At 44.4% G+C, this 72,089-nt stretch overlaps 2 protein-coding genes and 6 pseudogenes across 2 annotated transcripts; 4 read left to right on the top strand and 4 right to left on the bottom strand.

Moving 5' to 3' along the window:
- Positions 1 to 34,705: 34,705 nt before the first annotated feature.
- LOC136499055 (uncharacterized) lies at positions 34,706 to 36,077 on the bottom strand (annotated as a pseudogene).
- An 11,081-nt stretch (positions 36,078 to 47,158) lies between these two features.
- LOC136500094 (glycine-rich protein DOT1-like) lies at positions 47,159 to 47,671 on the top strand. The gene has a single exon (XM_066495506.1). It carries the CDS (start codon positions 47,159 to 47,161, stop codon positions 47,669 to 47,671), a length of 513 nt encoding a protein of 170 aa, XP_066351603.1.
- Positions 47,672 to 48,277: 606 nt separating this feature from the next.
- Positions 48,278 to 50,185, bottom strand: LOC136500093 (uncharacterized; annotated as a pseudogene).
- A 75-nt stretch (positions 50,186 to 50,260) lies between these two features.
- LOC136500092 (uncharacterized) lies at positions 50,261 to 51,394 on the bottom strand (annotated as a pseudogene).
- Positions 51,395 to 53,077: 1,683 nt separating this feature from the next.
- On the top strand, positions 53,078 to 54,748 carry LOC136500091 (uncharacterized; annotated as a pseudogene).
- A 2,529-nt stretch (positions 54,749 to 57,277) lies between these two features.
- On the bottom strand, positions 57,278 to 58,411 carry LOC136500090 (uncharacterized; annotated as a pseudogene).
- A 1,684-nt stretch (positions 58,412 to 60,095) lies between these two features.
- On the top strand, positions 60,096 to 61,766 carry LOC136500089 (uncharacterized; annotated as a pseudogene).
- A 2,105-nt stretch (positions 61,767 to 63,871) lies between these two features.
- Positions 63,872 to 64,309, top strand: LOC136500087 (extensin-like). The gene has a single exon (XM_066495504.1). It carries the CDS (start codon positions 63,872 to 63,874, stop codon positions 64,307 to 64,309), a length of 438 nt encoding a protein of 145 aa, XP_066351601.1.
- The last annotated feature ends 7,780 nt before the right edge of the window (positions 64,310 to 72,089 follow it).

Below are 72,089 nucleotides of genomic sequence, written 5' to 3'. Positions count from 1 at the left end.
AATAGGGCCACCGTTATATCCCTTCCATAGTCAAGTTCCCATATCTCTTCAATGATGCCAAAGTATTGGATCTTTCGCCCCACTCCATTGAGAGCTTCTATTCGAACGCTGCTGTTTTGGTTCACATATTTACTATCCTTTGCGTGGGTATAGTACATGTACCCATTGATGTCATAACCTTTCCAAGATGTCACTTGTTTCGATGGCCCCTCCATCAACCTACTGATGGTAATAGAGTCTATAGTTTCTCCAGGTGGTATGTTTTGGCCCTTCAACCATGTAGTTAGTCGTTGCTTGTGCTGTTTCATGACCCAATTATCTGAACGACCATTTCTCTCCACCATAATGATAGCCAAGTGTTCATCAATGTACGGTTGCATCAATTGTGTACTCTGCAAGACACTATAATGCTCCCGACTCACTTCTTTGTAATCATGGTTGATGAACACTTTTCTACCACTAGTGCCCTTCCCAGTCAGCCTACCCTTATGACGAGAATCGGGTTTACCAATCCCTTTCTATACTTTTAGGTACTCTTGACAGCACTCGATGACTTCTTTAGTACTATAACCCTCTATCATGGAGCCCTCTAGGTATGCTCGATTATGCACGTATTGGCTTAGAACCGACATGAACCGCTCGTAGGACCACATTTCATGCAAGTAGCAAGGGCCTAGCGCCTGTATCTGATGAACCATGTGAATCATGAGATGTGGCATTATATCAAAAAAGCAGGAGGTAAACACATCTCTAGTTGGTTTTGTGTCTCCACCACAAATTCATGTAGGTCACTCAGCTCTTTCTTGCCAATCGTCTTCTATGAGATCTTCGAAAAGAAGTAGCACATGCGGGTGATGGCCATTTTCAAGAACTCTGGCTTTATGGCCCTGATTGCAATAGGTAGAAACACTGTCAGCATCGCATGATAATCATGAGCCTTGTAGTGTGTTATTGACAAGTCCTGCATCGACATTAGCTTCTTCACATTCGCTGAAAACCTAGTCGGGACTTTGACCCCCTAGGAAAGTGCATATAGCTCTCTTCTCTTCTGGTATTAGGTTGAAGCAAGCCACGGGCAAAGTGTATTTTCCATTAGCCTCAGGTACCGAGTGAAGCTGTGGCATCACGTTTAGCTGCACCATGTCTTTTTGTGATTTTAGACCATCCTTTGACTTGCCTGTGTCCATCAAGGTAGCAATGAGACTCTCAAAGACATTCTTCTGCACATGCATAGCATCAATGTAACACCCTAAAATTTGTCTCTTTTGGAAAATAGGTTTAAAATGATTTAATTATGTATTTTGTGCTCATGAAATGTAGGGGGAAAAAATAAATTTCTCATGAATTTAAAAATTATCGTAAAGTAGTAACATGTATGTGCATACACGCTGCTGCATTTTTATTTTTGTAATGAGTGGTTTTGATTTAAACTCAAAAGGATTCAAAAAAATATTATTTGAAAACGAATTTGAAAATTTGATTCAGAAAAATAAAAAGGAATTCATTTCCTCTCTCCTTCACTTTCTTTCAATTCAGCATGCTGGTCATTCCTGCCCCGCTGGCCGGGCCTAGCCTGCTGGCCCATTTCTTTCCCCGTCAGGCCAGCTTCGCTCCTCCCTTGCGCACCGCACCAGCCCAGCAAGGCGCCGGCCCAGCTTGGGCCAGGCAACCGCAGCCACGCTGCCCGCCTCAACTGCCATCGCGCCTCTGTCACTGACAGCTTGGGGCCACGAGTCAGCGCCATCCCCCACCTCTACCCCACGCCCGGTCAAGCCAGTCATGGCCGCAACCACTGCGCCCATGTCCCGCGGTGTGGGAGCACCCCTTCCCCGCGCCCCTGCCTCTACAAAAAGGAAGCCTCACCCGACCCGCTTCCCCTGCTGCCTTCCCCACTCCCTCTCGCGTTCCCCTGTGCACGAGGAAGCCGCACACGCATCACCGGGATCCACCATCCGCCCCTCCGCGCGAACAGCCGTCCCCGAGCCGCCTCCGTCTCCATTTTTCCCGTGGTGAGATTCGTCGTGCCCTCCTCTCCTTACCCGACCATTTCCTTTGGCAATTGGTGCCTTGTATGGCTGTTTTCGGGTGTGCCGGCGAGCTCCTCCTCGCTGTCGGTCATGGTAGGCGCCGTGCGAGCCATCCCCCGGTCGTGTTTTGTCCCGGGGTGAACTCGCCATCTTCCCCGCATCTTCCTCGTGCCCTCGGTTGGGCACACCGTGGCCCATAGTCCGAGTTTCCCGCACACCGACGAGCTCCACGTCGCCAGCAATGGCAGCCCCGCCACGGAAGCTACTGTTCCGGCCGTCATCTCCTTCTCTCTCATTTCCCTGATCTAATCTGAGCCGATCGTCCTTGATCCAACAGCTCTCAGTGGCCGATACCCCTTCGCGGGTAAATTTGCTAAAGAGCCCTCCTAGCTTCACCTAATTGAACCCACTGTCCCTAGCATAGTTTCCAGAGTACGCTTTCTCGTTTTGAAAACATAAAGTCCACTGTTTTAGTCCAAAATACGTTTTTAGTATTTACATAAATGCCACTAGATTTGTTTTTCTCATAAAAACTTTGTTTTAGCTCCAAATTGATCCGTTCAAATTGCGTTAGCTTCATAATTTCATAATCTACGTGTTAGTGCCACTGTTAATCAAGTTTGCAACTTTTGAATTTCATGGTTAGGTTTAATTAAATAAAGTGCTATAGGAAAACCCGTTTAATTCATAACTTTCACGTTTTAGCTCTGATTTTCGTGAACTTCGTGTAGACGTGATCATAGCGAGACATAGATTATTTTCATAAACATTTTATCTTGTTTTCTATACTGTTGGTGTACTGTTCTAATTGTAGGATTGTTTGATTTGCATGAATGTTCCTGGAATGTTGTGTGTTGCCGTGTTGGTCGTGTTCAGACGGCGAGGAGAACGTTGGAGATCAAGAGTTCTTCGATGACCAGCAGGACCAACAAGAGTTTGTGAACCAAGGCAAGTATAGCATGGGCCTACCTTGATGTCCTATTCACTTTAATCATTTACTCATGTGCATGTGTCTAACTTTGATAACCATAAGGACATTCTAGTCATTTGATGACTTGTTCCCTTGACTCCTATGGGTTAATTGCATATGGGTAGATTGCTAGTGCTCTAACTGAACATGATCTATACAATGGTTAATGGTTCTATGGAACTAAAAGTATAACATGATTTATAACAACTGATCCATAGGGCGATGGTGCAAATGACTTTTGATCATGTTGCTCCCAGCCCTCTATAAGGACTTATCTGTCGACAAAAGCTAGGACTGACAGTGCAACCGTGAGAGTCATATGGCTCTGACTTTAGCTCAGTAATAGGACATTTTCTAGCTTGTTAGAGGTTAACTTTATGGTGCAAGAGGGGCTTGCCACGTTGGGTATAGGGCTGCCTCTGTTCCTATGTGTATAGCCGCGATGGATATGTGCCATAGGAAAGGGGGGTTCCTACATCTGCCTACCGAGGAAACCTAGCGGCCCTAACTTGTTAGAGAAACCTATGAAATGGCTTCATAGTGTACCCTGCCCGCTCACCTTGGCAGTGACATGGGAGTAATTAACCCGGGCATATGGGAATCATGACTCATGGTGAATGTGCACCACCTCTGCAGAGGGTTACAAACTGTTATAACAGTCGTGCTCACGGTCACAAGCGGCCCAGAAAACTCACAGAATAATTGATTACTCATTGTGGTTCATTTATGATGGTATACGATGATAATATGATATAAATGATTCTGATATCTGATTATGTGGGTACAAATGGGAGCTTAAGCATAACTTGATAATAATTGGTAATAAAATCCTGACTTACTAAAAGTGCTAATTGCAGTAAACCAGTGTCATCCTTTTTGAGCTACATAACCCCATGTTATCTTGTTAAGTACGGGAAGTACTTACGCTTGTTTATGTTCTTTATTTGGATAAAAATCCCAGATGGGTAACAGATGACAACGGGTATGAGGAATTTCCTAAGGATTATTAGGCTTGTGGTCAACCAGTTGACCTTCCTTGTGATGGTGTTCCACGAGAGAGAGTTATCTTTTATTTTCCGCTGTGATGTATAAGACTAAGTTATGTTATTATCGTGATGTAAGAGACACCATGATGATACTTTATGTAATTTGTCAACTTGTGTGTGTGACTGATCCCTGGGCACACATGAGTTAGTGCATTCAATTTTATCCTTAAAATTGGGTGTGACAATCAATGATATGGGGGACCTCCAAGTCTGGCCAATAAGGCAGATACTGAAAGAAGATCGAATTGTTTCTTGAAAGGTATGCCTTCGATAGGAGGTGTGTTTCTATCTCTATTCATCCCATCCGGATTCTTCTTTCCATAGACGACGCGTATGTTTTTCACCATTCTGTACACGTGTTCTCCTTTATGATGTCTCTCTGGAGGGGGTTCAATCTCTGAGATGTTGTCATAAAATCTAAAGAACAATTTGCTGTGGTACTTGTGACTTGTCTTTAAGAAGCGCCGGTTCCTTAGGTAAACTATCTTCTTGGATGCATCTAGGAGCACCCATATAGTACCATCCAAGCAAACTAAGCATCCCGTCTTCCCTTTGATTTGTCCAGATAAAGCAAATAGCGTGGGGTAATCATTGGTAGTAACAAATATTATTGCTCTACATATGAAGCCCTCCTTTTGGAACGTAACGTACATCAGCTCCCCATGCCTCCATAGCCTCTCCATTTCTTGCATCAAAGGCTCGAGGAACACGTCTATATTAATGCCTAGTTGTTTAGGGCTAGAAATAAGAATAGTGAGGAGAAGGTACTTTCTCTTCTAACACAACCACGTTGGGATGTTGTACATGGTCAAGATCACTGGTCAAGTGATGTGGTCACTCATCCTCTCATTGAAGGGATTCATTCCATTGGTGCTCAAGTCAAACTGTACATTCCTTGGGTCATCGCTGAATTCTTTATGCTTCTCATCGATCCTTTGCCACTGACTATAATCAGCCGGGTGTGCAATCTTATCATCATCCACCTTGCGCTCATCATCCCACCGGGAGTGTGGCTTCTTTAGGGTTTAGGAAGATACGTCTCAAGCGGTCCGTCAGTGGCAGGTACCATATTACCAAGGCAGGAATTCTTCTCTGCTTTGCATCGTTGCCTAATGGAGTGTCCTCTGGGGGCTGAGATTCTTGTACCACCTTTTTCGTAGCCTTCTTATTTCTCTTTTTCCCTGTGGAGGCTTCGTCCCCACCGTAAATATCATTGTTCTTGTACCGGCTGGCCCCACACCGGGGACATTTATCCAGTGACTTGAACATTTCACCACGAAAAAGGATACAGTGGTTGGGGCATGCATGGATTTTTTTCAACCCCCATTTTCAATGGACTTATGAACTTCTTCGCTTGGTATGTGTTGGCAGGAATTGAGTTTGGTAGTGGCAGCACCCATGACAGGAGACGCAATCGATCATTGAAACTATAGTCTGACCAGCCATACTTAGCCTTCAGGATGAGTAGCTCAAGCACAAAATATAGCAATGTCTAATGTGTCGGACAACCCTTTTCAACACCATACACAGTCTCTTTTGATGCTTTTGTCACTCTTTCTAAATTTTCTAGACCTTTCGGGCTCTTTAGTAAAATCTCTGGTCCAAGGACCCGAATCATTTCCTCCAAATCATCTTCATCACCAACACGTGCTCCCCCATCATTATTGGCACCACCTTCATCGTTACCATCCCAACCACCAGCATCACCAACTTGTTCATTACCAAACTCAGGATCCATTTGTGCATCAAGCTCTTTTGAGTATTAGGATAGGTATTCTAGGGTTTCGGCGGCGTCTTCTTCATCATCGTCGTCATTATCAACAACCGTTGTTTCACCATGATGAATCCACACTATGTAGTCCTCAATAAATCCTCACACAATTAAATGTTCTCTGATGATACTCATATATGTCCATGCCATAAGGTTCTTGCAATCTTTGTAGGGATAAATAATTGTATCCTTATTCTCTGTTAGCATCGTTGCATGCTTCTTTGTGGCTTCAATAAATTTGTCCACCTCTTCATGGAAACCTGCCTTGAACCTTAACGAACCATACATCCCAGACTTCCTATACTCCATCTTTTAAAACACAGCAATCAAAGAAAATACATTAAAGGACTACTAATTTAGATATATATGTAAAGGAATCAAATTAATAATTAATTACTTGACAATAATTCTATATACTTCAGATATATATATAAATAGAAATATAAAATAAAATTATATGAAGCATATCAAACACACACCATGGTAGAGGGTAATTAATTAATGACCTATTTATCAATAAATAATTAAAAATATATATTTATTAATTAAAATAAATAATTTCAAAGACAACAATTTGCAACAATTAATATTTTATCCACTACCTTTCATGCAAACCCTATTCCAATTTCATGAAACATAAATTTACAAAATTAAAATTAAAAAACAAACAAACCCTAGATCTAGATCTAAATCTACATGAAACATACATGAAACTAGGGTGTAATCTCAACTAAAATCAAGCAAGATCGACTAATAAATGGTGTAATCTCATTTATCTAACTAATTTACACTAATAGCTTTAAAACTAGAGTCTAATTTGCTTCATACAAAGCTCAAGCATCATAAAAAAGAGAGAAAAGCAAAACTCTAATTATGATCACTAACCAACCATTAAAACTTCAAATAAAGGCTTGGAAAAACATTTTCTAAACTTGTACAACCTCTCCACCAAAGTATTTGAGATCAAAACCTCTCCCTTAGTAGAGCAATTTTTGGGAGGAGCCCAAGGCCTCCCAACCTTTTTTGCTCGGGTTGGAGAGAGTGGCCCGAGGTGAAAGAAGATGACTGCTATATATACAACGGGCATTTGTAGGGTCGGCTGGTGATTCAGCCGCCCCTACAAATGGCACAGCAGGGGCGGCTGGTAATAGTCGCCTCTACATACCAGCTGCCCCTACAAATCGACGTATTTATAGGGGCGGCTCATATTACCAGCCGCCCCTACTGTGTCATTTGTAGGGGTGGCTGCTGTGCTGGAGCACGAGCACGCCACTGTAGGGGTTGCTCCAATGCCAGCCGCCCCTAAAAAAGCCCCTTTGCCACAAACTGTTTTTCACGTAGTGAATTTTAACCAATTTCTATAAAATGTGAATGAAGTGTAAACGCGCAATTTGAGGTCCAGGGTTTGACTTTTGATGTGAACCCATATATTTTAAATTACATGTCCATTTTATGCAAAAATATGGGTTTTTTTAGCAATCTCGTGGGTTCTACTAATTGATAGATTGGATCGGGTTGAGTCGAAATAATAAAATTATGGGTTAGGGTAAGGTAGTTATTAAATATTTTGATATGGATTAGGTTAGGTAAGAGCTCCGTTGTAACCTATTAGCAGGGCTAATTGAAACGTGTGCTTTGCCTTGAAATACAGAGGAGAGATTAGAAACTGAGAGGAATATGTTGTTTGTTTCACCATGGTAATCGGCAATCGCCTTATGGGATAAAATTTACGGCTGTAAGGCACAAATGTACATTCCCCGATATCAAGCAAAAATGGGCTCCTTCTATTTGCGCGTTGATAAGAAAACGTTACCGGTGGCTTGAATGTAAATAAAAGCGTTATCCTTTTCTATCTGTACTCAAGGCACAGTAGCACGTTGAGTACGAACTGATACATATCGATTAGTTATATCAAGGTTAATACCATTGTCGCTGGCACTGGGGATGAAAATGGTACGCAAATATTTCGATCCGAACCGCATTGTTTTATACATTTATATCAAGGTTAGTACCATTGTCGCTGGCACAATAAGTCCTCAGATAGCCAAGTAATCGATGTGATGTCGATTTGAGCAGCTAACCAGTTGATGTAAATATATATCCTAGCATAGCAAAAAAAATACATGTACTAAGCTAGTTCTACATGGATATAATGAGCCATCTATGCTCGCGTGTGTACGGGTTTAACCATCGCATCCATCATCTCTGACGTCGAGTGCTATGTGCAGTAAGAGCGCACACTAATTTCTAAGTCAACACACTGTTAAAAGTTCAATACATGTGTGCGTTATACTGTGTCGTGGATTCATTTTTGCGAGGGCGGCAACTGTTTAGATATGCACTGAATTGCAAAAGTGGAGCAACAAACTGTTTATACTAAATATGCAATGAACTGCAAAAGCCGTGGAATATAGTGCTCGTTTAATATATATTATTACAAGATGCTTATAAGGTTAAAACAATCTGAAACTAGATGACAAACGTCATGTTTTCTACAGTGTTTTCTAGCCGTGCTTCTTCCCACCACCGTCATTTAAACTAAATTTAAAACGCAATAGGTTGGTAGATCAGCTTATCATTATCACTTTTCCCTCCATTTGTATAACTTCTCAAGAATGTACTAGACATGCGGCCTGTTCACTGGTTGGTTTTTGGGCTGATAAGCCTGGCTGGTGCTAGTTTGTTGTGAGAGAAAAACACTGTTGGCTGGCAGATAAGCCCTGGCTGAAACCAACAAGCGAACAGACCGATGCCCATGTACTTAAGGGGCCATTTTTTCTTTAATTTTAGAGGAATTAGAATCTACTTAATAGACTAGGCTATTTGACTTCAAATTTGACATTCCACAACTTTTCAAAGTTCACATATAAGTCTATCTCAAATTCATAGGTGAGAGATGGAAATTGATTGTATAGACCATCATGCTATATTTCTACTTTGCAACTTATAGCGCGCTCTTCAACTCACTCCTCTATGGTAGAAATGCAACACAAAAGTATCTCTCGTATGGCCCAAAGTAATATACAAATATACTCCATATGCAACCATATAAGCTTAATTAATATGTGTCTAAATTATGATTATTAAAATAAATTCAATTCCAAGGATCCAAATGGGACCTAAGGGAAATCCTAGATATCGCCATATATATGCCACTTGACTGTGACACAAAAGGTATTTTGTTGTAAATTTCCATCTCCTACTTGTCTAGTTTCAAAAAAAACATCCCACCTAGCTCGAGCTCAATCGGAAACCAACCAGCTATCACGGCCATCCACTTTTCCATTTGACTACAAATCTGTACTAGTATCATAGTACATAAATGTTTTTCACGTAGTGAATTTTAACCAATTTCTATAAAATGTGAATGAAAAGTAAATGCGCAATTTGAAGTCCAGGGTTTGACTTTTGATGTGAACCCATATATTTTAAATTACATGTCCATTTTATGCAAAAATATGGGATTTTTTAGCAAACTCGTGGGTTCTACTAATTGATAGATTGGATTGGGTTGAGTCGAAATAATAAAATTATGGGTTAGGGTAAGGTACTTATTAAATATCTTGATATGGATTAGGTTAGGTAAGAGGTCGGTTGTAACCTATTAGCAGGGCTAATTGAAACGTGTGCTTTGCCTTGAAATACAGAGGAGAGATTAGAAACTGAGAGGAATATGTTGTTTGTTTCACCATGGTAATCGGCAATCGCCTTATGGGATAAAATTTACGGCTGTAAGGCACAAATGTACATTCCCCGATATCATGCAAAAATGGGCTCCTTCGATCTATTTGCGCGTTGATAAGAAAACGTTACCGGTGGCTTGAATGTAAATAAAAGCGTTATCCTTTTCTATCTGTACTCAATGCACAGTAGCACGTTGAATATCAACTGATACATATTGATTAGTTATATCAAGGTTAGTACCATATTGTCGCTGGCCCAATAAGTCCTCAAATAGCTAAGTAATCGATGTGATGTCGATTTGAGCAGCTAACCAATTGATGTAAATATATATCCTAGGATAGCAAAAAAAAAAACACATGTACTAAGCTAGTTCTACATGCATATAATGAGCCATCTATGCTCGCGTGTGTACGGGTTTAACCATCGCGTCCATCATCTCTGACGTCGAGTGCTATCTGCAGTAAGAGCGCGCACTAATTTCTAAGTCAACACACTGTTAAAAGTTCAATACATGTGTGCGTTATACTGTGTCGTGGATTCATTTTTGCGAGGGCGGCAACTGTTTAGATATGCACTGAATTGCAAAAGTGGAGCAACAAACTGTTTATACTAAATATGCAATGAACTGCAAAAGCCGTGGAATATAGTGCTCGTTTAATATATATTATTACAAGATGCTTATAAGGTTAAAACAATCCGAAACTAGATGACAAACGTCATGTTTTCTACAGTGTTTTCTAGCCGTGCTTCTTCCCACCACCGTCATTTAAACTAAATTTAAAACGCAATAGGTTGGTAGATCAGCTTATCATTATCACTTTTCCCTCCATTTGTATAACTTCTCAAGAATGTACCAGACATGCGGCCTGTTCACTGGTTGGTTTTTGGGCTGATAAGCCTGGCTGGTGCTGGTTTGTTGTGAGAGAAAAACACTGTTGGCCGGCAGATAAGCCCTATCTGAAATCAACAAGCGAACAGACCGATGGCCATGTACTTAAGGGGCCATTTTTTCTTTAATTTTAGAGGAATTAGAATCTACTTAATAGACTAGGCTATTTGACTTCAAATTTGACATTCCACAACTTTTCAAAGTTTTCATATAAGTCTATCTCAAATTCATAGGTGAGAGATGGAAATTGATTGTATAGACCATCATGCTATATTTCTACTTTGCAACTTATAGCACGCTCTTCAACTCACTCCTCTATGGTAGAAATGCAACACAAAAGTATCTCTCATATGGCCCAAAGTAATATACAAATATACTCCATATGCAACCATATAAGCTTAATTAATATGTGTCTAAATTATGATTATTAAAATAAATTTAATTCCAAGGATCCAAATGGGACCTAAGGGAAATCCTAGATATCTCCATATATATGCCACTTGACTGTGACACAAAAGGTATTTTGTTGTAAATTTCCATCTCCTACTTGTCTTGTTTCAAAAAAAACATCCCACCTAGCTCGAGCTCAATCGGAAACCAACCAGCTATCACGGCCATCCACTTTTCCATTTGACTACAAATCTGTACTAGTATCATAGTGCATAAATGTTTTTCACGTAGTGAATTTGAACCAATTTCTATAAAATGTGAATGAAGTGTAAATGCGCAATTTGAAGTCCAGGGTTTGACTTTTGATGTGAACCCATATATTTTAAATTACATGTCCATTTTATGCAAAAATATGGGATTTTTTTAGCAAACTCGTGGGTTCTACTAATTGATAGATTGGATTGGGTTGAGTCGAAATAATAAAATTATGGGTTAAGGTAAGGTAGTTATTAAATATTTTGATATGGATTAGGTTAGGTAAGAGGTCGGTTGTAACCTATTAGCAGGGCTAATTGAAACATGTGCTTTGCCTTGAAATACAGAGGAGAGATTAGAAACTGAGAGGAATATGTTGTTTGTTTCACTGTCACACCTAATTTTAAGGATAAAATTGAATGCACTAACTCATGTGTGCCCAGGGATCAATCACACACACAAGCTGACAAATTACATAAAGTATCATCACTGTGTCTCTTACATCAGATTCATAATATAACTTAGTCTTATACATCACAGCGGAAAATAAAAGGTAACTCTCTCACGTGGAACACCATCACAGGGAAGGTCAACTGGTTGACCACAAGCCTAATAATCCTCAGAAAATTCCTCATACCCGTTGTCATTTGTTACCCATCCAGGATTTTTATCATAATAAAGAAAATAAACAAGCGTAAGTACATCCCGTACTTAACAAGTTAACATGGGGTTATGAAGCTCAAAAAGGTTGACACTGGTTTACTGCAGTTAGCATTTTTAGTAAGTCAAGCTTTTATTATCAGGTATTATCAAATTATGCTTAAGCTCCCATTTAATCCCATACGAACAGATATCAGGGTCAAGTATATCATATATCATCATAGAACATCTTAAATGATCATCAACAAGTAACCAGTTATTCTGTGAGTTTTCCGGGCCACTCGTGACCGTGAGCACGGCTGTTATAACAGTTTGTAACCCTCTGCAGAGGTGGTGCACATTCACCGCGAGTCATGATTCCCATATGCCCGGGTTAATTACTCCCATGTCACTGCCAAGGTGAGATGGCAGGGTACACTATGAAGCCATTTCATAGGTTTCTCTAACAAGTTAGGGCCGCTAGGTTTCCTCAGCAGGCAGATGTAGGAACCCCCATTTCCTATGGCACATATCCATCGCGGCTATACACATTGGAACAGAGGCAGCCCTATACCCAACATGGCAAGCCCCTTTTGCGCCATAAAGGTAACCTCTAACAAGCTAGAAAAGGTCCTATTACTGAGCTAAAGTCAGAGCCATATGACTCTCACGGTTGCACTGTCAGTCCCAGCTTTTGCCGATAGATAAGTCCTTAAGGAGGGCCGGGAGCAACATGATCAAAAGTCATTTGCACCTTCGCCCTATGGATCAGTTGTTACAAATCACGTTATACTTTTAGTTCCATAGAACCGTTAACCATCATATCGATCATTTTTAGTTAGAGCACTAGCAGTCTACCCATATACAATTAACCCATAGGAGTCAAGGGAACAAGTCATCAAATGACTAGAATGTCCTTATGGTGATCAAAATTAGACACATGCACATGAGTAAATGATTAAAGTGAACAGGACATCAAGGTAGGCCCATGCTATACTTGCCTTGGTTCAAAAACTCTTGCTGGTCCTGCTGGTCGTCGAAGAACTCTTGGTCTCCAACGTTCTCCTCACCGTCTGAACGCGACCAACATGGCAACATACAACATTCCAAAGGCATTCATGCAAAGCAAACATTCCTATAATTAGAACAGTACACCAACAGTATGGAAAACAAGATAAAATGTTTATGAAAATAATCTACGTCTCTCTACGATCACGTCAACGTGAAGTTCACGAAAAACGGAGCTAAAATGCGAAAGTTATGATTTAAACGGGATTTCCTATAGCAATATATTTAATTAAATCTAACCATAATATTTAAAAGTTACAAACCTGATTAATAGTGGTACTAACGCGTAGATTATGAAATTATGAAGCTAACGCAATTGGAACGGGTTCATTCGGAGCTAAAATGACGATTTTATAAGCAAAACAGTACAAATGGCATTTCTGTAAATACTAAAAACGTATTTTAGACTAAAACATTGAACTTTACGCTTTCAAAACGAGAAAGCGTACTCGGGGAAATGCGCTAAGGACGGCGGGTTCTATTACGCGAAATCAGAGGGGCTCTTTAGAAATTTGACCCACGAAGGGGTATCGGCCTCTGGTGGCCGTCGGATTAGAAATGACCGGCCAGAAATAGATCTGGGGGAGAGAGAAGAAGGTGCCGGTGTTGGAACGGTGTGGCCAGCGGCAAGGCACCATTGCCGACGGCGTGGAGGTCGCCGGAGCGCGCGGTACAGGGGCTAGGGGCCACGGATTGCGTATCCGAGAGCACCGGGAGAGAGAGCGGGAGCAGGGGAACTCAGCCAGGCCTATTCGGAGGACAGAGGACACGGCCGGGGGGTGGTCGCCATGGCCGGTGTTACGGAGGTCATCGACGCACGTGGCTAGGGCGCTAGAAGCCATGAAACGAGAAAGTAACTACACGGGAAACAAGAGGGGAGCACGGGGATTCTCACCACGGTGCAAAACGGGGACGGAGGCGGCTCGAGGACGGCGGACGACACGGAGGCAGGTGGCGAACCTCGGCGTCGCGGTTGCTGTGGCTTCTGAGCACGGCAAATGCAAAAATGGAGCGGGGACAACAGGGGGTGCGTGGGGGGTCTCAGCTCCGTTATAAAGAGGCCAGGGAGCGGGCGACGCACCCACGTCGCGAGTGGAGCACGGGGCGGTTGCGGCTTGAGGAAGGTGGGGGGAGGAGCTAACAGATGGGGCTGGGTGGTCAGCCGCTGAAGAGGGAAGGAGGGGTGCTGGCGGTTGCTGGGCTGGCGTAGAGCTGGGCCGGTGCGGTCCGCAAGAGAGGGGGCCGAGTTGGGCTGGCGGGGAAATGGCCTTGCGGGCTGAAAACAGAGAAGGGGGAAGAGAAATAATAAAACTCCTTTTCTATTTCCTAAAACATATTTTCAAAACCAAGTCCAATTCAAATTTCAATTCTCTTTGAAATTTTTTTGATCAATACCAAACATTCACAAAATAATATGCAGCGACATGAATGCACATACATGTTACTATTTTATGATAAATTTTAAATTCATGAGAAATTTATTTATTTCTACATTTCATGAGCACAAAATACAGAATTAAATCATTTTAAACCTATTTTCCAAAAGAGGCAAATTTTAGGGTGTTACAATTCTACCCCCCTTAAGATGAATCTCGTCCTCGAGATTCGGATGATTGCTTACTCAAACAGTTGTGGGTAAGACTTTCTCAGATCCTCTTCTCTTTCCCAAGTAGCCTCATCCTCTATATACCGATTCCACTGCACCTTGCACATCTTTATAGTTCAGCTTCTTGTAACTCTTTCAGCAGTTTCCAAGATCTTTATCGGATACTCTTCATATGTAAGATCTTCCTTAATAGCAAGTTCTTCCAAAGGAATCTGCTCTTCTGGTACCCTCAAACACTTTTTCAATTGGGAAACATGGAACACGTCGTACACACCTGACAAACTCTCAGGCAGTTCCAACTGATAAGCTACTTCTCCATGTCTCTCTAGGATCTTAAAAGGTCCTATATACCTTGGTGCTAACTTTCCCTTCATATTGAATCTTTTCACACTTCTCATTGGTGACACCTTCAAGTACACATAATCACCAACTTCGAAAGTCAGCTCTCTTCTGCGAGTATTAGCGTAACTCTTCTGTCGAGACTGAGCCACTCTCAAATTGTCTCTAATCATTCTCACTTGTTCTTCCACGTCTCTAAGGACATCGGGTCCAAACACTTGAGTTTCTCTAGTCTAATTCCAGAACAAAGGCGTTCTACATTTACGTCCATACAACGCCTCGAAAGGTGCCATCTTGAGACTCTTCTGGTAACTATTGTTGTACAAGAACTCTGCGTATGGCAGACTCTTATCCCAACTATCACCATACTACAGTGCACAGGCTCTCAACATATCTTCCAAAATTTGATTGATCCTTTCAGTCTGTCCATTAGTTTGTGGATGATAAGCAGAACTGAAATTCAACTTTGTCCCCAAAGATCTATGTACTTTATGCCAGAATTGCGATGTAAACTGAGTGCCTCTATCTGACACAATCTTCTTGGGAACACCATGTAAACACACTATTCTTTCCATGTACAACTCTGCTAACCTTGCACCCGTATAGGTAGTCTTTGCTGGTAAAAAGTGAGCAACCTTGGTGAGTCGATCCACTATTACCTATATTGAATCATAACCTCTTTGAGTGCGGGGCAAACCTACGATAAAATCCATACCAACTTCTTCTCATTTCCATTCAGGAATCTTCATTGCTTGTATCAACCCTGCAGGTCTTTGATGCTCAGCTTTCACTCTTTGACAAGTGTCACACAAAGCCACATACTCTATCACATCTCTCTTCAAACCATACCACCAATACTTCTCCTTGAGATCCAAATACATCTTGGTACTTCCGGGATGTATAGAATAAGCAGACTCATGGGCCTCTTGCAGAATTGCATCACGGATAGCCTTCACTTCAGGTACACATATCCTTTTTTCGAACCAAAGAGTACCATTCTCATCCATCCTAAATCCTGGTGCTTTTCCAAGCACTACATTCTCCGCTATCTCTTTTAGTTTTTCATCCTCCAATTGACCTTTGCGTATCTCTTGTTCCAATGTAGGCTCTATCACCAATTCCATTGCATTAGTGACAAAACTCAAGTTGAGATGCTCCATTTCAGCACACAACTCTGCTGACATAAAAGTCATCCCAAGTCCATTAGCATAACTTTTCCTGCTAAGTGCATTAGCTACGACATTTGCTTTTCCCGGGTGATAATGCACTTCCAAATCATAGTCTTTGATCAATTCTAACCAGCGATGTTGTCTCAGATTCAGATCTGACTGGGTAAAGATATACTTCAAACTCTTGTGATCTGTATAGATATCACTCTTATGTCCAATTAGATAATGTCTCCAGATTTTCAAAGCATGAACCACAGCTGCCAATTCCAAGTCATGAGTAGGGTAATTCAACTCATGCTTCCTTAATTGTCTAGACGCATATGCCACTACCCTTCCTTCTTGCATAAGAACACATCCAAGGCCCAAACGGGATGCATCACAATATATAGAGAAGTTCTTGCTTAAATCTGGCAAAATCAATACTGGAGTTGTAGTCAATCTCTTCTTTAGCTCATCAAAGTTTGCCTGGCATTTATCCGACCATATATACTTAGCATTATTTTCCAACAGAGCTATCATAGGCTTAGCGAGCTTGGAAAATCCTTCAATGAACCTCCTGTAGTATCCAGCCAATCCCAAAAAGCTACGAATCTCACTTACAGTGGTTGGTGGTTTCCAATTCAATACATCTTGCACTTTGCCTGGATCCACTGCTATTTCACCATTGGAGACAACATGACCCAGAAAAGAGACTTTCTTCAGCCAAAACTCACACTTGCTCCGCTTAGCGTACAACTTATGTTCTCTCAGCTTTTGCAAGACTAACCTTATATGTTCAGCATGTTCTTCTTTAGTCTTGGAGAATATCAGTATGTCATCTATGAATACCACCACAAATTTATCCAGAAACTCCATGAACACCTTATTCATCAGATACATGAAGTATGCAGGTGCATTGGTCAATCCAAAAGACATAATGGTATACTCATACAATCCATACCGTGTTGTGAATGCTGTCTTAGGTATGTTCAAGTTTCAAATCTTTAGCTGATGGTACCCTGAGCGGAGATCAATCTTGGAGAACACATGGGCTCCTCTCAACTGATCAAACAAGTCATCTATCCTAGGCAAAGGGTATTTATTCTTGATTGTAACCTCATTAAGGGAACGGTAATCCACACACATCCGTTGACTACCATCCTTCTTATCCACAAAGATCACAGGTGCCCCCCATAGGGAAGAACTGGGGCATATGAAACCTTTTTCTTGCAACTCTTTTAGTTGTTTCTTAAGCTCTTCTAATTCATTAACCCCCATTCTATATGGACATTTAGCTATTGGTGCAGTTCTAGGTAATAATTCAATAATGAATTCAATGTCTCGGTCAGGTGGCATACCTGGCAAGTCATCGGGGAAGACATCCGGGAACTCCTCCACGACACGATCTTATTTATTGGCTTCACCATCTAGCTGGATCACTGTGGCTGTAGGCCAAGCTTGCACTACCACTTCTACACAGATTCTATCTCCATTGAGTGATGTCGCAACCACAGATTTCTCCTGACACTGAATCACTGCCTGGTGTTGTTTCATCCAATCCATTCCTAGAATAAGATCAATTCCCGCTGTTCTCAACACAATTGGTTTCACTTTGAAGTCTACCCCCGTTAAGGAAATGCTAGTGGAGGGACTCCAATATGAAGCGGGCATACTACCTTCCGGTGAATTTACTAGTATGGGGTTTTTCATGGCACACAAAGGTATGCTACGCATTCTAACAAAAGCTTGGGAAATAAAAGAATGCGAAGCACCAGAATCAAAAAGTATTGTAGCAGAGATAGAGTTGACGCTGAACATACCCAACATGACCTCGGGCGTCTCCTGAGCTGCATCAGATGACACATAATTCACCTTTGCAGTGTGAGGTGGTCGGGCGTTGAACTTCTGATTGCTAGTTTGGTTTTGAGGTGCTTGTTGGTTCTGCTTCTTAGGACATTGATGAGCATAGTGACCTACTTCTCCGCAGCGGTAGCAGGCATTGGGGTTATGTGGTGCACCACTCTTCACAGGAGCATTGTTGGATGGTCCCTAGCATGTTGCCGGATTGCTAGTCTGTTGTGGGGGATGCTGATTACCATACTGTTGCTGGTACTGAGGGCATTGCTGGAACTGGTTACATTGAGGATACTGACCACGGTTTCCCTGGTTAGATGGTCCTTGATTCCTTTGTTGAAAACCCTGCTGTGGATATGCACGTGGGCGAGTGTTACTTCCAGAAGCTTGCCCTTGAAGCCTCCTCTTCTTGGCTTCCATCTCTTTGCGCTTATCGTCGATCACAATAGCGCGGTTCACTAATGACTGAAAGTTGGGGTAGGTGTTGGACATCAGTTGAAGCTGCAGTCCATCATAGAGTCCCTTGAGGAAATGACGTTGCTTATCCCTGTCCTCAGCTACATCATTTGGAGCATAACGTGACAGTTGAGCAAACTTTTCACGATACTCCGCCACAGTCATGGATCCTTGCTTGAGGGACCTGAATTCCTTCTGCTTCAATTCCACGAGTCCATCAGGGATATGATAAGACCGGAAATTGTCCTTGAATTCCTGCCAGGTGATAGCAGGAGCATTATTGGGACGTCCATACTGGAAAGAATCCCACCAATCCTGAGTTGCTCCCTGGAGTTGACCAGAAGCATACAACACCTTCTCTAGATCATTGCATTGTGCTATGTTAAGTTGTTTCTCTACAGCACGCAACCAATCATCTGCCTCCATAGGGTCTGAGGCATGAGTGAACACCGGTGGACGACCCTTCATAAACTCTCCACGCTTATCTCTGACCTAAACATGCGGTGGTCCTCTTGCAGGTTCATTGTCCAAGCGTTGCATCATAGCTTGCATCAACTGCGCTTGCATTCCCAATATTTGTTCCATGGTCACAGGTGGCGGTGGTGGTAGATTTATGAGAGCATCACGTCTACGACCACGGCCTCTACCTCTTCCTCCTCTTGCGGCCATCTGTTTTCCAACAAATGCGCAAAATTTTAGAGATTTCCAAATTATAGAGAGCTTACAAAAGATAAGAAACAATGCTGAGATTTTCTGGACAAGATTCCAAAAACAGCAGTTCAGTAAATCTATCATAACCTGAGTTTCATAGATCCAACAGAGGTGTACCAAGAACGGTTGGAAAGCTTAGGAGATCAGCTACAATGTTTGTTTAGATCACTTTTACAGATTCTGAAATACACATGGTCAAAAATAGAACTAAACCGAATCTGTTCTGGGTTCCAGTCTGTGCAGGAACAACAATTTGTGACAGCTAGATCTCACAAACCTGAACAGCTTTTGACGTGATTCCAGAGACATTTGAAAGATACAGAAGTCTAGTTATTTCCACAAAAATTTCAGAATTTTTGACAGCCCAGATTTTGAGATACAAGATAAAGAACACAGGCTGCTCCAGAAAACAGCACAGCAGAGATAAGACAAAGCAAACCATCTACATTAAGATTTCCTCTAAACTTAAGGTTCCAATCTAAGGAAGTTATGGACATGCCCACAAACTTCCAGCAATCAAACAAATACCAAATCAACCAAGTTCACAAATTAAAACATCTAATCATCGAAGTTCACAAGACCAAACAAGACTAAATATGAAACACGAACTAATGACATGGTAATCTAAATCAAGGCACCTAACACCTATGGAGCGGTGTCAATCATGGTGAACGACCGGCGCTTCTTCTTGTAGATCAATGGCTGCCCAAGTTGAGCACGTAGTTCATCAACTTGCTTCTGGAGGCGTCTTTCGGCCCTCTATGATGCATGCAGTTCTCCTTTGACTTCTTCATCCACCCCCTGCATGGCATGGACATGCTGCACTGTTGCTTCTAGAGTTGGGTCACTCTTTGGTGGAGCCAAGACCTGCCAAACATCCTCATGATCATTGCAAGGAAGGAACCTGAAACGATCCTCCCTCATGGCCTTAAAGCGACGACCATGGTAGTAGATGTATGCGTCCTGCGCTGTATCTTCCATGCCATCCAAGGCATGGGCCCTTCTAGCAGTGGCACGGTGGACAGTCTCCACCTCATGTCCATTCTTGATGTCATTCCAAGCGGTGACCACCAGCTCTACCTTCTAGAAGGTGGCCTCCAATGGATGCTGGTACTCTGCACAGTGATAGCTGATGGAGGCATGCAGGTCAGGGTAGTAGTTGTCCAGCACATGGGTGAGGAGGGTGTGGTAGTAGGCCGTCTCCGGGGCTGGCTTGAAGTAGTACTTGCACTTCCAGCCTATTTCCTCATCCACCACAGGGACAGCTGGGGATGGTGCAGGTGTAGGTGAAGTAGCCGATGACTCCTCAGGTGTAGCTACAACAGGATAGACCAGTACGACAGCTGGAGTAGGAGCAGGTGTAGGTGTTGGGGTAGCCATCTCCTCATCATCGGAGATGATCACAATCTCCTTCTCCGCCTGTGGAGCGCGTGGGGTGAACAAGGCACGATAGCCAGCAGTGCTGAGGCGGGCAGTCTTCAGGTTATGAGACATCTATAGATTTAAAGTGAGATAGAATTAGAATCAATAATTTATATAATAGATTAAGGTATGAAAAGCATAAATGTTTTAATAAAATAACAAGAATAAGATAGTAAGCAAGAAACCAGAGGAGCAAAGATGCTAACGACCGTTTCTAACTAGGCTTGCGTCCTACAGTCAACACAGCTCTGATACCAATTTGTCACACCCAATTTTAAGGATAAAATTGAATGCACTAACCCATGTGTGCCCAGGGATTAATCACACACACAAGCTGACAAATTACATAAAGTATCATCACGGTGTCTCTTACATCAGATTCATAATATAACTTAGTCTTATACATCACAGCAGAAAATAAAAGGTAACTCTCTCACGTGGAACACCATCACAGGGAAGGTCAACTGGTTGACCACAAGCCTAATAATCCTCAAGAAATTCCTCATACCCGTTGTCATATGTTATCCATCCGGGATTTTTATCCAAATAAAGAAAATAAACAAGCGTCAGTACATCCCGTACTTAACAAGTTAACATGGGGTTATGAAGCTCAAAAAGGTTGACACTGGTTTACTGCGGTTAGCATTTTTAGTAAGTCAAGCTTTTATTATCAGGTATTATCAAATTATGCTTAAGCTCCCATTTAATCCCATATGAACAGATATCAGGGTCAAGTGTATCATATATCATCATAGAACATCTTAAATGATCATCAACAAGTAATCAGTTATTCTGGGAGTTTTCTGGGCCGCTCGTGACTGTGAGCACGGCTGTTATGACAGTTTATAACCCTCTACAGAGGTGGTGCACATTCACCGCGAGTCATGATTCCCATATGCTCAGGTTAATTACTCCCATGTCACTGCCAAGGTGAGCGGGCAGGGTACACTATGAAGCCATTTCATAGGTTTCTCTAACAAGTTAGGGCCGCTAGGTTTCCTCAGCAGGCAGATGTAGGAACCCCCCTTTCCTATGGCACATATCCATCGCGGCTATACACATAGGAACAGAGGCAGCCCTATACCTAACGTGGCAAGCCCCTTTTGCGCCATAAAGGTAACCTCTAATAAGCTAGAAAAGGTCCTATTACTGAGCTAAAGTCAGAGCCATATGACTCCCATGGTTGCACTGTCAGTCCCAGCTTTTGTCGACAGATAAGTCCTTAAGGAGGGCCGGGAGTAACATGATCAAAAGTCATTTGCACCGTCGCCCTATGGATCAGTTGTTACAAATCACGTTATACTTTTAGTTCCATAGAACCGTTAACCATCGTATAGATCATTTTTAGTTAGAGCACTAGCAGTCTACCCATATGCAATTAACCCATAGGAGTCAAGGGAACAAGTCATCAAATGACTAGAATGTCCTTATGGTGATCAAAATTAGACACATGCACATGAGTAAATGATTAAAGTGAATAGGACATCAAGGTAGGCCCATGCTATACTTGCCTTGGTTCACAAACTCTTGCTGGTCCTGCTGGTCGTCGAAGAACTCTTGGTCTCCAACGTTCTCTTCACCGTCTAAACACGACCAACACGGCAACATACAACATTCCAAAGGCATTCATGCAAAGCAAACATTCCTATAATTAGAACAGTACACCAACAGTATAGAAAACAAGATAAAATGTTTATGAAAATAATCTACGTCTCTCTACGATCACGTCAACGCGAAGTTCACGAAAAACGGAGCTAAAATGCGAAAGTTATGATTTAAACGGGATTTCCTATAGCAATATATTTAATTAAATCTAACCATGATATTTAAAAGTTACAAACTTGATTAACAGTGGTACTAACGCGTAGATTATGAAATTATGAAGCTAACACAATTGGAACGGGTTAATTCGGAGCTAAAATGGCGATTTTATAAGCAAAACAGTACAAATGGTATTTCTGTAAATACTGAAAACGTATTTTAGACTAAATCAGTGAACCTTACGCTTTCAAAACGAGAAAGCGTACTCGGGGAAATGCGCTAAGGACGGCGGGTTCTATTACGCGAAATCAGAGGGGCTCTTTAGAAATTTGACCCACGAAGGGGTATCGGCCTCTGGTGGCCGTCGGATTAGAAATGAACGGCCAAAAATAGATCTAGGGGAGAGAGAAGAAGGTGCCGGCGCCGGAACAGTGCGGCCGACGGCAAAGCGCCATTGCCGGCGGCGTGGAGGTCGCCGGAGCGCGCGGTACAGGGGCTAGGGGCCACAGATTGCGTATCCGAGAGCACCGGGAGAGAGAGCGGGAGCAGGGGAACTCGGCCAGGCCTATTCGGAGACCGGAGGACACGGCCGGCGGGGTGGTTGCCATGGCCGGCGTTGCGGAGGTCGTCGGCGCACGCGGCTAGGGCGCTAGAAGCCATGAAACGAGAAAGTAACTGCACGGGAAACAAGAGGGGAGCACGGGGATTCTCACCGCGGTGCAAAACGGGGACGGAGGCGGCTCGAGGACGGCGAACGATGCGGAGGCGGGCGGCGGACCTCGGCGTCGCGGTTGGTGTGGCTTCCGAGCACGGCGAATGTGAAAATGGAGCGGGGACAGCAGGGGGGCGCGCGGGAGGTCTCGGCTATGTTATAAAGAGGCCGGGGAGCGGGCGACGCGCCCACGTCGCGAGTGGAGCGCGGGGCGGTTGCGGCTTGACCGCCGCTGCGGTTGCGGGACGCGCGGGTGGAAGGTGGGGGGAGGAGCTGACAGGCGGGGCCGGGTGGTCAGCCGCTGAAGAGGGAAGGAGGGGCGCTGGCAGTTGCTCGCGGGTGCTGGGCTGGCGCGGAGCTGGGCTGGCGCGGTCCGCAAGAGAGGGGGCCGAGTTGGGCTGGCGGGGAAATGGCCTTGCGGGCTGAAAACAGAGAAGGGGGAAGAGAAATAATAAAACTCCTTTTCTATTTCCTAAAACATATTTTCAAAACCAAGTCCAATTCAAATTTCAATTCTCTTTGAAATTTTTTTGATCAATACCAAACATTCACAAAATAATATGCAGCGACATGAATGCACATACATGTTACTATTTTATGATAAATTTTAAATTCATGAGAAATTTATTTATTTCTACATTTCATGAGCACAAAATACAGAATTAAATCATTTGAAACCTATTTTCCTAAAGAGGCAAATTTTAGGGTGTTACATTCACCATGGTAATTGGCAATCGCCTTATGGGATAAATTTTACGGCTGTAAGGCACAAATATACATTCCCCGATATCAAGCAAAAATGGGCTCCTTCTATTTGCGCGTTGATAAGAAAACGTTACCGGTGGCTTGAATGTAAATAAAAGCGTTATCCTTTTCTATCTGTACTCAAGGCACAGTAGCACGTTGAGTACGAACTGATACATATCGATTAGTTATATCAAGGTTAGTACCATTGTCGCTGGCACTGGGGATGAAAATGGGACGCAAATATTTCGATCCGAACCGCATTGTTTTATACATTTATATCAAGGTTAGTACCATTGTCGCTGACTCGCTGGCACAATAAGTCCTCAGATAGCTAAGTAATCGATGTGATGTCGATTTGAGCAGCTAACCAATTGATGTAAATATATATCCTAGCATAGCAAAAAAAATACATGCACTAAGCTAGTTCTACATGGATATAATGAGCCATCTATGCTCGCGTGTGTACGGGTTTAACCATCGCGTCCATCATCTCTGACGTCGAGTGCTATGTGCAGTAAGAGCGCACACTAATTTCTAAGTCAACACACTGTTAAAAGTTCAATACATGTGTGCGTTATACTGTGTCGTGGATTCATTTTTTGCGAGGGCGGCAACTGTTTAGATATGCACTGAATTGCAAAAGTGGAGCAACAAACTGTTTATACTAAATATGCAATGAACTGCAAAAGCCGTGGAATATAGTGCTCGTTTAATATATATTATTACAAGTTGCTTATAAGGTTAAAACAATCTGAAACTAGATGACAAACGTCATGTTTTCTAGCCGTGCTTCTTCCTACCACCATCATTTAAACTAAATTTAAAACGCAAAAGGTTGGTAGATCAGCTTATCATTATCACTTTTTCCCTCCATTTGTGTAACTTCTCAAGAATGTACCAGACATGCGGCCTGTTCGCTGGTTGGTTTTTGGACTGATAAGACTGGCTGGTGCTGGTTTATTATGAGAGAAAAACACTGTTGGCTGGCAGATAAGCCCTGGCTGAAACTAATAAGCGAGCAGACCGATCACATGTGGAGATGTCCTGGTTTGTGAGCATCGTATGTGATAACGTGGTCGAAACTTTTTCAAAATTTTTCCACGGCATACGCATATGATACGGCAACAACTCGACAAGTTTCATGATTTTCGGAATTCGTTCGCATTTTATACAATTAAAAAACCACTCCCACGCAAGTTGGCGGCGTTGCCCCGTGAGCACGTTGATCGAAATTTTGAGACAGTTCCTGGATTTAGCCTAAATTTACACTAAGAAACAAGGATAACATTTTTTGAACGAATGTAATCTATTATTCAATGCACCCACAGTTCAAACTTACATTTTCCGAAAAAATTCAACAAAACAAAATAAACTATAGAAATATGCCAAAAGGCAATGAAAATGTCCCAAATTTAAACATGTTGTTTGTGGTAGTGTACTAAAGCTTCAAAAAAAATTGGTGGCAAAAAAACCAAAAAAAAATTATTTTGCCGAGTGCCTAGGGTTGGCACTCGGCAAAGTAATAACTTTGCCGAGTGCCGCCCAGCTGGCACTCGGCAAAGAGCTGCTGATTTTTTTTAAACTTCGCCGAGTGCCAGATCACGACACTTGGCGAAGAAAATTGACTTTGCCGAGTGCCGCCGATCTGGCACTCGGCAAAGCCGCCTTATCTTCACCCACGCCCGGCCGGCGCGCTCTCTCTCTCTCTTTCTCTCATTTCTCTCTCCCTCTCACCTCTCTCTCCCTCAGCCGCCGCCGCCGCACATCGCCGGCCCACGCCTCCGCCCCGGCCTGCGCCTCCACACACCGCCGGCCACCGCGCCTCTGCACACCGCTGGCCATCGCGCCTCCCCGTGCGGCGGCCCCTCACCGGCCGGTGCCCCCGGGCCGCCTCCCTGCGTGGAGTCCTAGCGCCGCCGCGGCGTGCCCCGCCGATGGCCACCGCCCCCGCCCGGCCTCCACCGCCCGCGCTGACCCCCTCGGCGGCCACCTCCCCTGCCAGCGCGCCCCCCTCGGTGGCCACCTCCCTCGTCGGCAGCCACTGCCCCCGCCGACAGCCACTGTAGAAGAGAGGAGGAGGAGGCAAGGGAGAAGAGAGGAGGAGAAGGAGAAGGAGAGGAGAAGGAAGGTGCCAGCCTAGGCCCGTCGACCCTCACGCCACTGCGGTCGTCCCCGCCGTCGTCGCTGACCCTCGTTGTTGACATTCTCGTCGCGAAGGTATGCCCTACACCTGTAGTAGTTAGTAGTAGTACTTAGTAGTGTTAGTAGTAGTTAGTAAGTAGTAGTAGTTAGTAGTTAGTAGTGTTAGTAGTATTGTTAGTAGTAAGTAGTGATAGTAGTAGTGTTAGTAGTAGTAGTGTTAGTGTTAGTAGTAGTACTTGTTGTACTACTTCGATACTTTCATCTACATGGAAAGAGAACTAAAGTACATGGCTCATCTTGGTATATATATGTTTGTTGGCCTTCGTGCCTATGTTTGGTATATATGTGGTTGTTGGCCATCGCGCCTACGTTTCTTGCAGGTTTTGGAAACCTCCCCGTGTAGGGGAGGTGCTGCCGAAATTTTCAATGGATTCTAACCTATTGCCCTTTTATGTAGGAGAAGGACCCGTGGGAGGGACTCGGCGACCTTGGTCGTCTTCGTCGGCGCTGCTGGTCTGCCTACACCGCATCGCCTCGCCACTGCACCGACATGCCACTGCCCCGCTAGCCTGACTCCATCGCCACCCTAGGTATAACCCCCTCCTCCTTTGCATGCATGTTTTATATGGTCACGTAGCCCAGTTAGGCGTCTCCCATTTGAAAGAGATACGATCGGAGGTATGCAGATCTTTGCATATCAGCGACCGTATCTCTTTTAGATTGTCCACGTATTTTGGACAGCCCGCGGATGCGTAGATGAGGTTAGTTTCCATGGTTCGCTCCGGTCCGAGATAGACTTTTGGCATCACCTCCCTGTTGTTCTCTGGATACACACTCTCTCTTGCAGGACGTGTATTGAGAGAACAACAGGGAGGTGCTGCTGAAATTCTGTCTCGGATAGGAGCGGAGCATTGAAACTGACCTCATATACGCATCCGCAGGTGGGATTAGGACCTATCCTCACCTATTAGATGGTAGGAACGTCGTGCAGATGCAATTGCTGGTTATATTACTCGCTTACATATGTATATGCTAGAGGATGGAGAACCGTGATTGGATGTACATGGGCCACGCAAGTATGACCCCAGAATGGATGACTAAGACTAATGCTTTCTTGGAGCATTCATTTGGCGAGGCTGCTAGAGGGTCGAGTCAGATGCTGTTTCCCTGCAGCAAATGTGACAACCATGTAAGAAAGAATAGGAAGAACGTGGGGGAAGATCTTTGCAAGTATGGATTCATGCCAAACTATACCTGCTGGATCCACCATGGTGAAGCTAATCGTATTAGAGAGGAGGTGGTGAGACCACGCCTCGAGGCTTTTGATGGAGATGCCAGGGTAGCAGACTGGATGGATGACTTTCAGGAGGCACGGTTCGGTGAAGGATTAGAGGATGAGCCAGAGGAATCCGCAAAGGCGTACTATGATATGATGTCTTCGGCACAGAAGCCCCTTCACGAAAAGATAATGGTTTCACAATTGGATGCCATTGGACGCCTAATGGCGTTCAAGTCGCGGTGTAGCATGAGTCGAGACAACTTCGATGGTATGTTGGCAGTTGTTGGATCCCTACTTCCGGAGGGTCACATTCTGTCGAAGAACTTGTATGAGTCACAGAAACTTCTTCGTGCCCTTAAGATGCTGTATGAGCACATCCATGCTTGTCCGAATGGTTGCGTCCTATTTAGGAAAGATCACGAGAAAGCAACGCACTGTCCAAAGTGCAAATCCTCTAGGTATCTGGAGGTTGACACTAGTGATGGCAAGAAGGAATAGCTTGGTATCCCCGCGAAGGTCCTACGGTACCTTCCTGTCTTACCGAGGATCCAATGGCTGTACATGACAGAGGAGTCCGCAAAATAGATGACATGGCATAAACATGGCAAAAGATACAATGCTGACAAGATGGTACACCCATTGGATGGCGATGCATGGACCCATTTCGATGGCATACATCATGGTAAAGCTGAGGAGGCTCAGAATGTACGTGTAGCGCTGGCAACAGATGGGTTCAACCCCTATGGATTGTTGGCGGCCCCATACACTTGTTGGCCCGTGTTCGTGACCCCCCTTAATCTCCCCCCCCCCCGACATCATGTTTCAACACAAGAACGTATTCTTATCACTGATAATTCCTGGACACCCGGGGAATAAGATGGGTTTGTTCATGGAGCCTCTCATTGATGAATTGATCCTTGCTTGGGAAAATGGGGTACTGACATACGATCGAGCTACAAAGAAGAACTTCACAATGCATGTGTGGTACCACTACTCCCTACATGACTTCCTAGCGTATGGCATATTCTGCGCGTGGTGTGTTCACGGGAAGTTCCCATGCCCAATATGCAAGACAGCTTTGAGGTTCACTTGGCTAAAGAGGGGTGGCAAGTTTTCTTCGTTTGACCAACATCATCAATTCCTCCCTCTTAACCATCCATTCAGACGAGACGTCAAGAACTTCAGGAAAGGGGTTCAAGTCACTGACCCTGCACCTTAGATGATGACCGGTGCCGAGGTCCGTGCTGAGATAGAGGCTCTCAAAGATGATAAAGAGAAAGGTGGTTTTATTGGATATGGTGAGGAACACCAGTGGACTCATAAATTGGGCTTGACTAGGCTCCCCTATTTCACTGACCTTCTTCTTCCACACAACATTGATGTAATGCACACAGAAAAGAATATCATCGAGGCGCTTTTTGCAACACTCATGGACATTCCTGATAAGTCAAAGGACAACATTAAGGCTAGACTAGACCTGGCAACGATGTGCGATAGGCCAAAGCAAGTGATGAAGCCTCCCGTGCCCGGCAAGAAATGGAGAAGGACTCCGGTCAATTTCGTCTTGAAAAAGGACCAAAGGAAGGAAGTACTGCAGTGGATCCAGACGTTAATGTTCCTTGATGGGCATGCGGTGAATTTGAGTAGGGGAGTGAACTTGTCCACTATGCGAGTCTTAGGGATGAAGAGTCATGACTACCACATATGGATTGAGCGGCTCCTTCCTACGATGACCCAGGGATACGTCCCTGAGCATGTGTGGCGTGTGCTGGCAGAGTTGAGCTATTTCTTCCACCAGCTTTGTGCTAAGGAGTTATCTCAGGACATGATTGATGACTTGGAGATAGTGGCACCTATGTTGCTCTGCAAGTTGGAGAAGATCTTCCCACCCGGCTTCTTCCTAGCGATGCAGCATCTGATTTTGCACCTATCGTACGAGGCACGAATGGGGGGGCATGCAGGCCCGTTGGTGCTATACAATTAAGAGATGTCTAAAGATTCTTTGGAAAAAGTGTAGAAATAAAGCCAAAATTGAGGCTTCTATGGCAGAGGCATTCATTCTAGAGGAGGTGTCAAACTTCACAATAGCATACTATAAGGATGGTCTTCCTAGCATGCACAATCGTCCCCCTCGTTACAACGCGGACGAGAATTCATCGAACCTCAGCCTTTTCAAAGGGCAACTCAGAAAGGCAAGCGCATCGGGCACCAAGACCTTGCGGCATGATGAGTGGCGCATTATCATGCTGTATGTGTGGTTGAACCTTGACGAAGTGAAGCCTTATGTGCAGTAAGTTCTCAATGAGCTTGTTACATATGCCCTTGTCACTATCCTCCATCTATCGAACCCCATTATCTCTTGCTTTTTTAGGGAATTTCTGAAAAGATACTGGACAGGGAATAGGGCTCCTTCCCCTCAAGAAGAAGATAGTCTTCTCAAAGATGGTGTGCCCGATTTCATATCCTAGTTCGATACGAAGGTACCATCCAATTTACCTCGTTCAATCTTTGACATCCCACTTTGCTCCTACGAGCGAGTAATGTAACGATCTATCCGGCCTCACCTTGTAGGCCCGCAAGGATGCAGAAATGGATGCTGAGTTGAAAGGGCTCACCAAAGGCTTCGCCTACAAGGTCAAGTCATTCACCGTTTATGATGTGAATGGCTATCGCTTTCACACAAGAAACTACAAGCGGAGTTGGCCCAATCGGAAAACCACGAATACCGAAGTTCGTACGCCCAGCACCGATGAGCGCGACTACTATGGCATAGTAGAAGAAATATACGAGCTCAATTTTGAGTGTCGCAAAGCTCCTAATCAAGTCGTATTCAAATGCCATTGGTTCGATCCTAATGTCACGAGAACAGCCCCTGAGATTGGACAAGTCGAAATTCGACAGGATTCTGTCTATCAAGGAGAGGATGTCTATATTGTGGCTCAACAGGACACGCAAGTTTATTATCTCCCATGGGCGTGCCAAAAAGACCCCAATCTTATCGGTTGGTACCTTATGCAGTTGGTATCACCGCACGGTAAACTGCCTGTCCCAAACGATGAGGATTACAACTTTGACCCAAACACACGGGAGTTCTATCAACCAGAGGGGCTAGAAGGGAGGTTTGACATAGACATGTTTTTGCTGATGGGCATGGAAGTAGATAATGACATTGATCAGGACGATGGAGATGAGGACGACGGAGAAGAGGTGCAAAATGCTAAGGACTTACAAATGCTTGAGCAATTACAGTTAGGCGATGACAATGATGACAACGATGGAGATGAGCCCGATTTACTCGTAGCTCCCGGCGCGGCTGATCCCACTTCACCGGCGCCCGGTGATTCGACCCAGTGGCGACAAGTAAGTATTATTTCACTACTTATTTCATATGACATGTTGAAAATCAAACTGGAGACTAACAATTCTTCTTAATGACTCTTGCAGCAACTGGGAAGTTGTGTCCGGAATAGGCCGGCACATCAATGGCACCCTGGGCCTTCTGATTCGGCAGCACTACCCTGGCATGGTCACCTACGCCTTGATGACTTTGCCGCCCTAGACATGGGACCACTTCTACGCCACCGAGGACAGCGAGTTCGGCACCGTTGCGGCGCGGATCAAGGCCGAGTTCTAGGTGAGTCTTCATCGCACTAAATTGGTCAATACTACGCATTCATTGGTCGTTCTTGAAATAATGAAATGATACATGATGTCTGTATGCAGGACTTCTTCAGGTGCGACGAAGGGTTTGAGGACCGGGCGGCACGAGTGTAGGACAAGGTCTATAGGTCCTGACTCTCGGACCTGTACCACGAGATGCGGCTCCAGTGCATCATCAACTACAGCGCCAACGTCCTTGGTCAGGTGGTGAGGAAGGCCGATGCCAGGACCAGGACGCTCACCAAGGAGCAATACCTCTCGGTAAGTACGAAACATTAATACTAACTCCTTCCATGAAGAATAGGTAGGCTTCATTTCATCTTCTGACATATCAATAACTTGATGGCATGAATCAATGTCCTGATTGGTGCGCCAGGCACTGCCTCTGCTGGGAGGCCATTGTGGACAGGTGGCTCTCGGAGGAGTGGGTGGAGAAGCACAACATCCGTCGGGACTACCGCCTACAGATGGGTGGGGCGCCACACCACTAAGGCAACCGGAGCCTCAACGCATACGCTCAGACATGGGTAATCTTCTTTGTGTTTTCATCTTTATTTATTTATTCTAGCGCTCTATTCTCATTACTTGTAATCATCTTTGTGTTTTCCTCACAGTCCTAGGCGCACCAAGGCCAGGAATGCAACGAGTTCATGGCGTACGCCCTGGCACACAAGGGCAAGGCAATGGCCCCAAAAGTCACCTACAACCCGGCGGACGGGCCTGAGGCGTACACCAGCGCGAGCGTCCACAGCAAGCTTAGCGAGTACACCTTGGTGGCCCCCGAGCGCCATGGGGAAGACTTGGATCCGGCCACCCAGTCCCTGGACACAGACCTCTTGATGAGGCTGGGAGGAGAGAAGCAGCACAGCCGGTACGGGATGGCAGACAGCACAGTCGACTCCACCTCTGTTCCCAACCTCACCGAGATTCGAGCAAGGAGCACGAGCTCCTCCCTCCCCATATGCTCTCGGCAGTAGAGCTCACAACAGCAGATGGTGGAACTCTAGGTTAGTACTGTTTTATTCATTGTTCATTGCTTTTACACATCTACCTTGTCTTTGCATTGTTTAAACATTGTGGGTGGAATGTTGTAGGCCGACTTGCGGAGGTTGGAGGCCCAGCAGGTGGCCCAGGCAGAGGCCCATCGGCTGAAGATGGAGGCTGTACAAGCCCAGAGGGCGGCCGAGGCGCAGAGGCTGCAGGACATGTTCGGCTTCATGGCAAGCCTTCAGGCCTTGCCAGGTGTGGTCGTGCCCCAGTCGCTGCTCGCTCCAGTTGTGGCTCCTCCTCCTCCTGTAGGGAAATCCGGTGAGTATATATGGTTGTTTATTCCTTTAGCTTGTGCGGCCCTCCTGTAGATACTCATGAATTCGCTTCTCCTTTGTGCAGCAACAGTCGGCGGGTTCGAACCCGACTCCTCAAGGTGGCCCTTCTCCACAGGCCGGGTGGACAACTAGCCCTCCTCAAGATGGCAGTTCACACTCCGAGTGGGGAGGCTGGCGGTAGGTACCGTTTATTTGTTTCTTTTCATGTTGCATGGACTTGTGTTAGACTTAGCCTTATGTTGGACTACTACTAGAGACATATATATATTGTGATGGATATTGTCATGGATGATGCGAATGTATGTGATGGATTATGGACAATGGATTTGTATGTGATGTATTATGGATGGTGGATGTGTATGTGATGGGTTATGGATGTGTATGTGATGGAATATGGATGTTTATGTGATATATCCTGTGCTGTGTGTTGATATATATGTGATTTCTTTTTTTGCGCTGATGGAAAGCAAAAAACCAAAAAAAAAGCATTTTTCCCCTCTTTGCCGAGTGCTACACTCGGCAAAGAGGGCTTTGCCGAGTGCCATGACCATGTCACTCGGCAAAGCTGGGAAGCAGAGACCCAATTTCCAAGCTTTACCGAGTGCCAGAGCCATGACACTCGACAAAGATTTTTTTTTAAAAAGAAAAAATTTCTTTGCTGAGTGCAAGAGTATGGCACTCGGCAAAGAATTTTCAAAAAAAAAGAAAAAATTCTTTGCCGAGTGCCACAGAGGTGGCACTCGGCAAAGAGGCCGTCAGAGTTGACGTCGGATTTTTTTTTGCCGAGTGCTTACGTGACACTCGGCAAAGGCTTTATCGAGTGCCCGATATATGGCACTCGGCAAAGAAACCTTTGCCGACGGGTTCTTTGCCGACTGCTCTTTGCCGAGTGCGGCACTCAGCAAAGCCTTTACCGAGTGTATTTCGGGCTTTACCGAGTGCCGCAGGCACTCGGCAAATTGTCGGTTTCCAGTAGTGTGTTTATACAAAATATGCAATGAATTGCAAAAGCCGTGGAATATAGTGCTCGTTGAATATATATTATTACAAGTTGCTTATAAGGTTAAAACAATCGGAAACTAGATGACAAACGTCACATTTTCTACAGTGTTTTCTAGCCGTGCTTCTTCCTACCACCATCATTTAAACTAAATTTAAATTGCAAGGTTGGTAGATCAGCTTATCATTATCACTTTTTCCCTCCATTTGTATAGCTTCCCAAGAATGTACCAGACATGCGGCCTGTTCGCTGGTTGGTTTTTGGGCGGATAAGCCTGGCTGGTGCTAGTTTGTTATGAGAGGAAAACACTGTTGACTGGCAGATAAGCCCTGGCTAAAACTAACAAGCGAACAGACCGATGGCCATATACTTAAGCGGCCATTTTTTCTTTAATTTTAGACGAATTAGTATCTACTTAATAGACAAGGCTATTTGACTTGAAATTTGACATTCCAGAACTTTTCAAAGTTCACATATAAGTCTATGTCAAATTCACAGGTGAGAGATGGAAATTTATTCTATAGACCATGATGCTATATTTTTACTTTGCAACTTATGACACGCTCTTCAACTCAGTCCCCTATGGTAGAAATGCAACACAAAAGTATCTCTCATATGGCCCAAAGTAATATACAAATATACTCCATATGCAACCATATAAGTTTAATTAATATGTGTCTAAATTATGATTATTAAAATGAATTCAATTCCAAGGACCCAAATGGGACCTAAGGGAAATCCTAGATATCACCATATATATGCCACTTGACTCTGAGATCCTACACAAAAGGTATTTTGTTGTAAATTTCCATCTCCTACTTGTCTTGTTGCAAAAAAAAACATCCCACCTAGCTCGAGCTCAATCGGAAACCAACCAGCTGTCACGACCGTCCACTTTTCCATTTGACTACAAATCTGTACTAGTATCATAGTACATAAATATTTTTCACGTAGTGAATTTTAACCAATTTCTATAAAATGTGAATGAAGTGTAAACGCGCAATTTGAGGTGCAGGGTTTGACTTTTGTTGTGAACCCATATATTTTAAATTACATGTCCATTTTATGCAAAAATATGGGTTTTTTAGCAAACTCGTGGGTTCTACTAATTGATAGATTGGATTGGGTTGAGTCGAAATAATAAAATTATGGGTTAAGGTAAGGTAGTTATTAAATATTTTGATATGGATTAGGTTAGGTAAAAGGTCGGTTGTAACCTATTAGCAGGGCTAATTGAAACGTGTGCTTTGCCTTGAAATACAGAGGAGAGATTAGAAACTGAGAGGAATATGTTGTTTATTTCACCCACTACAGCAGCCAGTGGCTTCCCTGAGTGCTAGTTGTACTCGGGGAAGGCCCAGTTGCACTCGGGGAAGCCTTCCCCGAGTGCAACACTTGGGGAAGACCCTCCGGCTAATCCTTATTCGGCAAAGGCGTTTTTCCCGCATGCCGAAAATTGTGCACTCGGGGAAGGCTTTGCCGAGTGCCGTGCTGGCACTCGGGAAAGATTTGACGCCGTTGGCCGACGGCCGACGCCGTTTTCTTTTTTTTTTCTTCCCCGAGTGCAACACTCGGGGAAGATTTTTGAATTTTTTTTAAATAATCTTTGCCGAGTGCCGCAGCTCAGGCACTCGGCAAAGAAATTTGTTTTTTTTAAAAAAAAACCTCTTTGCCGAGTGCCGCAGCTCAGGCACTCGGGGAAGCCACCTCTAAAAATTCTTTTTTTTTGTTTTTTTCCTTTTCCATGTAAACAACAAAGCATATATATATCACAAACCACAAATCAACAACAATATATCACAAACCACATTTATATATCACAAACGACCAAATTTGTCCGAAATCCACAATATATTACAAACCACACGTTCAAAAGTACACACTATTCCAAGTTCACAAGTTCAATACATAAAAACGACTCCGTAGGCAGCTCACGGCGATTGTGAGGGTTGGGACGCCCCAGGGTGCAATCCCGGCGAGTGTCCCGGTGGGGATGGCCCGACGTGTGATGTCGGCGACCCTCCGACATGGTTCGACGCCGCCCCCGATTGATGCTGCAAAAAAGAGAAGAGATTGCACGTGAATGACAAGATAAAAATGTAAGGAGTTTAAAGAAAAGTTGAAAATTTCAGCAGCACCTCCCCTGCACGGGGAGGTTTCCAAAACCTGCAAGAAAAACGTCGGCACGAAGGCCGACAACCACATTTTTGGCACGAAGGCCGACACATCAACAAATCCAGCACGAAGGCCGACACATCAACAAATCCGGCACGAAGGCCATCACTAGGTTTGACACTAAGCATGAGCAAAGAAAGTAAAACATCCGTACTCATACTCACCGGAGTAGACTCTCGACGATGTGGTGGTGGTGGTGGTGGTGCAAGCAGCTGTGCTGGGATCTCCCAACCTTGTTGCTGCCCAAGTTGTAGCACGAACTTGAGCAAACCTTCTTGTTGGGCCTCCAGAGCTTGTATCCTCTGATGCTCGGCCTCCCACTCAGCCCGCTCAGCCTCCCGCTCAGCCAGCTGGGCCTCCTACTGGGCCCGAAGTTGCTGCACCTCGGCCTGCAACATTTGACCCCAATGTTTCAATAATGCAGAGCTAAGGAACGTAAAAGTCAAAGAACGACGAATGAAACTAGAATACTTACCTAGAGTGCCGCCACCGCTGTCGGCTGTTGGCTTATGGGCATGCTAGAGCTCGTGCTCGCTGCTCGTAGGCGGTTGAGAGGAGGAGTAGAGCCCGTGTCGAGGATGTCGTCGCCAATGTAGAACCGCCCATGCTTCTTCCCTTGCCCAATCTTCATCACTCGCTCAGGATCAAGGCGCTCCTCGGTCCTCGGATCATAGTCCGGCCCATGGACTAACCTTGATGCCTCCGTGTACGAACTGAGGCGGGTGTAGACGCTGGAGTTGGTGTACGCCTCTGGGCCCGCATCGGGTTGTACTCGATGTTGGACTTTGTCGGGCCCATGTGGGCCAGAGCATACGCCGTGAGTTGGCCAATTGGTTGTCCACCGTGCGCCGCCTCCTGCGAGAAAGACAACAACATGTGGTTAGGAATCATGCAGAATTGAGTGCGGCTAGATTAGACAAATGGTGGAGACTTACATATGCCTTTTTGTATTTGCTGAGGCTGGTGCTGCCCTGATGGTGAGGTACACCTGGCATCATCATACGGTGCTCGCTTTTCTCTTGGTGCGCCTTCTGCCAGTCCGCATCCAACCATTTGTCCACTATAGCAGCCCAGCAATCGGGAAAGGTGGCGCACTAGCTTGAAATCACCTACAAGCCATCAGAAGATCAAATTAGGCATAGTTAATCTGAAAAGAGATCAATAGGAGATGTTTTCTATTTACCTGTAGATACTGCTCCCTTGTCAGAATCTCTGTCTCTCTTCTTGCCTGAGTTCTGTTGATTCTTCTATTACGGTAGGTGGCGTTGTAGTCAATGTGCGCCTAGAGGTGGGACTCGTGATACAAGTCCGAGACACGCCTTTTACAGGAAGCGTAAGCCACCTGATACACCCTTTCCTCCCATCCCAGCTGGCATCTGAAGAAGTCCTGCATAAAGACACGAGGTATCCATTATTTTATTTCAAGAATGTCAAATGAATGCAATGAATTGAAGGCCGTAGAGCGAGAAAGGCTTACCCACAACTCTGTAATCACCTGATCTACCAAGTTTGTGTGCCCATCGGCGGGGAAGAGGGCGTACTGGTCGAACGAGGGTATCTCTGGGTCCTCATCCTCCGACGTCCACACCAGGCCAGGGAAGTGTTCCCTGCACAGAAGTCCCAGGATCCCATTGACATTGCGAGCCTCGACCCCCTCCTCCACAAGCATCCAGTTCCTGCACAAGTGGTTAACAATAGTTATTATTAGCTCTTATTATGATTTTTCAACATATCAAATGAAGAACATATGAAGTTACTTACCTATCCCCCTCGGGTGCAATCAGTGGGTGGCGGTCAATAGGAATCGGTCACTTCGAGAGCTGGCTAGGACCTCGCTTATAGGGTTTCGAGGCTACAGAGGAAGTCAAACCCCCTGCCCCCTCCTCGAACGTGTGCAGAACGGCATCGTCGTACATCTACGGAACGGCGTCCTCGCCCACCATGGGTAGACGGACATTGTCATCCCTAGAAGAGCGCAAGGAGCCACGCTCATGGTTAGTCGACGGCTCCCGCCTAGGCCTGCCCCTCGGCCCGCTCTGCCTCTGTGACGTCTCCGTCTCCTCAGCCGCTGATGTGCCCCTCGGTCTCGAGTAAGTCGAGTGACAACTCCTCCTAGTGGGCCCCATCACCTGCAATTAAAAAGAATATACCAGTATTAGTCCAGATAAACGAGAAGTACTTAGCAAGGGATGCAAAATAAAGAAAATGTAATTACAAAATAACATAGTATTTCATGTATTTCTAATATTCTTCATGATCAGGATTATCTGGACGATAGGTATCGTCATCACTATCAAGATCCACAAAATCATCAAAAGCCTCATCCTCATCGCTTTCATTGCCTAGTTGTAGTCCGTTAAGCATTTTCAAGTCTCTCGGATCATGCACCTCATCTACAGCTTCCTCGTCAACAACCCATTCCTCGTATACTTAAATTTCAATCTCTCCGGTTAAGTCTATCTCAAGCATCCCTGGTAGCCCCTCGTCTTGTTGATAGAACGCCCCATCATGCGTGGGTGGGTTCAAGTTGTAATCATTATCGTTTGGGCGAGGTAATTTACCATGTGGTGATACCTTGTGCACAATATACCAACCCTGAAGACGTGGGTCGGTTTTGCAAGCATATGGACAATAATAAACTTGCCTAGCTTGTTGAGCCACAATATAGACATCATCTCCTTCATAGAAGGAATCCTGTCTAGTTTCGACTATCCCAAGTTTAGGGGACTTTCTCTGTACTGCAGGTTTAAACCACTGGCATTTGAATACGACAGGCTTAGGTGCTTTTTCACCATGGTATTCGAGCTCGTGTATTTCTTCAACTGTGCCATAATAGTCCTCCTGATCAGCGTCGGGCGTAACTACTCCAGGCGTAAATACTCTGGTATTCGTGGTCCTTGCATTGGGCCAACTCTTCTCGTAGCCTATTGTGTGAAAGCGATATCCATTCACGTCATAAGCGTTAAATGACGAGACCTTATAGTCAAAGCCTTTGGCCACTTGTCGTAATTCGGCACTTATAGACAAATCACTTTGGCACTGCAAGATCAAGCAGGAGAGAAATGAAATTAGGCAACTAGGAACGCCAAACTTAGAACGAGCTAAGTTGGTCAGAAGGTACCTTTCTTTGGAACCATGTAATGAAATTAGGTGAACCATGTTGAAGAAGGGTCTCTCATTCATGGTCAGAAGGTGGCCTTGGATGATGCCAGTATTGATAAAAAAATTCCCTGCAACGACAAGCAACAAGGTTGTTGGATGCAGAAAATTTACGGAGTATGTAACAAGTCCATTGAGAACTTACCCCTGATACTTGTCGACTTCCTCAAGGTTCGTCAACACGTAGAGCATGATCTTGCGCCACTCTTCATTGGTCAAGAACTTTTTGGACGCTCCACTTGATCTCCCGTGTTGCCCTTTGAATAGGCTGAGGGTCGATTCATTTTCGTCCTCGTTGTAACGAGGGGGTGGATTATGCATGCTAGGGAGGTTCTCTCTATAGTATGATGTTGTGAAGTTTGACACCTCCTCATGAATGAATGCCTCTGCTATGGAAGCCTCAATCCTGCCTTTGTTTCCACATTTCTAGCAAATAGTCTTTAGACATCTCTTGATTGGATAGCACCAATGGTTCTGCACAGGCCCCCCCCATTCATACCTCATTTGGGAGGTGTAAAATCAAATGCTGTATCACCAAGAAAAAGCCAGGTGGAAAGATCTTCTCCAACTTATAGAGCAACTCGGGTGCCATTTTTTCCAACTCCTCAACCACTCTCAGAGATATCTCCTTGGCACAAAGCTAGCAGAAGAAAAAGCTCAACTCTGCCAGCACCTTCTAGACATGCTCAGGGATGTAGCCTCGAACCATCAATGGAAGAAGCCACTCAATCCATATGTGGAAGTCATGACTCTTCATCCCTAAGACTCGGCCAGTATCTGGGTTCGCTCCCCTCCTTAGATTCGCTGCAAACCCATCAGGGAAACTTAATGTCTGCATCCATTCTATCACTTCCGTCATGTGCTTCTTTTCCAAGACGTAATCAGCCTTAGGCCTTTTCCATGGTTTGCCGTCTCTTGGAGGCATCATCTGTAGCTTTTGTCTGTCGCATAGTGTTGCCATGTCTACTCTGGCCTTAGGGTTGTCCTTTGTCTTGTCAGGAATGTCCATGAGTGTTTCCCAAAGTGCTTCGGCGACATTCTTCTCAGTGTGCATTACATCTATGTTATGTGGAAGGCAAAGGTCATCAAAATAGGGAAGCCTCTCCAATCCCGACTTATGAGTCCACATATGTTCCACACCATAGCCCACAAAGCGATCTTTGTTTGGATTATCTTTCTTTGGAATGCCTTTCTTTCTTTTACCCTTCTTTGGATTATCTTTCTATGTCAGGACCATGAGAGCATCTATCTAAGCATGAACCTGGGCACTAGTCATCTTCTGAGGTGCAGGGTCGGTCACCGTGACACCTTTCGTAAAGTTCTTGGTGTCTTCTCTGAATGCATGGTCAAGAGAGAGGAACTGTCGATGCTTGTCGAACGACGAGAACTTACCACCCTTCAACCAAATAAATTGTAGAGCTACCTTGCATACCGGGCATGGAAACTTCCCGTGGACACACCAGTCGGCGAATATCCCATACACCAGGAAGTCATGCATGGAGTACTGGTACCAAACATACATTCTGAAGTTCTTCTTTGTAGCTCGGTCGTAAGTCCATATGCCTTCATTCCAAGCCTTGATCAATTCATCATAAACAGGCTCCATGTACACACCCATTTTGTTTCCTGGGTGTCTAGGAATTATCAATGTCAAGAATATGTTTTGCCGTTGAAGTAGGGCCCTAGGCGGGAGATTGAGGGGGATAGCGAACACAGGCACGTGCACGAGAGTGAGGACTAGCTAGCAGGACTCCTGTTGTGACCTTGAGGGAAAGCACGCGGTCACATCGGGGGCCACCGGGCGTGCGGACGCAGCGAGCGTCAGCCGCATGGGCGCTAGCTACTGATGGGATGGGCCATGGCATGCAGACCGAGCGGGCACTAGCAAGCGGCCAGAGCGAGAGCCGGCCGCACGAACGTAGCACGCGGTAGGGTGGAGACGGCCACGGCCACGTGTCAGGGCCGGCCGAGCGACCGTCGCTAGCTGTCGCTGGCTAGGGGTTGGAGACCGACGCACGGTCAGCAGGGCGAAGCTGCAACGCGTACTAGCAGCGGGTAAGAGAATCGTGGGCTCCGTGGGTAAGGGAATTTGGGCACGGCCAGATCGATCTGAGCTAAACTGAAAATTTTAGTTGGGGTGGAGAAAAATTCTAGGGAAGGGTCGTCTGTATGTACACCGATATTTAATGAGAAATTCCAGCTCCGGAGGACAATAAGTCCAGAGAAGTATCCTCTATACACAATCAATAATTAACTAGAATTTCTGGCTCGGGAGACGAATAATTCCAGGTAATGTACTGAGAAGAAGTGAGAAAACAAGTGCCCTGGACAATAATGACCAACAAGCAAAAGGTGAGGTTAATTCTGTGTACTTATGAATTTTTCTGTATGCTTATGATGATCTGTCAAACTTACAGTCGTTGTATGTTTATAAATTAATTTGGTTGTATGCTTCTGATATATAGTCTGTGTACTTATATTTTGTAGGGCCTAATTAATTAAAGCACAAACACATAAGTCATAGGACTAGTTCACAGGATATCAACTCAAAAGACAATAGTTCACAATATATGTTCAAATCACAAAAAAGAAACAACCAAAGAATAGTATATGTTCACAAACATAAATAGTTCACAACAGATTTAGGCGAGCACTCATAGTTCACAACATAAATAGATGGTTCACAAACCCAACACAATGATATGGTCATACATCAGCTAGGACCAACTGCCAAAGATCAGTAACAGCACTATCAAGTTTTGCCTTCATTACATCCAAATCATGCTTCAGGTCCAAATTGCAGTCGTTTTAATTGGACAGTGTTATACACAAGGATTGAAGCTGAACTAAATGTACCCTTTTGGTGACTCAAGTACTTCGGTTAATTGGTCCCAACTTGTTGGTCTGGACAAAGGTGCTGGTGAGGCAAATGGATCATCTTCCCCGTACAGTGGTGAGTCCGGTGGCGAGTCCGGTGTTAGGTCGAAACTTGAATCTCTTGATGAAGAGCCGGGTGATTGAACTGTGTAACCTGCATGACAATCCGCATGAGGTAGTTTAATAATTGGATTGTGATACATCTCAAGTATGTGGTTAGGGGTGATGTATAAGATGGTTGTACCATACCTAACTACAGAAGAGCCAGTTGCTGTCCACCTCCACCGGCTTGTCCACCTCCACCTGATTGCCCAGAAGTCCCTGCACCGTCCTTTGGGAACAGTGTGTATCGAAAAGGCGTGTTGATCATAGCTGCAATAAGAGTGAGATTTGTTAGAGCGAACAGTGTAACATTAATGTTGCAAAGGTTTTGTTGTAACTGCAGTTACCGTTCTATTGTGCCCAGATTGCCGAGTTGGGACCCGGTGCATATCCTTCTACGTTCATCCAAATTGGCCACATGTAGAGCATAGTGCCTCTGCGGATGGCTACATTCCATGTAGAAGGTATATCTTCTCGGGATGCATATGTCTTGAAGGTTGCAGTGAGATCCTCCTTATTCAATTTTGGATACAACACAACAACCTTGTTTGCGAAGATCGTACTTAAGGCTTTAGCGACGAGCAAATGTGGTGGCAGTCCACGAATGGTAACCTTGAGATGTTCCATAACTTCTTCTCCTCGTTGGCATTTAGCTGGTGTCAGAGTTCGGGATGGGGGTGGCAGGCCATCGAAGGGTAGTATTGCACAACCATGCTGGGGAGTCCATGGATACATGACAATCTTTGCGCCCCCAATGTCAATTTCTGGTGTTCTCAAGATTTCAGTGGATTGCTCTGTTGAACTGCCCCACACCAGGTAATCTGGATCATGTCGTAGAATATTCTCCAAAGCAACATTAACCCCATAGATGTTGACAATTGCATGGTGTATTAGGATGCGATTAATCCGGTCCTGGTTTGCTGTTGTTGGGACCTTGAGAAGTACTGTGCAGCCAAACCATTCTTTCGCATCCATGGAGATCTCACTGTCGTGGAAGATTATGATGGTGTCCATCCTGCAGAAAAACACCATCACTCTCTCCTCCTACAAAATAAGGAACAAAAGATTGTCAATTAAGAAACACAACATTATATAAGTTGAAAATTTCAGTAGCACCTCCCCTGTACTAGGAGGGTTCCCAAACCTGCAAGAAAAACGCCGGCACGAAGTCTGACAGCCACATTTCCGGCACAATGGCCCAGACATCAACATTTGCGGCACGAAGGCCAGCAACGACATACATGGCACGACGGCCGACAACCGGGGAGGGAGGGGGGCTTTACCTTGGGTGGCCATGGAGTCGGGCGACGTGGAGTTGGGATCACCTTCGTCTCCGGCTAGACGTGGGGAAAACGGCATGGACGACCGTGGGGCGTGATGCGCGGGCGCGGGGGCATCATGGTCATCGGCCTCTCCTTCTCCCCTCCTCTTCTCCCCTCCTCTCTTCTCCTTCTCCTCTCCTTCTCCTCCTCCTCTTCTCCCCTCGTCTTCCTGTAACAACCCAAAAATCCACACACCAAAAATCCCAACTACAAAAATTTTTCTTCAAAACCCTAGGTGATGATGAGTGACATTTGTAGGAGCTAACCCTAAGTGTTGCATTAGTCATAATCCAATTAAACAAACTCATAAGCATAGCATATCACTTGTTGTATATGTGTGTGTTTAAAACCCCTAACGCATACATTCTTGCATGCATTTTAATTCTAAACAAGCGAGTTGCCTTTTATTGATCTTTTGTTGTGCAAATAAACGTGACTACTTATAATTAATTTATTATGCAATAAATTAATCACCTAAGTACCACCTAAGTATGTGGAGCCCACCAACCAGCCCTAAGCTCCACCCTTAATCAAGGTGTACACTAGTACATGAAACTAAATAAATCAAACCCTAACTAAATTGGCAACAAATAAAAGAGAAAGGAAAACGAAATAGAAAAAGAAAGGAAATGGATGAGGAAAATGGAAAAGCCATCTAGCCTGGCTTGTGGCCTGTCCATCTTCTTGGCCCAGCTCGCCAATGGCAATAGTAGCCCAAGGAACCGAGTCGGCCCAGCCTGCCTTCTACCACCAGCCGGCCCAACTCGCCCTCCCCGCTTCGCTGGCCCGCGCGCACAGCCCACAGGCCTAGCCAACATAGGCCTTCCTTCCCTTGCCGGGCCGATTAGTAGAGTAGGTCTAGCTTGCCCCTAGACCCCGCGTGCTCCAACTGCTGGCCCAGCTCACCCTCCTAGCCTCGCTGGCCTGCTAGCGCTCGTGGCCTCACACGCATGGCCTAGCAAGCCTGACATCGTCACCTCCTCCCTACATTGGCTGACGGGTGGGACACCCTCGTCATCCCCCTCCTTGGTCCCCTCCTCTGCATCCAGAAAACAGAGCACAGGTGCCGTGGGGGAAAATCTAATGCTGCCTCGGCCCCTCTCCACCGTCTGTGCCTCACAACCGACCGTGAGACACCGTGGGATGGGTGCCACGCTAGCACCGGCTGCCCGACAGGGTCATGCACGATGCATGACCACTGCCGCGTGAGCCAGCTCGCCATGGGCATGCCATGAACCTACCCCCTCCCTGTCCCCCGCCTTTTTGACCAAGGAGTGCGAAATCGGTTTCGCCATCGCACCCGCGGCCATGTCGTGACCCCGTAGCCCTAGCCTCGATGCGATCACAGCCCTCCTCACGCCCCTTGGCCATCCCCAGCCGCTCGTTCCATGCCATGGCCGAGCTTCGGCTATAAAAACCAAGCCCTAGAGCCCTAGCGCATTCCCAAGCCCCGCCACCACCTTGTGGCCATCCACTACACACCCGAGCCAAGAGAGAGAGGGGAAAAAGAAAAGGAAGAAGAGGAAGAAGAAGGAGCGCCAAAGCCGTCCGACGTCACCAGTGTCGTCGATACGGAGGACGTCACCCCGATCAACCACGTCGACGCTACTGCTCGACACGGCATGGCATCATCTCGACACGGCCATGACCCACCACTTCACCGCCATCCTTTCGCCTTCGACACCGAAGGTGATCCCACGCATCGCCCTCTGCTCACCGTCACCATGTGCACCATGGCCACCGACGTGATCTCCCCACCTAGGAGGCCCAACGTCCACACCTTTCACCGCCTCGGAGCACGACACACTCACGCACACATCCATGACCACACCTACCACCTTGCTAAGCCCTGAAGGACCGAGCACATCGGAGCTCTGTACGCGCACCGAGCATGCTCGCCATGGCCGGAGCACAACCATGGCAGAGTCGTTCTGTCCGATACGAGCCAATAGAGGTAGGATGGATCTCACCTGTGGACTCGCTTTGATCTTGAGAAGCCGTAGAACACCTAGACCACCCCGCGCGGTGCCCCATAGCGCTCCCACATGCGTCGCCGTCGTCACCATGCCACCGCGGACGCCGTAGTGCCCCTACTAGCCACATGGGGACCCAAAGCCCTGCCTTGAGCCCCTGGATGCCCTCGCCATGCCCCATGGATCTGTAGAGGCCCTTATCTGCCCAGCCGAGCCACCAGGGAGCCCCCACGCATGACCTCACCACCGGCGAGAGCTTTGCTCCAGCAGAACACTGGTGGAGAAACGGGGGGGGGGGCGAAGCCTCTCGTCACCACGTGCACCGGGTGCACGATGCACCACATGGCCTATGCCCACATGGACACGATCCACCGTAGACCTGCCTGTGGTCCATGGACCAGCGCTCCTGAGTCCACCGTGGACCGTGCCTGTGAGCCAAAGCCCGCTAGAGGCCCACTAGGAGCCCAACTGCGCCATGTGGCATCCTTCGCAGCACGACATGTGTCTATACCCGGGCCGGCCCAACCCGGCCCATATCTAGCCCTGATCCAGGCCCAACCGGCCCAGTTTGGACCCAGCCTATGTTGATCGTTGACTGAGGCCCACATGTCAGTGACACAGAGACTCTGGACCCACATGTCAGGAGGTGACATCATGCTGACGTCGTGATGACGTCATGCTGACGTCCACGGGACCCACCTATCAACTGTGGCTTAGCTTTGATGACATCATGCTGATGTCATGCTGGTGTCAGTATGCCACGTGGACCAATCATAGTGTGACACGTGTTAGCCCAGGATTAATTCAGCCTCTTCCCATTTTTAGAAATGATTGAAACTTCAGAAATTCATAACTAATTCATACAAACTCAGAAAAATGCAAGACCAGGATCAAAATTCATCTAAAATCGAGCTCTATGCAATGAACCCATGTTTGAGTGCATTTGGGTCTTTTGAATTTTCATTGATCTTTGTGCTATTCTATAGATGTCGCTAACGCGACTATAATGCGATCGTTTGCAGACTCGGAGGAGAACTAGACGGATGAGGATCGTGAGTACCATGAGGAGTACGGAGACAACTTCACTGAAGGTGCCACATCCCACCCAATCTCGTAGCACCTATTACGCATGGCTAATATAGAGCAGCTATTGCTTTACTTATTGTTATATTCACACTATGATAGGACTTGCATGGTAGTATGCTTACTTGATGGCCTTTACCTTGACGCAACCTTACCCCTACATACCCTGCTATTAGGCTAGACACACGCTTGCTGCTATATTTCATTGCTTATACTTCTACTACGCTTATACTACATTGATGCGTGGTGGAAACTGGTGTTATCTAGACTATGGGGAGAGTGCTGCATGTGTGACTTGGGTGTGTGGAGGGTGAGGGTTGTGTTGACCAAGTTGGAGTATACAACGAGCCTAGGGCAAGTCTTGCTGTGTGGTGCTACCTGGGCACCCCTAGAATGGATACCTGTGGTGGGTTAATGGTGATATGAGGTGGCCCTAGGTGTGAACCTGTGATGGGAGGAGCCCGGGGTGGAGGTGCTATGGTGGCACGGTAAATGGAAATCCTAATGAAGACATTCTGGCTTGGTCATCCCTAAGGACTTACTAGTACTCAGATTCACCAGGAAGCCTTACGTACCACTCGCCCTATATGGTGTGGGACGGCCGGACTACTTGGTAGGATATTGCCACTACTGCTAGGTTGATAGCAGATAGTGCAAGGAGGTACAGGGCACGGAGGATTTCCCCCACACCCTTCCGAGACTTCATGGAGACCTTGTGGACCCAGCTCATGACTCACAGTTTCAGCCACCCCAGACTAGACTTGGGATGTACCAGGGCTGAATGGTAGAGTGGCATTATCCTAGGCTAGCAAGCGGACGGAATCAACCTAGTTGACGACGATCAGTGAGGAAGGCGGATCTTATGGTTATGTAAAACCTTTGCAGAGTGTATGGTTGATCCATTGATACATGTGCCGGCTTGTCGGCTATGGACCTTTCCTAGGTTTCGCTTAAACTATATAGTGAGATGAGTCCTACTCTTCTTCCCCCGTGAGAGAGTGTCGGTCGTAGCCAGGGGCTACGGGCTTTGAGACAGTGCCAAGAGGGAGTTGGCCTATCGATTGAGCGATGGTATGGTGATGGTGTGGAGATGGTGCTATATCGATCCCAAGAAGGAAACCTGGCTCTGGACGGAAATAGGGTGGAATGGGTGTGGGAATGGTGTTAAAACTTAACCAACTATTATTATATACTTGATATGCTAAAACATAGGAAACCCCAGCCTTATAGGTTCCTTTTGAATATATCCAACTTGCATCCAATTTCCACAAAGCAATGCTCATAGGGTGGGAGTGGCCAGTACAAATCGTACTGATAAATTTTGGCACATAGGTTCTGCTGAGGAGTATAGCTCCGAGGAGTTTGACGGTTGAGGGTTGAAGGGTTCATTCCTACGCTCGAGTTTGGCGATCTTATCTTCAAGCTATTCTGAATGAATGCTACTTTTGATTCCGCCAATGCGGCGATGTAATAATTTATGTAATTCCGCACTTTATGTACTCTGATATTATCGATGTATGGATGTGGTATTCGACTGGAATTTGGGTAATATGATCTACAACGGTCATGAAACATTTCGACTCTGTGGATTTCCCTTCGCGGAAATCAGGTCGTTTCACCTCCCTTCTCCCTGCTCCTCTTCTTCTCCCCTTATCCCCTCTTCTCTCTTCCTCCTCCTCCTCCGCCGCTCTGCAGAGCCGGGCCGGTGCGTGCGGGGCCAGCCGGGGAGCATGGCCGGGTGGCGGCGGGGGTGGGCCACCGGGGAGCGTGGACGGGGGGCGGGGACGGTGGGCCACCGGCGAGCGTGGCCGGGGGGCGGCGGCAGTGCCCCACAGCCGGGTGAGGCGGGGCGGCGCGTCGAGCGGCGCGGGGCCCAACCAGGAGGGGCGGCATGTCGGAGGCCGGTGGCGCGGGGCCCGACCAGGAGGGGCGGGGCTGGGCTCGGGCGATGCGGGGACAACGGTGGCGCTCAGCGGGGTGGGGCAGGCTCGGCCGGGGCGGGGGCTGGGAGGGGCTGAGGCGGGGGGGACTGGTGATGGCGGCGGCGCGGGCAAGGTGGCCAGGAGCGTGAGAGTGTGAGTGTGTGAGTGTGGGTGTGAGTGTGTGAGTGTGGTCGGATGAGTAGATGTGCGTTGGCCTTGGACGAGGCCCCGAAACGACCGTTATAATTTGGGAAAAATAGCTCAGTACCATTAAAAGATCCGATCTTTAGAAAAATACCATTAAAAAATTCAACTATAGAAAAATACCATTGAAAGCTTTCTCCGTCGTAGGCTTCTAGCACATCTGTTAACTCAACGTTAACTCCTATTGAAAGATTCATTTGAGCAGCCTTTCACACCCGATTCATTTCAACAAACATGTAAAAAAAAGCAAACACTGAGTAGCCCTCCAGACCTGACTGCAGTATATATGTTGTTGCCTTGCCTAAACCCATAGGATATACACTCATCAAGGTAGAAATTTCAGCATGATTTCTTTAGAAGTTCTAGCAAGGTTTGTTCAGAAATTACACACATATATATAAGACCACAATTCACACACTACAGCATGGTTTCTCCAGAAATTTCTCACAGAAATTTCAGCATGGTTTCTCAAAAAGTTTTAGCAAGGTTTGTCTAGAAATTACACACATATATATAAGACCACAGTTCACACACTACAGTACTAATATAGCTAATTCATCTACTCAATGATGAGCCTCCGATTGATTCCACCAGGTGAGATTGCAGCCATCCTTCTAGTTGTTACACCTGGGCTAGTCGGAGAAATGGATGACATCCTTCTAGTTGTTACACCCGGGCTTGAATGAGGCATTGGAGAGGGTTCAGCAGCTGCTTTAGATGTCCTAGCATCAGTTGTGGAGGCTCCAACAGATTCAGAGTTGTTTATCCTACATTTGAAATTTTGGATTGGTAAAACTACTTTTTGAGCACGTAAAAGAAACAAAATATTATATTACCTTTGTTTTTTTCTTTTTTTTGGATGAGGTGGTGGAAGTTCTTGTTCTAATTCAGCTTGAGTAGCATTACAACCCTTCTCTATATGTCCAAATTGAAAACACCTTTTGCATTGGTATGGTCCTCTTTTTCCTGGCTCTCCTCTTGCCTTTACTCTTTGTTTCCTTGGTCTACCAGCAGCCCTTTGTAGTGGTGGAGGAATCATTTCAAAACCAAGATTAACCTTTGGCCATTGAGACTTGTCATTCATAGGAGCGATTTGAAATTGGTAAGCCATCTTGAATCTCTCCACAGAATAGTAATCATGTACAAAGTCCTCAATGTTTAGTTGCCTCACTTTCCCAAATAAGTATATAGCATGAGTGCATGGTTTTCCAGACACCTCCCATTGCCCACATCCACATTCTCTTTTCGAAAGATCAACTGCATACTTCCAAGTTTTTCCTTCCTTCGTTGTTCCTAAAATTTCAGCTGACATTGGACCACTTTTTTTGATATCATATTATAGCCCTCGACTCTTCATGTTCAGCTCATGTATCACACTAGGGAGGATGTGCCCTTGAAGTCTACCGGCTATCTCTTGCCTTGTGTAGATTTTCTCCATGATCTTCTCTCTGATCTTATCCATCAGATCAACAACTGGAAGATCTTTATAATCCTTAATCCAATTATTGAAACATTCAGATATGTTATTGTTAACATAATCAACTTTGCATTCTTTGGAGAATTTAGATCTACTCCATATCAGCTTGTGATGGTTATCTAAAAAGGTAATTGCTTTAGGACATTCAGTTCCAATTTTCTCCAACAATGCATCATGCCTTCGAGCTGTACATGCCCATGCAAGAGGCCACATGTATTTCAACACCTCACCTCTGAATTTCTTCCTAAAATTAGCCATTAGGTGCCTAAAGCACTCACGGTGCTCTGCATCACCTTTGAAGACTTTATTGACACCATATGCTAATCCTTTGTACGCATCAGTATGGATTATCAACCCAGGTGGAGTACCAATTGCTTTCTTTAGGTTTGCCATGAACCATGCCCAGTTGGCATTTGTTTCCTTATCAAAAATTCCATACGCAACTGGATACATCCAGTTGTGTCCATCAATTGCAATTGATGCAGCCAATTGTCCATTATATTTTCCAGTCAAGTGAGTAGAATCGACACCAAGATATGGCCGACACCCTGACAAAAAACCGTCAACACATGCTCTAATGCACACAAACATCCTTGAGAAATGTATTTTGCCTTTGATCTTCTTGCAATCAATCTCAACAATGCTACCCGGGCATGTTTCTTCTAGAGCTGCTTTGAATCTCCATAACATTATGAAACTCTCCTCCCAAGTGCCATGAATATCATCCATTGCTAATTTTTTCCCAGACCACACTTTAAAATATGACAACTCAAAATTGTAATGCTTTTCCAATCTTCTTTGTAACTTCTTTGCGCTAAGAGTGGGATCTTCTTCAATAATTTGTTTTGCTCTTTGAGATATCCAGGCTGTAGAAGCTTGATGGCCTTTCACCGTTTCTGAACTAGGACAAGTGTGATCATCCAATTTTGAGAGTTTGACCACCTGCAAATAAATTTGATTATAAGCTACAGCTTGCAAAAAAAGTATCATTGTACAATGAATATTTGATTATAAGATACAACTTGCAAAAAATGTATCATTGTACAACGAATATTTGATTATAAGCTATAAAGAAAGAATAATAACCATGAATGTGTCACCACCATGAAGTCTCTTTGCAAAAATTCTCCAATCGTAGTTTGCATCAGCACACCTTGCCCTGTACCTCTCTTTGCCACTATGTTCAACCCTAGTACCAAACTCATTTTTTATGGCATATGTCCTCAAGGTCATGATGAACTCGTCCTTGTCTCCAAATGTATCTCCTTCATTAATGATCGGATTCTCTTTGTCATATGTTGTGAAAGGTGCAGCATAATCATCTAGCATAGTAGCCTCATCATCATGAACACATTCAGAATCAAAGTCTAGAACAGGCCTTGCCCTCTTTCTTTTCTACACCTCTACTTCAATATTTTCTGTTGGCTGTGCATCATTAACTGCAGCATCAACTGGTTTTAAGTATCTCCACTTTTCATCTACTCCGGTTGGCTCATCCCCATCAGGGTCACACACAACCGTCATGAAGTGCTCCTTCTCCTCCTCTTCAGGCATTGGTGGCCCTGCTATGGTTTCTCCATATTGTGGTATTTCTGCCCATTCAAATCCATCAAATTCCATCTTCTTCTCAACAACTGACACTTCATTAGGCATGCCCTCACAATCCATGTTCACTGCAGGAGGCATCTCATCCCCCTCCACACGATTGCCCATTATCATCATAAATTTCACCAATTGAGATGCCCTTAGCAAGCTGTGAAGCTGACCATCTGAAATTAATTTGTTTGTCCAATGCATCCCTTTTACAACCCAGAAATTTGTCTGCTGGTCGCTGTCCCATGTAAAGTGCGAAGCAATATCCTTCTCTAGATTAATGACTGAATATTTTTCTGAATCAACAACCCAGCTTACATCTCTACCCCTATTGTAGACCTTTTTACCATGTACAATACTAAAGTATGAGTTCACTGTGACCTCTACTCTACAAGCATTCTTTGGATCAATCCTGTGATATGCAGCCCGAAACACATGGAACAAAGGGAAAATAGTAAGGCCCAATTTCACAAAAATAAATCAGGTCCTCATTCAGTATGTTTAGATAGCTATGTCCACCCTAAAAACTAGCAAAATAGATACAAATTGAAAGAATGTAGAATGTGTCCAAGGAGATTATCCTTCTGGAATTTCAGTAGCATCCATCTTCAATCAAATCCCTAATCCCTTGTCACAGCACTACAAAATCCCCAATACCTAGCGTTCAGACCATGAGAAGAGGACAAAAAGAATGGAGAACAAGAAAAGTAGGGAAGAAGAGGGGCTCACCATGGAGGATAGGCCTGTAAAGTCACTACCACTGCTATCGTCGCCGAGGGGAGGAGCGCTGTCGCCGAGGGGAAGACCACCGCTGTGAGAGAAAGAGCGCCGCTCGAGGTCGCGCTCAGGTCCGAGACCTTCTCAGGCTGTGTGCGTTTCTGCTGTTGGCTCCGTTCTTTTTTTATTTTTCCTTCAGCTAACGTGCAGTAAATGGGGATGGTAAAAGATATAACGGAGAAACCTCTCAATGGTACTTTTCTACAGTTGAATCTTTCAGTGGTAGTTTTCTAAGGATCGAATCTTTTAATGGTACTGAGCTAATTTTCCCTTATAATTTCCTCCGCGCGGGGGGTTTCTTTTTGCTCGCTCGCTCCCTCCTGCCCACCTGCACGCCGCTAGGGTTCGCCGTGCACCGCCGGGGCTTCCCTCGTCCACCGCCCACCACCCCACCCATGCCTCCCATGCCGCCCGTGTAGACGCTCGCGTCGCCGGCGCGCCCCACATGGCGTCACGGCTAGGCCAAGCCACGCCCCATTCCCCACGCGGCCACACCGCCCCAGTGCCCCCACCCGATTGGCCGATTGGAGTTCTTTGCTTCAACTCAGAGCAGAGGTGATTAGAAATCAAATCCCTCCCTTTGTAATTTTGCAAGTCAAATATTATGACATCATCGGTTGCTATCTAAGCTCATCTGAATGTTTTGTATTGTTCATCCAAATATTTTCTTGCCATGGGCTACCCTGCTCTCAATTTCTGGGTCCGCCACTGATTCCATGTCAGTATTGTCTGATCTGTATGTATATGATCTATGTCTTGCTGACTTGGCTGATCTATAGTGCATTCTTGTGTGATTTGGTTTGGAATCAAAGAATCTGTGAGCACCGATTGTAACTGACCGGCACTATTTCATGAGGTAATTGGTGTTATCCGAAAATCCTCAAGTCAAAATGAAGATATAAATGATTACTTGCCAGCATTTGGTTTTGGTGCCTGACGAGGTCTAGCTTTGGAGGATTTATTTGCTTTAATTTTGACTTTATGTCCTAGCAGATCAGTAATATTTGGGCTCCTAAGTAAACTGCTAACTCCTTGAATGAACCCAGGACTGGTCATAGTCCATTCGATTGACTCAGTAGTATCTCACATCCCACACATAGGGAGCCCTTCTTTTTACAAACAAATAAAAGAAGGAAAATTATTAGGAACGACAGATATTAATCAGGAACATGCATCTGAAAGTTTAGCATCAGTGTCTTGGTGAGTTTCAGAATTCAGAGTTCAGTTACTCGGATTTGCACAATATTTCATTACTTGGGATTCTTGATTAGTATATTGACTTTACTTGTATCTTTCTAATTATTCAAAATATTTTTACTTATATAGTAGATGACGATCATGATTTCTGATATGTGTATAAACCAATATACTGAGAAATAATCTTTGATATCAATGTTATCAATTTCGCCACACCTAAATTTTTTTCCTTCCTCCGCCACTGGTCCATGTCCTCCATTAATAGCTTTATCTTGCGCCATATCTCATACTTGTTCTTGCTTTATCTACTACAGGATGGGTCGCAAGAAGATGGTTCGCCCTGAAGATGAGTCGGGTAATGGAGATGCTTCTCTACCTCGCCCCAAGAGAGCGAAGCAGCCCACTGCTAAGCCTCCACACAACAAGCGCAAGGTGTCAGCAGGACATGGCAAGAACTCCTTCCGCAAAGCAGCGGATGACTTGTACTTGCCCAATGTGGATGTCGAGTTGGTTCCTGTGACTGAGCAATTGTTCACCCATCCGGGCGATCAGCGTTTTATGGATGACGTTCATCCGCCTCGCCCTAAGGACTATTTTAGCAACCAAGGAGAGGTCTTTGGCCAAAGGTTTGAATGTCCATCTGAATCTCGAGATGCTGATTTTCGTGATCCTTGCTTTGGGACAGTCTTTCAGCTGGACTACTATGATTCAATGATCCTTTCCAAGAGTCAGCCAGTGGTTTTATAGAAGTACATTGATTGGGATCATTGTGTCAAATTGGGTGATCCTGAGATGACTAGAGCTCTTGAAATGTTGGAAAGGCGTAATTTCAAGAATCTCATGACCATGCAGTATCCGTGGAGCAATGAGGTCATTGCATAGTTCTTTGCTACTGTTTGGTATGAGTAGGCCATAGCTGATCATTATGGTTATATGCATTTCTCCATTGAAGATCAGCCCTATTATGTCTCTTATGCTCGCTTTGGCAAAATTCTTGGATTTGAGTTTGATGACATAGACAAACATCGGCTTAATTGCAACCCTCACTGTGACATTGATCTCTCTTTTGCTTACAATGAGAATGCTACTGCCGATGACTACTACACCGTCAACAACATGAGAAAGGTTTATCACTATTTTAATTTGTTGGTCCGGCAAACTTTGGTTCCCAAGATTGGTGGTGCTTCAGTGATTTTATCTTCTATGGGTCCCTTCTTGAAAGCTTTTCAGGAGGATAATGAGGAGGATTTCAGTGCTTTTGGCTTCATTTATAGGCAGATTCAGTTGACATCTTGGGATCCTAAGAAGTCATGTACTCATGCTCCCTATATCATGAAGATGATTGAGGTAGTCACTCAGAAGGAGTTCATCAAAGAAGTGAGCCATGAGCCTTACCGACCTGTGAGAATTAGTGAGACAGCAAAGAGGAGAGGCCACAAACCCAGTCAACCTTGGCCTCAGTCTGTGCCTTTGCCTTCCTCCTGTGCCACAGCTGCAGCTTATCCTGAAGACGTCCAAGGTCTTCTCTTGCAGGGTATGCGCTCTGTGTTTGGGATGTCCATGGCCATCTATGAGGCCAACAGAGAGCACCACAGGTTTGTCCAGGAGGAGCTTCACTGCGCTGAGGTCCAGCACAAGATGATTGCCGAGCACATAGGTGTGACTTTGTCCCTAGTTCATCCTCTACCTCCAGCACCTCAGCAGCCCGAATGGTGGAATCCGTTGTTTCAGTAGTCTTTTGTGCAGCCACAGCAGACACAGTTTGACACCGATGAGCAGCCACAGGCCTCGTCCCATGTTCAGCAGGGTGTTGGTGGCAACTCGTCCTCTGGATGGGCTTCCGCCACCTATGGTATAGCTGGTCACTTCTTCGGCCCTACCTCCGACGTTCTCTACTCCGCCTCCTATCCTTCTACTTCCGGTGGACAGCAGCCCAGTGAGACCCAGGAGGATGACGGTGTCAACCCTTCTACTTCCGGTGGATAGCAGCCCGGTGAGACCCAGGTGGATGACGGTGTCAACCCTTCTACTTTCGGTGGACAGCAGCCCGCTGAGACCCAGGAGGATGACGGTGTCAACCACGACGAGTGAGGCGCACGTGTTCTTCAATGACATATTTCTTTTTGGTGCTTGACGCCAGAGGGGGAGAAAATATATGTTTGCCTCATTTATCTATATGCTATTTATGTATGGACCTTGGACTTGTATCATGATCTATATCTCTTGTTGACTTCTATCTATATTTTGGGCTTGTATGACTATATATTGTGATGAACTATGTGTGATTTTTAGTTGGTACTTAATGGTTGTAAGGACATGTTAATGTTAGTTTGCTTATCTAATATCATATCACTTGTGATGGTGTATGCCTTCATTTATTTGTTGTGTGATATTCATGTCATATGCATCACGATTATTTTTGTGACACCTTTGCACACCTAGGAAAGCATGCATGTATATGATTTGTTTCCTAGCACTTTCACTAAAATTGTGCATATATATGTGGCCTTTTATGCCAAATTGTAGATTCAAAACATATATGCATATATTTAGGGGGAGCTTGTCATATCCAAAGTGCCAAATTGTGAGCTTTATATGTGTTGTTATCAATCACCAAAAAGAGGGAGTTTGTAAGTGCAACAAATCCTATTTGTGAGTTTTGGTGAATATAATGACAAAGCAATAAAGAGCTAAGGATGTTTCGTGAGATTTTCATTTAATCATCGATGTGAAAAGTCCAAATGAGAAATGGGAACCCTCAATTATTACTTCAAAGCTAGTAAATCATGCTTCAACTTGAGATAATTTCATTTTATTTTAACTTCTCTTGATCAGTGATAGGATGTCGTACTGTACAGAGGCCGGGATCGAAATTATATCACTTGCAGGTGTCCTAAGTGCTCAAAAGATCAATTCTATTTTCTCTAGACACCTTCCTAAAATCATCCTTGACTTATATTTTCTGGTCCAAGCTAGCTTAAAAATTCTTCTAAGCCGAAAATTCCTTTTCCTTCAACAAGAATTTTTGAAAGCCTACTCTGAAATTTCTTGCTTAGCCTCCTTAAATTTCCAGAGCACCCCTCTCTGTTGAAGACCGCAAATTAACTGGAATTTTATCCCACCCAAGCAAGAAATTCAACAAGAATTTTCGAAAGTCTACTTCTTTGAAATTTCTTGCTGAGCCTACTTAAATTTCCAGAGAACCCCTCTCTGTTGAAGACCGCAAATTAACTGAAAGTTTATCCCTCCCAAGCAGAAAATTCTAGTGCGGTAGTCTTCCTGGTTCGCTGTCTTATATTCATTTTGGCAATGCCCTTCTTCCCGGCCTTCTCACTTGACAAGCGTCATGCTACGGCCTCCTTTACCATTGTCGTGCTGCTACAGAGCCTCTGTTGCTAGCTAGCTGCTCCTGCTTAATTTTATCCTCTCTGTGTTTATTTATGATGAAAAACACTGTTGCGTGGTAACGACTGAACTAGTTCAACGGCATTTTAATAGAGTTCGTGGCATTATCTCTGCGAGTATATCTACTCAGTTACAGAATATATAGCTAATGAACATACAGTATGTTTATGCCAACTCCAACACCAATAATTTATTCCATATATATATAGTTATTAATTACTCAGTTCTAGAATTTTACACCAGAAAGCAACCAACTGCAAGAGTTAAACATATACATCCATATGCTAGCTCCTATCTCTACCAAGTATATATATCATATATATTAGATTCCATTTGCTCGAATTTGACTTTATTGACACCATATGCTAATCCTTTGTACGCATCAGTATGGATTATCAACCCAGGTGGAGTACCAATTGCTTTCTTTAGGTTTGCCATGAACCATGCCCAGTTGGCATTTGTTTCCTTATCAAAAATTCCATACGCAACTGGATACATCCAGTTGTGTCCATCAATTGCAATTGATGCAGCCAATTGTCCATTATATTTTCCAGTCAAGTGAGTAGAATCGACACCAAGATATGGCCGACACCCTGACAAAAAACCGTCAACACATGCTCTAATGCACACAAACATCCTTGAGAAATGTATTTTGCCTTTGATCTTCTTGCAATCAATCTCAACAATGCTACCCGGGCATGTTTCTTCTAGAGCTGCTTTGAATCTCCATAACATTATGAAACTCTCCTCCCAAGTGCCATGAATATCATCCATTGCTAATTTTTTCCCAGACCACACTTTAAAATATGACAACTCAAAATTGTAATGCTTTTCCAATCTTCTTTGTAACTTCTTTGCGCTAAGAGTGGGATCTTCTTCAATAATTTGTTTTGCTCTTTGAGATATCCAGGCTGTAGAAGCTTGATGGCCTTTCACCGTTTCTGAACTAGGACAAGTGTGATCATCCAATTTTGAGAGTTTGACCACCTGCAAATAAATTTGATTATAAGCTACAGCTTGCAAAAAAAGTATCATTGTACAATGAATATTTGATTATAAGATACAACTTGCAAAAAATGTATCATTGTACAACGAATATTTGATTATAAGCTATAAAGAAAGAATAATAACCATGAATGTGTCACCACCATGAAGTCTCTTTGCAAAAATTCTCCAATCGTAGTTTGCATCAGCACACCTTGCCCTGTACCTCTCTTTGCCACTATGTTCAACCCTAGTACCAAACTCATTTTTTATGGCATATGTCCTCAAGGTCATGATGAACTCGTCCTTGTCTCCAAATGTATCTCCTTCATTAATGATCGGATTCTCTTTGTCATATGTTGTGAAAGGTGCAGCATAATCATCTAGCATAGTAGCCTCATCATCATGAACACATTCAGAATCAAAGTCTAGAACAGGCCTTGCCCTCTTTCTTTTCTACACCTCTACTTCAATATTTTCTGTTGGCTGTGCATCATTAACTGCAGCATCAACTGGTTTTAAGTATCTCCACTTTTCATCTACTCCGGTTGGCTCATCCCCATCAGGGTCACACACAACCGTCATGAAGTGCTCCTTCTCCTCCTCTTCAGGCATTGGTGGCCCTGCTATGGTTTCTCCATATTGTGGTATTTCTGCCCATTCAAATCCATCAAATTCCATCTTCTTCTCAACAACTGACACTTCATTAGGCATGCCCTCACAATCCATGTTCACTGCAGGAGGCATCTCATCCCCCTCCACACGATTGCCCATTATCATCATAAATTTCACCAATTGAGATGCCCTTAGCAAGCTGTGAAGCTGACCATCTGAAATTAATTTGTTTGTCCAATGCATCCCTTTTACAACCCAGAAATTTGTCTGCTGGTCGCTGTCCCATGTAAAGTGCGAAGCAATATCCTTCTCTAGATTAATGACTGAATATTTTTCTGAATCAACAACCCAGCTTACATCTCTACCCCTATTGTAGACCTTTTTACCATGTACAATACTAAAGTATGAGTTCACTGTGACCTCTACTCTACAAGCATTCTTTGGATCAATCCTGTGATATGCAGCCCGAAACACATGGAACAAAGGGAAAATAGTAAGGCCCAATTTCACAAAAATAAATCAGGTCCTCATTCAGTATGTTTAGATAGCTATGTCCACCCTAAAAACTAGCAAAATAGATACAAATTGAAAGAATGTAGAATGTGTCCAAGGAGATTATCCTTCTGGAATTTCAGTAGCATCCATCTTCAATCAAATCCCTAATCCCTTGTCACAGCACTACAAAATCCCCAATACCTAGCGTTCAGACCATGAGAAGAGGACAAAAAGAATGGAGAACAAGAAAAGTAGGGAAGAAGAGGGGCTCACCATGGAGGATAGGCCTGTAAAGTCACTACCACTGCTATCGTCGCCGAGGGGAGGAGCGCTGTCGCCGAGGGGAAGACCACCGCTGTGAGAGAAAGAGCGCCGCTCGAGGTCGCGCTCAGGTCCGAGACCTTCTCAGGCTGTGTGCGTTTCTGCTGTTGGCTCCGTTCTTTTTTTATTTTTCCTTCAGCTAACGTGCAGTAAATGGGGATGGTAAAAGATATAACGGAGAAACCTCTCAATGGTACTTTTCTACAGTTGAATCTTTCAGTGGTAGTTTTCTAAGGATCGAATCTTTTAATGGTACTGAGCTAATTTTCCCTTATAATTTCCTCCGCGCGGGGGGTTTCTTTTTGCTCGCTCGCTCCCTCCTGCCCACCTGCACGCCGCTAGGGTTCGCCGTGCACCGCCGGGGCTTCCCTCGTCCACCGCCCCACCACCCCACCCATGCCTCCCATGCCGCCCGTGTAGACGCTCGCGTCGCCGGCGCGCCCCACATGGCGTCACGGCTAGGCCAAGCCACGCCCCATTCCCCACGCGGCCACACCGCCCCAGTGCCCCCACCCGATTGGCCGATTGGAGTTCTTTGCTTCAACTCAGAGCAGAGGTGATTAGAAATCAAATCCCTCCCTTTGTAATTTTGCAAGTCAAATATTATGACATCATCGGTTGCTATCTAAGCTCATCTGAATGTTTTGTATTGTTCATCCAAATATTTTCTTGCCATGGGCTACCCTGCTCTCAATTTCTGGGTCCGCCACTGATTCCATGTCAGTATTGTCTGATCTGTATGTATATGATCTATGTCTTGCTGACTTGGCTGATCTATAGTGCATTCTTGTGTGATTTGGTTTGGAATCAAAGAATCTGTGAGCACCGATTGTAACTGACCGGCACTATTTCATGAGGTAATTGGTGTTATCCGAAAATCCTCAAGTCAAAATGAAGATATAAATGATTACTTGCCAGCATTTGGTTTTGGTGCCTGACGAGGTCTAGCTTTGGAGGATTTATTTGCTTTAATTTTGACTTTATGTCCTAGCAGATCAGTAATATTTGGGCTCCTAAGTAAACTGCTAACTCCTTGAATGAACCCAGGACTGGTCATAGTCCATTCGATTGACTCAGTAGTATCTCACATCCCACACATAGGGAGCCCTTCTTTTTACAAACAAATAAAAGAAGGAAAATTATTAGGAACGACAGATATTAATCAGGAACATGCATCTGAAAGTTTAGCATCAGTGTCTTGGTGAGTTTCAGAATTCAGAGTTCAGTTACTCGGATTTGCACAATATTTCATTACTTGGGATTCTTGATTAGTATATTGACTTTACTTGTATCTTTCTAATTATTCAAAATATTTTTACTTATATAGTAGATGACGATCATGATTTCTGATATGTGTATAAACCAATATACTGAGAAATAATCTTTGATATCAATGTTATCAATTTCGCCACACCTAAATTTTTTTCCTTCCTCCGCCACTGGTCCATGTCCTCCATTAATAGCTTTATCTTGCGCCATATCTCATACTTGTTCTTGCTTTATCTACTACAGGATGGGTCGCAAGAAGATGGTTCGCCCTGAAGATGAGTCGGGTAATGGAGATGCTTCTCTACCTCGCCCCAAGAGAGCGAAGCAGCCCACTGCTAAGCCTCCACACAACAAGCGCAAGGTGTCAGCAGGACATGGCAAGAACTCCTTCCGCAAAGCAGCGGATGACTTGTACTTGCCCAATGTGGATGTCGAGTTGGTTCCTGTGACTGAGCAATTGTTCACCCATCCGGGCGATCAGCGTTTTATGGATGACGTTCATCCGCCTCGCCCTAAGGACTATTTTAGCAACCAAGGAGAGGTCTTTGGCCAAAGGTTTGAATGTCCATCTGAATCTCGAGATGCTGATTTTCGTGATCCTTGCTTTGGGACAGTCTTTCAGCTGGACTACTATGATTCAATGATCCTTTCCAAGAGTCAGCCAGTGGTTTTATAGAAGTACATTGATTGGGATCATTGTGTCAAATTGGGTGATCCTGAGATGACTAGAGCTCTTGAAATGTTGGAAAGGCGTAATTTCAAGAATCTCATGACCATGCAGTATCCGTGGAGCAATGAGGTCATTGCATAGTTCTTTGCTACTGTTTGGTATGAGTAGGCCATAGCTGATCATTATGGTTATATGCATTTCTCCATTGAAGATCAGCCCTATTATGTCTCTTATGCTCGCTTTGGCAAAATTCTTGGATTTGAGTTTGATGACATAGACAAACATCGGCTTAATTGCAACCCTCACTGTGACATTGATCTCTCTTTTGCTTACAATGAGAATGCTACTGCCGATGACTACTACACCGTCAACAACATGAGAAAGGTTTATCACTATTTTAATTTGTTGGTCCGGCAAACTTTGGTTCCCAAGATTGGTGGTGCTTCAGTGATTTTATCTTCTATGGGTCCCTTCTTGAAAGCTTTTCAGGAGGATAATGAGGAGGATTTCAGTGCTTTTGGCTTCATTTATAGGCAGATTCAGTTGACATCTTGGGATCCTAAGAAGTCATGTACTCATGCTCCCTATATCATGAAGATGATTGAGGTAGTCACTCAGAAGGAGTTCATCAAAGAAGTGAGCCATGAGCCTTACCGACCTGTGAGAATTAGTGAGACAGCAAAGAGGAGAGGCCACAAACCCAGTCAACCTTGGCCTCAGTCTGTGCCTTTGCCTTCCTCCTGTGCCACAGCTGCAGCTTATCCTGAAGACGTCCAAGGTCTTCTCTTGCAGGGTATGCGCTCTGTGTTTGGGATGTCCATGGCCATCTATGAGGCCAACAGAGAGCACCACAGGTTTGTCCAGGAGGAGCTTCACTGCGCTGAGGTCCAGCACAAGATGATTGCCGAGCACATAGGTGTGACTTTGTCCCTAGTTCATCCTCTACCTCCAGCACCTCAGCAGCCCGAATGGTGGAATCCGTTGTTTCAGTAGTCTTTTGTGCAGCCACAGCAGACACAGTTTGACACCGATGAGCAGCCACAGGCCTCGTCCCATGTTCAGCAGGGTGTTGGTGGCAACTCGTCCTCTGGATGGGCTTCCGCCACCTATGGTATAGCTGGTCACTTCTTCGGCCCTACCTCCGACGTTCTCTACTCCGCCTCCTATCCTTCTACTTCCGGTGGACAGCAGCCCAGTGAGACCCAGGAGGATGACGGTGTCAACCCTTCTACTTCCGGTGGATAGCAGCCCGGTGAGACCCAGGTGGATGACGGTGTCAACCCTTCTACTTTCGGTGGACAGCAGCCCGCTGAGACCCAGGAGGATGACGGTGTCAACCACGACGAGTGAGGCGCACGTGTTCTTCAATGACATATTTCTTTTTGGTGCTTGACGCCAGAGGGGGAGAAAATATATGTTTGCCTCATTTATCTATATGCTATTTATGTATGGACCTTGGACTTGTATCATGATCTATATCTCTTGTTGACTTCTATCTATATTTTGGGCTTGTATGACTATATATTGTGATGAACTATGTGTGATTTTTAGTTGGTACTTAATGGTTGTAAGGACATGTTAATGTTAGTTTGCTTATCTAATATCATATCACTTGTGATGGTGTATGCCTTCATTTATTTGTTGTGTGATATTCATGTCATATGCATCACGATTATTTTTGTGACACCTTTGCACACCTAGGAAAGCATGCATGTATATGATTTGTTTCCTAGCACTTTCACTAAAATTGTGCATATATATGTGGCCTTTTATGCCAAATTGTAGATTCAAAACATATATGCATATATTTAGGGGGAGCTTGTCATATCCAAAGTGCCAAATTGTGAGCTTTATATGTGTTGTTATCAATCACCAAAAAGAGGGAGTTTGTAAGTGCAACAAATCCTATTTGTGAGTTTTGGTGAATATAATGACAAAGCAATAAAGAGCTAAGGATGTTTCGTGAGATTTTCATTTAATCATCGATGTGAAAAGTCCAAATGAGAAATGGGAACCCTCAATTATTACTTCAAAGCTAGTAAATCATGCTTCAACTTGAGATAATTTCATTTTATTTTAACTTCTCTTGATCAGTGATAGGATGTCGTACTGTACAGAGGCCGGGATCGAAATTATATCACTTGCAGGTGTCCTAAGTGCTCAAAAGATCAATTCTATTTTCTCTAGACACCTTCCTAAAATCATCCTTGACTTATATTTTCTGGTCCAAGCTAGCTTAAAAATTCTTCTAAGCCGAAAATTCCTTTTCCTTCAACAAGAATTTTTGAAAGCCTACTCTGAAATTTCTTGCTTAGCCTCCTTAAATTTCCAGAGCACCCCTCTCTGTTGAAGACCGCAAATTAACTGGAATTTTATCCCACCCAAGCAAGAAATTCAACAAGAATTTTCGAAAGTCTACTTCTTTGAAATTTCTTGCTGAGCCTACTTAAATTTCCAGAGAACCCCTCTCTGTTGAAGACCGCAAATTAACTGAAAGTTTATCCCTCCCAAGCAGAAAATTCTAGTGCGGTAGTCTTCCTGGTTCGCTGTCTTATATTCATTTTGGCAATGCCCTTCTTCCCGGCCTTCTCACTTGACAAGCGTCATGCTACGGCCTCCTTTACCATTGTCGTGCTGCTACAGAGCCTCTGTTGCTAGCTAGCTGCTCCTGCTTAATTTTATCCTCTCTGTGTTTATTTATGATGAAAAACACTGTTGCGTGGTAACGACTGAACTAGTTCAACGGCATTTTAATAGAGTTCGTGGCATTATCTCTGCGAGTATATCTACTCAGTTACAGAATATATAGCTAATGAACATACAGTATGTTTATGCCAACTCCAACACCAATAATTTATTCCATATATATATAGTTATTAATTACTCAGTTCTAGAATTTTACACCAGAAAGCAACCAACTGCAAGAGTTAAACATATACATCCATATGCTAGCTCCTATCTCTACCAAGTATATATATCATATATATTAGATTCCATTTGCTCGAATTTTGTAACACCCTGAAAATTTTCATTTTCAAAAATAGTCAAATTTATTTATTTAAGCAATTTATGAGAGCATTCAAACATAGGAAAGTAATAAATTTTATAAAACTAAAATCAAATATAAGATTAGCTACAAGTGATGCATACATGCTGCTGCATATTATTTTGTGAATGTTTGGAATTTATTAAAGATTTCAAAGAGAATTGAAATTTGAATTTAAAAATGGATTTGGAAAATTGTAGAAAAAAAAAGAAAAGAATCATTTTCCTCTCCCTCCCTTCTTGATTTTTGGCCCGCAGGCCTTTCCTTCTGCAGGCCCATTTCCTTTCGCGGCCCAGCTCGCGCGATGCACCCCGCAGCCCAGATCGGCCTCCCCCTTGCGCACCGTGTGGCCCAGCACCTGCGTCGGCCCAGCCGAGTGGCCTTCCGCGGGCAACCGCCGCCGCGCCTCCTTTCCCCGGCCGCTGACCGATCGGACCCACATGTTAGTTCCTCCCCCACCTTCCTCCGCGCGACTCGGAAACCGCCCGCGCGTGCGCCTGGGCAACCGCCGCCCGCGCCCGGCCTTCTCACCTCGTGGGAGCGCCTCTCCCCGCGCCTGGCCTCTTTAAATCAGAGCCCGCACCCGAGCCGCCCCCTGCTGCCTCTCCCCACTCCTTTTTCGCCCTCGCCCACGCCACGGAGGTCGCAACCACTGCACGGAGGAGCTCCGCCGACCGTCGTCTGCCCGTCCGCGCGGACAACCGTCCCCAAGCCACCGTCAGCATCGTTTTTCCCGCTGTGAGAACCCCCTTGCTCCACTCTATCTTCCCGTGCCATTATTTTTGCGTTTCTTGGCTTCTAGCGCCGTAGCCGCATGCGCCGAGGATCTCCGGCCGCCGTCCATGGCGACTGCCGCCACGACAGCACTCTTCGGCCACTTCTTTGGCCTGGCCGAGACCCCCTACTTCCCCCGCTTACCCCGGTGTTCTCGGTTCTTCGATTGGTGAACCCTAGCCCCCTAACCGCGCTCGCCGGAGTGCTCCACGCCGCCGGCAATGGAGGGCCACCGCGGCTGCCACTGTTCCGGCCAGCCATCCTTCTTCTCTCTCCCCCGGATTCGTTTCTGGCCGTTCCTTTCTAATCCGACGGCTCTGATTGGCCGATACCTCTTCGGGGGTCAATTTGCTAAAGAGACCCTGTAATTCTCTAAGTCCTAACCCGCAGTCCAAAGCGTATTTCCCCGATTACGCATTCTCGTTTTGAAAACGTAAAGTTCACTGCTTTAGTCTAAAATACGTTTTCAGTATTTACAGAAATGCCATTTGAACTGTTTTGCTTATAAAATTGCCGTTTTAGCTCCGAATTGATCCGTTCAAATCGCGTTAGCTTCGTAATTTCATAATCTACATGTTAGAATCACTGTTAGTCAAGTTTGGAACTTTTTAATTTCCTGGTTAGATTTAATTAAATATATTGCTATAGGAAATCCCGTTTAAATCATAACTTTCGCATTTTAGCTCCGTTTTTTGTGAACTTCGCGTTGACGTGATCGTAGCGAGACGTAGATCATTTTCACAAACATTTTATCTTGTTTTCTATACTGTTGGTGTACTGTTCTAATGATAGGAATGTTTGCTTTGCATGAATGCTTTTGGAATGTTGTATGTTGCCATGTTGGTCGCGTTTAGACGGTGAGGGGAACGTTGGAGACCAAGAATTCTTCGACGACCAGCAGGACCAGCAAGAGTTTGTGAACCAAGGCAAGTATAGCATGGGTCTACCTTGATGTCCTATTTCACTTTAATCAATTACTCATTTGCATGTGTCTAATTTTGATACCATAAGGACATCCTAGTGATTGATTATCTTGTTCCTTGTCTCCTATGGGTTATTTGCATATGGGTAGATTGCTAGTGCTCGAATTAAACATGATCTATACGATGATGAATGATTCTATGGAACTAAAAGTATAACATGAATTATAACAACTGTTCCATAGGGCGAAGGTGCAAATGACTTTTGATCATGTTGCTCCTGGCCCTCCATAAGGACTTATCTGTCGGCAAAAGCTAGGACTGACAGTGCAACCGGGAGAGTCATATGGCTCTGACTTTAGCTCAGTAATAGGACCTTTTCTAGCTAGTAAGAGGTTACCTTTTTGGCACAAATGGGGCTTGCCACGTTGGGTATAGGGCTACCTCTGTTCCTATGAGTATAGCCGCGATGGATATGTGCCATAGGAAAGGGGGGTTCCTACATCTGACTGCCAAGGAAACCTAGCGGCCCTAACTTGTTAGAGAAACCTATGAAATGGCTTCATAGTGTACCCTGCCCGCTCACCTTGGCAGTGACATGGGAGTAATTAACCCGGGCATATGGAAATCATGACTCAGGGTGAATGTGCACCACCTCTATAGAGGGTAACAAACTGTTATAACAGCCGTGCTCACGGTCACGAGCGGCCCGGAAAACTCACAGAATAACTGGTTACTTGTTGTTGATCATTTAAGTTGTTCTATGATGATATATGGTACACTTGAGCCTGATATATGTTCTTATGGGATTAAATGGAAGCTTAAGCATAATTTGATAATATCAGATAATAAAAGCTTGTTGTACTAAAAATGCTAACTGCAGTAAACCAGTGTCAACCTTTTGAGCTTCATAACCCCATGTTAACTTGTTAAGTACGGGATGTACTTACGCTTGTTTATTTTCTTTATTTGAATAAAAATTCCGGATGAGTAACAGATGACAACGAGTATGAGGAATTCTCGGAAGATTATTAGGCTTGTGGTCAACCAGTTGACCTTCCCTATGATGAAGCCCCACGAGAGAGTTACCTTTTATTTTCTGCTGTGATGTATAAGACTAAGTGATATTATGATTCTGATGTATGAGACACCGTAATGATACTTTATGTAATTTGTCAGCTTGTGTGTGTGATTGATTCCTGGGCACACACGAGTTTTGCGCATTCAATTTTATCCTTAAAATTGGGTGTGACAAATTTCAGCACCAGCAAATTAAGCAGTTGAGGAGCTCACCTGCACAAATAAACAACAAGTTAAGCAGTTTGCTAAATCACCTTGTTCTAAAAAAATCACAGGGCATATTCAAAACTCACATTAGCATTATTTTGTGTGTACTTGCCATTTTCGACGTCTTTTTGCCATGGGGCCATCCTCCTTATGACCATCTCTTAGGTATGGTGTTAGTTCGCTCGCCGAAATCTTAGGGAGGATGGAAGTATCGAAAGGAGGGATTTCATTAGATTGATAATTGAACTCTTCCTCCTCCACTTGTTTTTCAACTCTGACAACCCGCTTTTTCCCAGGGAGAACCACTCGTCGTCTCTTGTTTCTAGTGTCACGCACATAGAAGACTTGGAAAACCTGACTTGCGAGTACAAATAGAAGATAGATCGAGTAATTAAGCACGAGCACACACCCTATTGCATAGACCGAGATAGAATTAAGCACACAGATTCCATCACGCAGTTGTAATTTGATCATGGTCACACAATCCCAAAAATTAATTACAATGCTATTATTAGCAAATTTGGTCGCTGCTACCTTATCTATCGAGCTGAGCTGAGCACACGCCCCAGGCAGGACCGACGCCTATGTGGTTGTTGTCGGTGGACGGACCGTATGCCAAGAAAGGAAGCCCTGGGATCGAGAGCAGAGCTAAGCTGAAGCGGACCAGATTTGGCCAGTCGGTGGCCTCAGCTCCACCCTCAGTGGAAGAGTTGATTTGGCTTTATTTTCTTCACATATCACAATGAATTAATTAGCTGAATCACCTGCCATTCATCAACCGGGCCAGGTCAGCTCAGGAGTTCGGACACCTGCAAGTAAACATCGATCGATTCGCAGTCTATACAAGCTATATGTCGTGCTAACTTGACAAATTAATAGAGAGCATGCACAACATGCATGGCATGTGGTAGTAGTGTGCCAATGGAAGTACCTTTATACTCTACTGCTCGATGATCTGTACATGCTCCAATGTCAAGGATCGTTCAAGGAGTTAATATTAATACCACCATATCCAAGGTTTAGGTAGGCCCTGCCCATTCGAATCAAGAAACATATTAATACCAAAGATAAAAAGAACAGATCCCGCTGCGTACTGTACTGGGTTAATTAGAAGCCTCAGATCGAGGTCAGGAATATATGTTTGCAATTAACCTCCACTAATAAAAGCCAGCCACATCATCACGATCCATTTCTCGCCACTTTCAAGATCAATGAGAGGGAAACAGAGTGAGTTTTTTTTGAGCTGAGCTTCAGTTTCTGAAAGGGCCAAATAATATAGATATGGCCGGTCAGGTTATTATCAAAAGCAAGAAAAGGCTAGGTAGATGTCTGGGTTTTAGGCATCCGATGTCACAACTTGCTTGAAACCTTCTCAATTTTTTATCATAGCATCTACATGCGATAACATGACGCTCCGACAAGTTTCATGATTTTTGGACTTTGTTCGGATTTTATATGATTTAAATACACTTTTCCTGCAAGTACCTCGTCATGTTACGTCAACAAGATGCTCGACATTTCATGTGAATTCCTGGATACGGCCTCAACATACACCAAATATCATGAATATCATTTTTTGAATCACCAAATTTCATTATTTCATGCACCTGCAGTTCAAATTTGAAGTATGCAAAAAAATTCAATGAAACGAAAAAAATTAACGAAATATACCAAAAAAAGTCAAAATTGTCCCAAATTTGAACAAGGAGTTTTAAATAATGTGAGAAGGCCTCACAAAAAAAATGGGGCAAAAAAACAAAAAAAATTCTTCCCCGAGTGCCTTCCCCGGCACTCGGCAAAGAGGCCCTTTGCCGAGTGCCATGACAGGGCACTCGGGGAAGCCATCCTCTTTGCCGAGTGCCAGGGTGCGACACTCGGCAAAGCAATTTTTTTAGTTTTAACGGCGTGGGCGGGCTGGGCCGTCAAGTAACATTTTTCTTTGCCGAGTGCCGCTCTTCCCCGAGTGTTGCACTCGGGGAAGAGGGCCTTTGCCGAGTGCCGCTCTTTACCAAGTGCTAGGCACTCTGCGGCACTCGGCAAAGCCTCTCTTCCCCGAGTGCTATTCTTCCCCGAGTGCAATACTCGGAGAAGATTGGCTTTGCCAAGTGCCCGATTTTTGGCACTCGAGGAAGCCTGCGACACTCGAGGAATTTTGCCTCTCCCGTAGTGACCATGGTAATCCACAATCGCCTTATGGGATAAATTTTATGGCTGTAAGGCACAAATGTACATTCCCCGATATCAAGCAAAAATGGGCTCCTTCTATTTGCGCGTCGATAAGAAAATGTTACCGGTGGCTTGAATGTAAATAAAAGCGTTATCCTTTTCTATCTGTACTCAAGGCACAGTAGCACGTTGAGTACGAACTGATACATATCGATTAGTTATATCAAGGTTAGTACCATTGTCGCTGGCACTAGGGATGAAAATGGTACGCAAATATTCCGAACCGAACCGCATTGTTTTATACATTTATATCAAGGTTAGTACCATTGTCGCTGGCACAATAAGTCCTCAGATAGCTAAGTAATCTATGTGATGTCGATTTGAGCAGCTAACCAATTGATGTAAATATATATCCTAGCATAGCAAAAAAAAACTACATGTACTAAGCTAGTTCTACATGAATATAATGAGCCATCTATGCTCGCGTGTGTACGGGTTTAACCATCGCGTCCATCATCTCTGACGTCGAGTGCTATGTGCAGTAAGAGCGCACACTAATTTCTAAGTCAACACACTGTTAAAAGTTCAATACATGTGTGCGTTATACTGTGTCGTGGATTCATTTTTTGCGAGGGCGGCAACTGTTTAGATATGCACTGAATTGCAAAAGTGGAGCAACAAACTGTTTATACTAAATATGCAATGAACTGCAAAAGCCGTGGAATATAGTGCTCGTTTAATATATATTATTACAAGTTGCTTATAAGGTTAAAACAATCTGAAACTAGATGACAAACGTCATGTTTTCTACAGTGTTTTCTAGCCGTGCTTGTTCCCACCACCATCATTTAAACTAAATTTAAAACGCAAAAGGTTGGTAGATCAGCTTATCATTATCACTTTTTCCTTCCATTTATATAACTTCTCAAGAATGAACCAGACATGCGGCCTGTTCGCTGGTTGGTTTTTGGGCTGATAAGCCTGGCTGGTGCTGGTTTATTGTAAGAGAAAAACACTGTTGGCCGGCAGATAAGCCCTGGCTGAAACCAACAAGCGAACAGACCGATGGCCATGTACTTAAGGGGCCATTTTTTCTTTAATTTTAGAGGAATTAGAATCTACTTAATAGACTAGGCTATTTGACTTGACAGTCCACAACTTTTCAAAGTTCACATATAAGTCTATCTCAAATTCATAGGTGAGAGATGGAAATTGATTCTATAGACCATCATGCTATATTTCTACTTTACAACTTATAACACGCTCTTCAACTCACTCCTCTATGGTAGAAATGCAACACAAAAGTATCTCTCGTATGGCCCAAAGTAATATACAAATATACTCCATATGCAACCATATAAGCTTAATTAATATGTGTCTAAATTATGATTATTAAAATAAATTCAATTCCAAGGATCCAAATGGGACCTAAGGGAAATCCTAGATATCACCATATATATGCCACTTGACTGTGAGATCCTACACAAAAGGTATTTTGTTGTAAATTTCCATCTCCTACTTGTCTTGTTTCAAAAAAAAAACATCCCACCTAGCTCGAGCTCAATCGGAAACCAACCAGCTATCACGGCCATCCACTTTTCCATTTGACTAAAAATCTGTACTAGTATCATAGTACATAAATGTTTTTCACGTAGTGAATTTTAACCAATTTCTATAAAATGTGAATGAAGTGTAAATGCGCAATTTGAAGTCCAGGGTTTGACTTTTGATGTGAACCCATATATTTTAAATTACATGTCCATTTTATGCAAAAATATGGGATTTTTTAGCAAACTCGTGGGTTCTACTAATTGATAGATTGGATTGGGTTGAGTCGAAATAATAAAATTATGAGTTAGGGTAAGGTAGTTATTAAATATTTTGATATGGATTAGGTTAGGTAAGAGGTCGGTTGTAACCTATTAGCAGGGCTAATTGAAACGTGTGCTTTGCCTTGAAATACAGAGGAGAGATTAGAAACTGAGAGGAATATGTTGTTTGTTTCACCATGGTAATCGGCAGTCGCCTTATGGGATAAATTTTGCGGCTGTAAGGCACAAATGTACATTCCCCGATATCATGCAAAAATGGGCTCCTTCGATCTATTTGCGCGTTGATAAGAAAACGTTACCGGTGGCTTGAATGTAAATAAAAGCGTTATCCTTTTCTATCTGTACTCAAGGCACAGTAGCACGTTGAATACGAACTGATACATATCGATTAGTTATATCAAGGTTAGTACCATATTGTCGCTGGCCCAATAAGTCCTCAAATAGCTAAGTAATCGATGTGATGTCGATTTGAGCAGCTAACCAATTGATGTAAATATATATCCTAGGATAGCAAAAAAAACACATGTACTAAGGTAGTTCTACATGCATATAATGAGCCATCTATGCTCGCGTGTGTACGGGTTTAACCATCGCGTCCATCATCTCTGACGTCGAGTGCTATCTGCAGTAAGAGCGCGCACTAATTTCTAAGTCAACACACTGTTAAAAGTTCAATACATGTGTGCGTTATACTGTGTCGTGGATTCATTTTTGCGAGGGCGGCAACTGTTTAGATATGCACTGAATTGCAAAAGTGGAGCAACAAACTGTTTATACTAAATATGCAATGAATTGCAAAAGCCGTGGAATATAGTGCTCGTTTAATATATATTATTACAAGTTGCTTATAAGGTTAAAACAATCTGAAACTAGAGGACAAACGTCACGTTTCTACAGTGTTTTCTAGCCGTGCTTCTTCCTACCCACATCATTTAAACTAAATTTAAAACGCAAAAGGTTTGTAGATCAGCTTATCATTATCACTTTTTCCCTCCATTTGTATAGCTTCTCAAGAATGTACCAGACATGCGGCATGTTCGCTGGTTGGTTTTTAGGCTAATAAGCCTGGCTGGTGCTGGTTTGTTGTGAGAGAAAAACACCGTTGGCTGGCAGATAAGCCCTGGCTGAAACCAACAAACGAACAGACCGATGGCCATATACTTAAGGGGCCATTTTTTCTTTAATTGTAGAGGAATTAGAATCTACTTAGTAGACTAGCCTATTTGACTTAAAATTTGACATTCCACAACTTTTCAAAGTTCACATATAAGTCTATCTCAAATTCATAGGTGAGAGATGGAAATTGATTCTATAGACCATCATGCTATATTTCTACTTTGCAACTTATAACACGCTCTTCAACTCACTCCCTTATGGTAGAAATGCAACACAAAAGTATCTCTCGTATGTTCCAAAGTAATATACAAATATACTCCATATCCAACTATATAAGCTTAATTAATATGTGTCTAAATTATGATTATTAAAATAAATTCAATTCCAATGATCCAAATGGGACCTAAGGGAAATCCTAGATATCACC

Source organism: Miscanthus floridulus, chromosome 13 (assembly GCF_019320115.1).
Source record: "Miscanthus floridulus cultivar M001 chromosome 13, ASM1932011v1, whole genome shotgun sequence".
Classification (NCBI taxonomy): domain Eukaryota; kingdom Viridiplantae; phylum Streptophyta; class Magnoliopsida; order Poales; family Poaceae; genus Miscanthus; species Miscanthus floridulus.
This window is presented reverse-complemented; position numbering and strand designations above follow the sequence as displayed.

Excerpts from the sequence above, each read along its gene's own strand:
- LOC136500094 (XM_066495506.1), top strand. The coding sequence starts at position 47,159 with ATGAAACATTTCGACTCTGTGGATTTCCCTTCGCGGAAATCAGGTCGT.
- LOC136500087 (XM_066495504.1), top strand. The coding sequence starts at position 63,872 with ATGCACCCCGCAGCCCAGATCGGCCTCCCCCTTGCGCACCGTGTGGCC.